The sequence below is a fragment of the Ranitomeya variabilis genome, chromosome 5, assembly GCF_051348905.1.
Source record: "Ranitomeya variabilis isolate aRanVar5 chromosome 5, aRanVar5.hap1, whole genome shotgun sequence".
NCBI lineage: Eukaryota > Metazoa > Chordata > Amphibia > Anura > Dendrobatidae > Ranitomeya > Ranitomeya variabilis.
In genome coordinates, this window is record NC_135236.1 from 123495602 (window position 1) to 123567690 (window position 72089).

At 46.5% G+C, this 72089-nt stretch overlaps 2 protein-coding genes across 4 annotated transcripts in view; one reads left to right on the forward strand and one right to left on the reverse strand.

Annotated features, from left to right (window-relative positions):
* Positions 1-7199: 7199 nt before the first annotated feature.
* Positions 7200-56896, forward strand: EIF3J (eukaryotic translation initiation factor 3 subunit J). Of its 2 annotated transcripts, none has more exons than XM_077263179.1 (8): positions 7200-7532; positions 19155-19252; positions 39463-39517; positions 47082-47176; positions 47258-47378; positions 47790-47948; positions 54304-54377; positions 55837-56896. In XM_077263179.1, exons 1-8 carry the CDS (start codon positions 7511-7513, stop codon positions 55966-55968), a joined length of 756 nt encoding a protein of 251 aa, XP_077119294.1. In that variant the 5' UTR covers positions 7200-7510; the 3' UTR covers positions 55969-56896. The 2 variants fall into 2 exon arrangements, with proteins under 2 accessions (XP_077119294.1, XP_077119295.1); XM_077263180.1 differs by having other exon boundaries at positions 7387-7532; positions 47085-47176.
* Positions 56897-62937: 6041 nt separating this feature from the next.
* SPG11 (SPG11 vesicle trafficking associated, spatacsin) overlaps positions 62938-72089 on the reverse strand; it is a 77131-nt gene continuing 67979 nt past the window's right edge. For both annotated transcript variants that reach the window (XM_077263183.1, XM_077263181.1), the window contains exons 40-41: positions 71862-72013; positions 62938-63825 (exon numbers count right to left, since the gene is read on the reverse strand). In XM_077263183.1, the coding sequence (XP_077119298.1) occupies positions 63645-63825; positions 71862-72013 (333 nt within the window). In that variant the 3' untranslated portion in view covers positions 62938-63644. The remainder of the gene's footprint in view (positions 63826-71861; positions 72014-72089) is intronic.

Consider the following 72089-nt stretch of genomic DNA (forward strand, 5'->3'; position numbering starts at 1 on the left):
TTAGGTCGATAATTTCTGAGTTTATTTGTGAAAAAAACGGAAATTTGGCAAAAAATTTGAAAATTTCGCAATTTTCACATTTTGAATTTTTATTCTGTTAAACCAGAGAGTTATGTGACACAAAATAGTTAATAAATAACGTTTCCCACATGTCTACTTTACATCAGCACAATTTTGGAAACATTTTTTTTTTTTGCTAGGAAGTTATAAGGGTTAAAATTTGACCAGTGATTTCTTATTTTTACAACAAAATTTACAAAACCATTTTTTTTAGGGACCACCTCACATTTGAAGTCATTTTGAGGGTTCTATATGGCTGAAAATACCCAAAAGTGACACCATTCTAAAAACTGCACCCCTCAAGGTGCTCAAAACCACATTCAAGAAGTTTATTAACCCTTCAGGTGTTTCACAGCAGCAGAAGCAACATGGAAGTAAAAAATGAACATTTAACTTTTTAGTCACAAAAATGATCTTTTAGCAACAATTTTTTTATTTTCCCAGCGGTAAAAGGAGAAACTGGACCACGGACGTTGTTGTCCAATTTGTCCTGAGTACGCTGATACCTCATATGTGGGGGTAAACCACTGTTTGGGCGCACGGCAGGGCTCGGAAGGGAAGGAGCGCCATTTGACTTTTTGAATGAAAAATTGGCTCCAATCTTTAGCCCACACCATGTCACGTTTGGAGAGCCCCCGTGTGCCTAAACATTGGAGCTCCCCCACAAGTGACCCTATTTTGGAAACTAGACCCCCCAAGGAACTTATCTAGAAGCATAGTGAGCACTTTAAACCCCCAGGTGCTTCACAAATTGATCCGTAAAAATGAAAAAGTACTTTTTTTTCACAAAAAAATTATTTTAGCCTCAATTTTTTCATTTTCACATGGGCAACAGGATAAAATGGATCCTAAATTTTGTTGGGCAATTTCTCCTGAGTACACCAATACCTCACATGTGGGGGTAAACCACTGTTTGGGCACATGGTAAGGCTCGGAAGGGAAGGAGCGCCATTTGACTTTTTGAATGAAAAATTATCTCCATCGTTAGCGGACACCATGTCGCGTTTGGAAAGCCCCTGTGTGCCTAAACATTGGAGCTCCTCCACAAGTGACCCCATTTTGGAAACTAGACCCCCCAAGGAACTCATCTAGAGGCATAGTGAGCACTTTAAACCCCCAGGTGCTTCACAAATTGATCCGCAAAAATGAAAAAGTACTTTTTTTTCACACAAAATTTCTTTTAGCCTCAATTCTTTCATTTTCACATGGGCAACAGGATAAAATGGATCCTAAAATTTGTTGGGCAATTTCTCCTGAGTATGCCGATACCTCATATGTGGGGGTAAACCACTGTTTGGGTGCACGGCAAGGCTCGGAAAGGGAGGCGTGCCATTTGACTTTTTGAATGGAAAATTAGCTCCAATCGTTAGCGGACACCATGTCGCGTTTGGAGAGCCCCTGTGTGCCTAAACATTGGAGCTCCCCTACAAGTGACCCCATTTTGGAAACTAGACCCCCCAAGGAACTTATCTAGATGCATAGTGAGCACTTATAATCTCCAGGTGCTTCACAGAAGTTTATAACGCAGAGCCGTGAAAATAAAAAAATAATTTTTCTTTCCTCAAAAATGATTTTTAGCCCAGAATTTTTTATTTTCCCAAGGGTAATAGGAGAAATTGGATCCCAAATGTTGTTGTCCAGTTTGTCCTGAGTACGATGATACCCCATATGTGGGGGTAAACCACTGTTTGGGCGCACGGCAGGGCTCGGAAGGGAAGGCACGCCATTTGGCTTTTTGAATGGAAAATTAGCTCCAATCATTAGCGGACACCATGTCGCGTTTGGAGAGCCCCTGTGTGCCTAAACATTGGAGCTCCCGCACAAGTGACCCCATTTTGGAAACTAGACCTCCCAAGGAACTAATCTAGATGTGTGGTGAGCACTTTGAACCCCCAAGTGCTTCACAGAAGTTTATAACGCAGAGCCGTGAAAATAAAAAATGTGTTTCCTTTCCTCAAAAATATTTTTTTAGCCCAGAATTTTTTTATTTTTGCAAGAGTAACAGGAGAAATTGGACCCCAAAAGTTGTTGTCCAGTTTCTCCTGAGTACGCTGATACCCCATATGTGTGGGTAAACCACTGTTTTGGCACACGTCGGGGTTCGGAAGGGAAGTAGTGACGTTTTGAAATGCAGACTTTGATGGAATGCTCTGCGGGCATCATGTTGCGTTTGCAGAGCCCCTGATGTGCCTAAACAGTAGGAACTCCCCACAAGTGACTCCATTTTGGAAACTAGACCCCCAAGGGAACTTATCTAGATGTGTGGTGAGCACTTTGAACCCCCAAGTGCTTCACAGAAGTTTATAATGCAGAGCCGTGAAAATAATAAATGTGTTTCCTTTCCTCAAAAATATTTTTTTAGCCCAGAATTTTTTATTTTTGCAAGAGTAACAGGAGAAATTGGACCCCAAAAGTTGTTGTCCAGTTTCTCCTGAGTACGCTGATACCCCATATGTGGGGGTAAACCACTGTTTGGGCGCACGTCAGGGCTCGGAAGGGAAGTAGTGACATTTGAAATGCAGACTTTGATGGAATGGTCTGCGGGCGTCACATTGCATTTGCAGAGCCCCTGATGTGCCTAAACAGTAGAAACACCCCACAAGTGACCCCATTTTGGAAACTAGACCCCCGAAGGAACTTATCTAGATGTGTGGTGAGCACTTTCAACCCCCAAGTGCTTCACAGAAGTTTATAACGCAGAGCCGTGAAAATAAAAAATAATTGTTCTTTCCTCAAAAATTATGTTTTAGCAAGTAATTTTTTATTTTTGCAAGGGTAACAGGAGAAATTGGACCCCAACAGTTGTTGCCCAGTTTGTCCTGAGTACGCTGGTACCCCAAATGTGGGGGTAAACCACTGTTTGGGCGCACGTCGGGGCTTGGAAGGGCGGGAGCACCATTTGACTTTTTGAACGCAAGATTGGCTGGAATCAATGGTGGCGCCATGTTGCGTTTGGAGACCCCTGATGTGCCTAAACAGTGGAAACCCCTCAATTCTAACTTCAACACTAACCCCAACACACCCCTAATCCTAATCCCAACTGTAGCCATAGCCCTAATCACAACCCTAACCCCAACACACCCCTAACCACAACCCTAACCGCAACACACCCGTAACCCTAATTCCAACCCTAATCCTAACCCTAATCCCAACCGTAACCCTAATCCCAACCCTAACCACAACTGTAACCCCAACACACCCCTAACCCTATCCGTAACCCTAACCACAAGCCTAATCTTAACCCTATTTCAAACCCTAGCCCTAATTCCAACCCTAACTCTAATTCCAACCCTAACCCTAAGGCTATGTGCCCACGTTGCGGATTCGTGTGAGATTTTTCCGCACGATTTTTGAAAAATCTGCAGGTAAAAGGCACTGCGTTTTACCTGCGGATTTACAGCAGATTTCCAGTGTTTTTTTGTGCGGATTTCACCTGCGGATTCCTATTGAGGAACAGGTGTAAAACGCTGCGGAATCCGCACAAAGAATTGACATGCTGCGGAAAATACAACGCAGCGTTTCTGCACGGAATTTTCCGCACCATGGGCACAGCGGATTTGGTTTTCCTTAGGTGTACATGGTACTGTAAACCTGATGGAAAACTGCTTCGAATTCGCAGCGGCCAATCCGCTGCGGATCCGCGGCCAATCCGCTGCCAATCCGCTGCGGATCCGCGGCCAATCCGCTGCGGATCCGCTGCCAATCCGCTGCGGATCCGCGGCCAATCCGCTGTGGATCCGCTGCGGATCCGCTGCCGATCCGCTGCGGGTCCGCTGCCAATCCGCTGCGGATCCGCGGCCAATCCGCTGCCGATCCGCTGCGGATCCGCGGCCAATCCGCTGCCGATCCGCTGCGGATCCGCTGCGGATCCGCGGCCGATCCGCTGCGGATCCGCGGCCGATCCGCTCTGTGTGCACATGCCATAACCCTACCCCTAACCCTACCCGTAACCCTAACCCTACCCCTAACCCTACCCCTAGTTCTAACCCTAGTTCTAACCCTAACCCTAGTGGAAAAAAAAAAAAAAAAAATTCTTTATTTTATTATTGTCCCTATGGGGGTGATAAAGGGGGGGGGGGGGTTATTTATTATTTTGATCGCTGTGATAGAACCTACCACAGCGATCAAAATGTACCTGTAAGGAATCTGCCGACTGGCAGATTCGGCGGGCGCACTGAGCATGCGCCCGCCATTTTCCAAGATGGCGGCGCCCAGGGAGGAGACGGCCGGACACCGGGAGGATCGGTAAGTATGAAGGGGTGGTGGGGGGGTGGATCGGAGCACAGGGGGGGTGATCGGAGCACAGGGGGGGGATCTGAGCAAGGAGGGAGCGGACAGCAGGACGGGGGAGCCGGCAGGCGGACGGAGGGGACCGGAGGACTAACGGAGCACTGGGGGGGCGATCGGTGGGTGTGGGGGGGGGCACTTTAGTATTTCCAGCCATGGCCGATGTTATTGCAGCATCGGCCATGGCTGGATTGTAATATTTCACCAGTTTTTTAGGTGAAATATTACAAATCGCTCTGATTGGCAGTTTCACTTTCAACAGCCAATCAGAGCGATCGTAGCCACGGGGGGGGGGGTGAAGCCACCCCCCCTGGGCTGAAGCACCACTCCCCCTCTCCCTGCAGATCGGGTAAAATAGGAGTTAACCCCTTCACCCGATCTGCAGGGACGCGATCATTCCATGACGCATACGCTGCGTCATAGGTCGTTTTGGCACCGACTTTCATGACGCAGCGTATGCGTCAAAGGTCGTTAAGGGGTTAAAATACTTTTAAATAATGTGTGTGTTTTATTAACCATTTCGTACTATTGGATTAATAATGGATAGGTGTAATAATTGACGCCTCTCCATTATTAATCTGGCTTAATGTCACCTTACAATAGCAAGGTGACATTAACCCTTCATTACCCCATATCCCACCGCTACACGGGAGTGGGAAGAGAGTGGCCAAGTGCCAGAATAGGCGCATCTTCCAGATGTGCCTTTTCTGGGGTGGCTGGGGGCAGATGTTTTTAGCCAGGGGGGGGCAATAACCATGGACCCTCTCTAGGCTATTAATATCTGCCCTCAGTCACTGGCTTTACCACTCTGGCGGAGAAAATTGCGCGGGAGCCCACGCCAATTTTTTCCGCCATTTAACCCTTTATTTTACAAGCCCAAATTTTGCACATACACACTACTAACATTAGTAGTGTGGAATATGCAAAAAAAATGGGATATGAGATGGTTTACTGTATGTAAACCATGTCTCATATCCTGTCGGGTTTGTGAAGGAGAAATGAAAAGCCGGCAATTGAATTACCGGCTTTTAGGATATCTAGCACTGAATTAAATATAAATATAAATACAGTATATATATGTGTGTGTGTCTCAATGACGTATATATGTTTTAACGAACATTTGAGCCGAAAAATCCATTAGATGTCGGTTTTGCAAGCCTGCGAGAAAATCTCGCAGTACGGATGCCATACGGAGGATGCCATGCGGAGGATGCCATGCGCAAAATACGCTGCCACACCCTGCCTGCGGATGACATACAGATCACTATTTTGGGAACATTTCTGCGTATTTCGGCCGTAAAATACGGACCGTATTTTCATACGCTGAGTGTGACGCCGGCCTTACTGTGATCTTTGGGAGGCAGTATGATTTAAGCAACAGCATGTGAAGAATTGGATTTATTTTTCATGTTATTCCTCGTGCAGTATAAGTGATTAGGCAAGTTTATTCTTCAGGTCGGTGCAATTACAGGGATACCAGATTTATATAGTTTTTTATGTTTGGCTGCTGTCACACACTAAAAGACACTTTTTTTCTGCAAAAAATTGTTTTTTTTGCATTGCTATATTTGAGAGCTACAAGTTTTCCATATTTTGGCTGACAGAGTCATATGAGTGCTTGTTTTTGCGGAACGAGTAAATGTTTTATTGGTACTATTTTCAGGTACATGACATTTTTTGATTGCTTTCTATTATGATTTTTGGGAGGCAAAAAGGAACAGAATCCAGCAATTCAGGAATTTTTTTGGGGGAAGATTTTTATGCTGTTCCACGTGTGGTAAAATTGATAAGGCAGCTTTATTCAGTACGATTACAGTGATACCACACTTATACCATTTTTATGTTTTGGCGCTTTGACACAAAAACTATTTTATAGAAAAAATTATTATTTTTTCATCGTTTTGAGAGCTTTAACTTTTTATTTTTACACTGATAGAGCTGTATGGCAGCTTGTTTTATGCAAGACCAGATGACGTTTTCAGCTATACCATTTTTGTTTACATTCGTCTTGTTGATCACTTTTTATTTCACTTTTTGTTCGGTGGTATGATGAAAAAGCATTCCCACTGTTAGGCATGACACCGTCTTTCACTCAACAAGACACCGCCTGTCACTCAGCACGACACCAGCTGTCACACAGCACAAAAATGCCTGTCACACAGCACGGCACCGCCTGTCACTCAGCATGAGTCTTTCACTCAACATGACACCGCCTGTCACTGAGCACGACACTGTCACTTAACATGACACCGGCTGTCACTCAGCACAATGCCTGTCACTCAGCACACCGTCTGTCTCTCAGCACACCGTCTGTCTCTCAGCACTACACCACCTGTCACTCAGCACAACACCTGTCACTCAGCACGACAACGCCTGTCACACAGCACGACAACGCCTGTCACACAGCACACCAGCTGTCACACAGCACACCAGCTGTCACACAGCACAACGCCTGTCACTGAGCACGACACTGTCACTCAACATACACCGGCTGTCACTCAGCACAATGCCGGTCACACAGCACACCATCTGTCACTCAGCATGACACCCCAGGGTAGAACAGGGAGGTAGTTAGGAACTACTTGCCTATCAGTGCTTCGGTCCATAGTGAAAAAATCTAATAATCATGGATAACCCCTTTAAGGCCCAAAAGCCTCTGCGATCTCCCTGTAAACAGTGGAGTTACACCCGTGTGCTATTTCTTCACAGTCGCCATTTTTTGCAGTCTACAAGTCTGTATGTGAAAAAAACAGATGTGTTTCAGCCCCGTATTGGCGCCAGCAGACCCCAGAGCCGCGCGTCCCCTCCTCCACACGTGTCAGGACAAGTACAGAGCGGCAACAGCCAGCACTGAGACCACGTGACTCTCACGTGTCAGCGGGAACATGGCGGAGCACAGTGCCACACTGCCGGCTGCGCTGTTCCCTCCCTCTCTCGTGTCATGCACAGGAAGTGCTCCTGCTCCGCGCCAGCATCTGTGGAGCCGAAACGACTTCACCCTCCAACTCCTATGTAAAGCAATATAGAAGACTTGGGAGTAGCAAGATGGCGCCGGCTGCGGCACTGGGTGGAGTGACGCACTTCCGGTGAGGGGCCCAGGCCCCAGTAGACCTGAGTGCGCCGCGCGGTGAGTCAGAGAGAGCCGGAGCGGCAGCGGGAAGACATGGCGGAGACCGACAGCTGGGGTGAGAGCACCGGCTGCTGCGCCACCGCTTTATTCATGTATATCCCCGAGGTCCTCGTTTCGCGCTGACCGAGCACGGGGCGCCGACTCCAGTCCATATGGCCTCCTGTCTCCCGAATGTCACTTGTTTTATCTTAGTCCGCCTAGGCCTCGCCCATCCCCGGGTGCTCCTGCTCTTTGCCTTGTGATAGGGCTACCGCCCGGGTAGTGCTGCCCCCTAGCTGTGGGGCTCTTTCTAGTGGCTTCTATCATGGCGTCTATGTCCTGGGTGGTAATGATGAGAGCCCTGTAGTAAGAGTCTCTTGTCTTTATTGTGTGTTGTGGGGCGGCCCTGGCTGGCGGTGGGGGGGGCCGTCGTGGGGTGACCCTGGCCGGTGGCGGGGGGGCCGTCGTGGGGTGACCCTGGCTGGCGGCGGGGGGGCCGTCGTGGGGCGGCCCTTGCCGGTGGGGGGGGCCGTTGTGGGGTGACCCTGGCCGGTGGTGGGGGGGCGTCGTGGGGTGACCCTGGCCGGTGGCGGGGGGGCGTCGTGGGGTGACCCTGGCCGGTGGCGGGGGGGGCGTCGTGGGGTGACCCTGGCTGGCGGCGGGGGGGCCGTCGTGGGGCGGCCCTTGCCGGTGGGGGGGCCGTTGTGGGGCGGCCCTTGCCGGTGGGGGGGGCCGTTGTGGGGCGGCCCTTGCCGGTGGGGGGGGCCGTTGTGGGGTGACCCTGGCCGGTGGCGGGGGGGCCGTCGTGGGGTGACCCTGGCTGGCGGTGGGGGGGGCCGTTGTGGGGTGACCCTGGCCGGTGGTGGGGGGGCATCGTGGGGTGACACCCTGGCCGGCGGCGGCGGGGGGGGCGTCGTGGGGTGACACCCTGGCCGGCGGCGGCGGGGGGGGGGGGGGGCGTCGTGGGGTGACACCCTGGCCGGCGGGGCGGGGGGGGGGGGGGGGGGCGTCGTAGGGTGACACCCTGGCCGGCGGGGCGGGGGGGGGGGCGTCGTGGGGTGACACCCTGGCCGGCGGGGCGGGGGGGGGGGCGTCGTGGGGTGACACCCTGGGCGGGGGGGGGGGGGGACTAAGATTAGTTATGTTGGGAAGTTCTGAGCACTCCCAGCAGTTCACTTTAAAGCTTGTTTTTTCTTCTGTCTTACAATGTTGGCTGTAGAGGTCACACGACTGCCAGGGTGTGCGGCTCCTGGCTCGCCCTGTCCATATGCTGTATTACTAGGAGAACCCCCAACTCCCTGAATATCCCTCTATTGTCTGGTATAGAGGTTAATGATGAGCGCATGTGCTGGGGTAAGGTGTTATCTGAGCTTTGTCGTTCTCGAAAAATGTCTGAGTTCCTGTGGCTGTATGTCTCACGTCTGTTCAACAGTGCCAGCACATATAGTGATTGTCTAATAAACAGTCCCTGCATATGTTGCGGCTGTCGAACATCCGTGAGACATGCAGCTGCGGGGACTCGAACATATTTGACCCCGCTGAGAACACTCGGCTTGCACCTGAGCATGCTCGCTTGTCACAAATGGAGATGCTTCTTCTATGGGGTCCCTTGTCTGTTACACCATCTGATACCATATCTGTTCACCGGTGGTTTTGGATGCAATCCGTGCTGTGATAGGTCACTGACATTTTATTATATGAAGAAAAAAAAAATAATGAAAACCAGCTCACCTGCTAGGCATGTGTTGTGGGGAAGCCCGGATAACGTGCAGTCATCACGTGGAGCAATAGGGCAAAACAGGAGAAAAATCCAGCTTCCAAAGATAATCAAATTTATTGAAGATAAAATGCAAAGTCCAAAGACATGGTTCACAGGAGAATGTGTAGCAGCAGGCTACGCGTTTCGAACAGTATGTTCTTTTTCAAAGCATTTTATTATATGGCCATTTTTGTGATTTAGGCTAAGTTCACGCAAGCATATGGAAAATTGCTCTTTTTTTTGGTCCTCGTAGTGGTCCGGTTGCCATCTGTGTGCTTTTTTTTTTTTTTTTTTTTTATACATCTTTAATTAAAAAATGTTAAAAAAAAACCCCACATGTTTTCAATGGTTGTTAAATAATGATGCCATATGGATAGTGTTTTTGTGTATCCGTTGAAATGTTCAATCTCATAAAACGGATGAGATCAGCAGCTGTTCTCATAACTTCTCGCACTCCAGTAGACTGTCTGAAAGTACTGTACTATGTGTGAGCTTAGTTTTATAGTCATACTATGGCCATATTTTTCCATTAAAATGGTTTACTGGCTTTAGCATTTTATCACCAGTAGTTTTAAAGATCTAAAACAAACTGAGCTGGTATTCTTCACCTTACCCTGCACTGAGTGGTGGCTCTCTGCTGCTCAGTTTTCTGTTTTTAGGTTTGTCATGACTACAATGCACATCACCACTGCAGCCAATCACTGTGCTCAATGATTGACTATATAGGTGATGTAATGTAAACAGACTGGAGCAGTAGTGGCTTGACGTTGGGTAGGGTAAGGCGAGTATCAGCTTATCCAATATACTGAGACTGGAGAAAAAGGAGTCCTACTAGGTATGGATAAGGTAGAACAAGTTTCACATTTATTAAAGTTTCACATATCATAAATTACACATAGAAAATAGATAAAAAGTGGTACTTGTGCAAGAACAACAACCTGGGGTAACCATGGGACTCCCACAGCTTTGGTCCCTTAGTGCCTATCACTGAATACATAAGGTGCATGTGCATAATATTGGGGCACAGGGGGATAAGTGCGCTGCCATGATGAAAGGACCTATCGCATGCCACAATGGGAAGATAATCACAGAGTCCAAGGTACAAAAAATGGCAACCACTTACCACTAACAAAGGCTGAAGGGTCCTGGGATGGTTGTGAGGAAAGAAAGCCCCCCGACGCGCGTTTCGCGTCACCAATCGACCGCTTTATCAAGGGAGTGTCACTCCCTTGATAAAGCGGTCGATTGGTGACGCGAAACGCGCGTCGGGGGGCTTTCTTTCCTCACAACCATCCCAGGACCCTTCAGCCTTTGTTAGTGGTAAGTGGTTGCCATTTTTTGTACCTTGGACTCTGTGATTATCTTCCCATTGTGGCATGCGATAGGTCCTTTCATCATGGCAGCGCACTTATCCCCCTGTGCCCCAATATTATGCACATGCACCTTATGTATTCATTGATAGGCACTAAGGGACCAAAGCTGTGGGAGTCCCATGGTTACCCCAGGTTGTTGTTCTTGCACAAGTACCACTTTTTATCTATTTTCTATGTGTAATTTATGATATGTGAAACTTTAATAAATTTGAAACTTGTTCTACCTTATCCATACCTAGTAGGACTCCTTTTTCTCCAGTCTCAGTATATTGTTTTGAGTAGGTATATCTCCTCTTTTGTTGTATGGGCTAACTATAGCCCTCTATTCCTGACTTAGATATGTCAGAGAGGTTTTTGTGGCTATCAGCTTATCCAATGTAGACTCTATGAGCCGCTGGGCTCAGTGATTGGCTGCAGCAGTGATGTGCATTGTAGTCATGACCTCACCACAGCAGTCTATAAGCAGAGAATGGAATAGTCCCAGAGTGCAAGCACTTGGAGCAGGTTAATGAGTACCAGCTCAGATTATTATATTCCTCTGCTTCCCTATAAAAGTTAAAGGGAACCTGTCACCATGTTTTTGGAAGATGGGATAAAAATAGCGTTAAATAGGGGCAGAGGTGGGCGTTACATTAGTGTGTTTGTTATGCGTTTATTACCCACCTAAGTTGCCGAAATACCTTTGCAAAGTCTCCGTTTTCGCCTGTCAATCAGGCTGGTCTGGTCAGATGGGCGTTGTCTTCCCCCAGATTTTGCGTAGTTTTCCGTTGGTGGCGTAGTGGTGTGCGCATGCCCAAGGTCCCGAATCCTCTGCCAGGGGATTTCAAAGAGCGCGGTGTCCGTTATTGCATTGGTGATCGGTGGGCGCGGCCATCTTCCTTTGGCCGCGCGTGCGCAGAAGCGGCGCTCTGCTGGCCGCGGCATCAGGAAAATGGCCGCGGGATGCCGCGCGTGCGCAGATGGATATCGCGGCGGCCATTTTCCTGAAGCCGCGGCCAGCAGAGCGCCGCGGCAAGCAGAGCGCCGCTTCTGCGCACGCGCGGCCAAAGGAAGATGGCCGCGCCCACCGATCACCAATGCAATAACGGACACCGCGCTCTTTGAAATCCCCTGGCAGAGGATTCGGGACCTTGGGCATGCGCACACCACTACGCCACCAACGGAAAACTAAACAAGATCTGGGGGAAGACACCACGCCCATCTGACCAGACCAGCCTGATTGACAGGCGAAAACGGAGACTTTGCAAAGGTATTTCGGCAACTTAGGTGGGTAATAAACGCATAACAAACACACTAATGTAACGCCCACCTCTGCCCCTATATAACGCTATTTTTATCCCATCTTCCAAAAACGTGGTGACAGGTTCCCTTTAAGGGACTGGACTGTCAGCAAAGAATGACTGTTCAAAATCTCACTGCTCGGTGCTTCACAGCGCAGCCAATCATTTATATTACCCACCTGCTTGTTTTCCATTTATCCTCCTTTCTCTGGCTTTATGATGCCAGAGTTTACCATGTAAACGTATGGGAAAACAAAATCCGCAGTACACATGCTGCGGAACCCCCCCCCCCCCGTAACGCAGCAGTTTTTTTCCCCAGCATGTCAATTGTTTGTGTGGAATCCACAGCGGTTTACACCTGTTCCTCAATAGGAATCCACAGGTGTAAAACCGCAGGTGGAATCCGCACAAAAAACGCGGCAAATCTGCAGTGCGGTTTACCTGCGGGTTTTGCAAAAAACAGTGTGGAAAAATCCGCACATCAATCTGCAACTTGTGCACATAACCTCAGAGGGTGGTGAAAACAGACTGAAAACAAGCAGGTGGGAAGGTGTATATAAGTGATTGGCCAAGCCATGAAGTACCGAGTGGTGGGGCTTAGCTTGAACAGTTATTATTCTGTGCTGACAGTGCCATTAAAATTGAAGAACACTGTTCAGGTATGTGCACACGTTCAGGATTTTTCACGTTTTTTCGCGATAAAAACGCATACATATGCATCCTATCATTTAGAATGCATTCTGCAATTTTTGTGCACATGATGCGTTTTTTTTTCTCGAAAATCAGTATATCAGTCTTCGCCCAGATCATGCATCGGTCTATTGAACTGGACGATAGACCACCATGTACCGTACATTACATTATTTTTTTTTTCTCTCCTTCTAGCTCACTGATTTACAGTTTGCCTGTAGTAACTTTTCCACATGTTAGATCATTTAGGCTCGCTATGATCTCTAGGAACCAAACAAGTTTTAAAGGGAACCTGTCACTGATGCACTTCTGGGCCGGCTGTCAGTCAGCACAGGGGTGTGTTTACAGCCGCCACTCGCAGTATACTGAGCAGTGACTGAGCCTGCGCTGGCACGCCTGTATAATTGACAGCTGGCTGCTCCTGGAAGGAACAAAGTCCATCTTCTCCTGAGTGCTGCACTCTTAGTAGAGCAGCCGGACATCTTATTAACACTGTTAGCCTGCAGGTTAATAGCGTTATTTGTCTTGACAAGTTTCCTTTAACCCCTTAACGATTACCAATATGCCTTTTAACGGCGGCAGTTAAGGGTACTTATTTCTTAGGCCAGGTTCATATTGCGTTAATGGCATTGTGCTGACGGCATCCGTCACACAGCGGCACTAACACAATGTAACGGATGCTTCAGCGCACCCACTGACTGCCATTATGTAGTGCATCGCTAACGCATGTCATAATCGGCATGTGTTAGCGATGTGCTGTCATTCTGTGATGGACTCTCGGACGCGGTCTGCAGCGTTTCTGGGTCCGTCACCGCTATTGCAGATGGAGCATCTGTGCTATCGCATAACGTGATCATTAAAAGACATTAGCGTTGCGCAGTCCGTTTAACGCATGCGTTGAACGGACTGCACCAATGCAATATGAACCTGGCCTTAGTGCCGGTTTTAACGACGCTGAGAAGTAAGGTTATAGCGCCCCTCCCAGATTCGAAAAATCTCCAGGGTCTCAGCTAACATGACCCGGAGAACATGATTTTTGTCGTTTACCGTCCCCAGTGTTGCGATCGCTGTTATTGATGGAATAACGGCAACCGTAAAAAATTAAAATGTCCGGTTTCCATTTATTTCTCCTCTGATATGAACTAACACATCAGATGAGAGTAAATGGGGTTCACCCTAGCCTCCCCGGTCCCTCCTACCGGGAAGAAAATGGCAAGCGCGCACTGAGATCTGACGGCCAGCAACAATAGGAGATTTTTCCTATTGGTTAATTTTGATCACTGTGATAGGGTCTATCACAGTGATCATAATTAAAAAAAAAAAAAAGTCAAACCCAGGTTTATCACACCCTTAGGCTACGTTCACATTTGCGTTGTGCGCCGCAGCGCACAACGCAAACAAAAACGCAGCAAAACGCATGCACAACGCTGCGTTTTGCGCCGCATGCGTCCTTTTTTTAACCCCTTAATGACAGCCAATACGTCTTTTAACTGACCTGACATATAAGAGAATACCATCCCCATACAGGTGACAATCCAGCAGCTGTCAGCTGCACACTATAGCTGACAACTTGCTGTATCAGACACGATCAGTTTTGGCACCGTACATATCTGTTTAACCCCTTAGATGCTGCTGTCAATAGTGACTACATCATTATAAATGGTTAACAGAGTGTGGGGGCTTCCTCTTTATCCCAATTGGTGACCTCAGATTATGATTGTGTGGTCCTGATGTTTGCGATGGCAATTCACGACCAAATAGCGACCTTAGAGTCTGACGGTTGTTGTAACCTGTTCAGAAGTTAGCGGAATTTAGGTGGTAAAAATACATATTTTCATTTCTGTCATGCCACTTTGCATTAATTCCTGTAAAGCACCTGAAGGGTTAATAAACTACCTGACAGCAGTTTTCTATATATCAGGGGGTGCTGTTTTTAAAATGATATAACTTTTGGAAGTTTCCCAATATATGAGACCCCTAAAGTCACTTCAAACATGGATAGTTCCCTAAAAAAATAAATGTTGTGAATTTCCTTGAAAAAATGAAAAATTGCTGCTACATTTTTAAACTTCCTAAAATGCTAACAAAATAAAAGAACATTTTACAAATGGTGCTGATGTAAAGCCGACATGAGGGAAATGTTATTTATTAATGGTTTGCTGTGGTATGACCATCTGGATTAAAGGGATGATCATTCAAATTTAGAAAATTGCTAATTTTTTAACATTTTTCTCAAATTTTTGATATTTTTTATAAATAAACACAAAACATATTGACCTACATTTACCATTAGCATAAAGTATAATGTGTCACGAAAAAACAATCTCAAAATCACTGGGATTTGTTGAAGCGTTACAGAGCTATTACCACATAAAGTGACACTGGTCAGATTTCAAAAATTTGGCTCTGTCACTAAGGGGTTAATTGATTTTGGACGCAGCAATAATGCAACTTGCTGCGTCCTCTGCGCCCGGACGCGGGCGCCGCAGCGACGCATGCGGCGCAAAACGCAAGTGCGACGCATGTCCATGCGCCCCCATGTTAAATATAGGGGCGCATGACGCATGCGGCGCCGCTAATGTGAACGTAGCCTAAGTTGGGTAAAAATAATAAAATTAAAATGTTTTTTTTCCCAGTTAGGGTTGGGGCTACAACTAGGGTTGGCGTCGTAGTGTTGGAGTTAGAATTGGAGGTTTCCACAGTTCAGGTACATCAGGGGGTCTCCAAACATGACATGTGCTCAAAAAGTCAAACTGTGCTCACTCCCTTCTGAGCCCTGCTGTGGACCCAAACAGCGGCTTTCCTCCACATATGGGGTATCGGCGTACTCAGGAGAAATTGCACAACACATACACTGTGTTCCAAATTATTATGCACAAAGAGTTTAGGAGTGATAAGGTTAGAATTTTTTTGTTTGTCATTTAAACTCATTGATGGTGATGTGTGTCAGGGCTCTTTATATCACTAAAAGCAATTGCAGGTACCTGTGCAAATTAGTTTGGCAGGTGTGTCCAAATAAAGGCAAGACTACTTAAGAAGGCTGTTCCACATTATTAAGCAGCCTACATTTTTGGCCAAAATGGGAAAGAAAAAGGATGTGTCGGCTGCTGAGAAGCAACAAATTGTGGAGTATTTAGGTCAAGGCATGACTACAATCAACATTGCCAAGACACTTCATCGTGATCATTGCACAATCAAGAAGTATGTAGCTGATTCCCAGCACACACGTGTGCGTGCTAAGGAAAAATTAAGGACTCTTTCCAACAGGCAATTGCGTAAGGTTAAAAGAGCAGCTGCAAAAATGCCTTGTCATAGCAGCAGACAAGTTTTTGAAGCTGCTGGTGCCTCCAACGTCCCCAGAACAACAAGATGCAGGGTCCTTCAGAGGTTTGCAGCTGTGCGTAAGCCATCCTGTCGACCACCTCTATCCACTGCAACAAGCAGAAACGGCTCCAGTGGGCCAAACGATACATGAAGACTGACTTCCACACTGTTTTGCTCACCGACGAGTGCCGTGCAACGCTCAATGGTCCAGATGGATGGAGTGGAGGATGGACACCCCATGAAAACACGGCTAAGGCGCCAACAAGGAGGAGGTGGAGTAATGTTTTGGGCTGGAATCACGGGGAGAGAGATTGTCGGCCCCTTTATGATCCCTGAAGGGGTAAAGATGAACTCCATAGTCTATGTGGAGTTTCTAAAACAACACTTCCTGCCATGGTTCAAGAGGAAGAACCGTGCTTTCCGCAGCAAGATCATTTTCATGCATGATAATGCACCGTCTCATGCTGCAAAAAACACATCTGCATCTCTGGCTGCTATGGGCATAAAAGAGGACAAACTTATGATGTGGCCATCATCTTCCCCTGATCTGAACCCCATTGAGAACCTCTGGAGCATCATCAAAAGGAGTGTCTATGATGGCGGGAGGCAGTTCACATCCAAGCAACAGCTCTGGGAGGGTATTCTGTCCACATGCGAAACAATTGAAGCAGAAACCATCCAAAAACTGACAAATTCAATGAACGAGAGAGTTCAGAAGCTTCTTTCGAACAAGGGGTCCTATGTGTGAAAGTAACATCACCTAGGATAAAGATTTCACTTGAAAACTGTTTGATTTCATTTTGTAATAAGCTGATAATGCTTATAACTTCACAATTGACCATTTTTTTGTTCAAAATAAAAAAAAAAGGTTGAAAACTCTGCTGTGCATAATAATTTGGAACATGCATTTTGAGTGTTTATTTTTTTTTTTAAAATATACTGTTTTCATAGGCAGTTTGTTCCAAAACATTGCAATTATACTAGAATAGTAGATGACTGGAAAATAACAATAACTGCAATTCAGATAGGTAATTTAGAGAAAATATGAGGAAATATTATTTGCATAATAATTTGGAACACAGTGTATTGTGGTCCATTTTCTCCTCCATTCCCTTGTGAAAAAAAAGTTGTTTTTTTGGTGAGTTAAAGGGAACCTGTCACCCCAAAAAATCGAGGGTGAGGTAAGCACACCAGCATCAGGGGCTTATCTACAGCATTCTGTAATGCTGTAGATAAGCCCCCGATGTATCCTAAAAGATGAGAAAAATAGGTTACATTATACTCACCCAGGGGCAGTCCCGGTCCGGTCTGATGGGTGTCGCGGTCCTGTCCGGGGCCTCCTATCTTCCCCAGATGACGTCCTCTTCTTGTCTTCATGCGGTAAAATCCGCAGCATGTTCATTATTTCTGCGGCATCGCGGCGATTCCGCAGCCATAGGATTGCATTGAAACGCTCACTTTACGCATGTGGCTATGCCTACCATGTGCAAAGTGAGCGCTTCATGTGCGGATGGTACCCGGGTCTGGAGGAGGTCCTTCGTGCAAAGCATCCCTGGGAAAGGAAGCATCCGATTTTTAACATTCTATCTTTTACTATTGATGCTGCATAGGCAGCATCAATAGTAAAAAGTTGGTCACACTTGCTTGTCAAGCACTTTGCTTGACAAGTACTTTGCTTGACAAGTGTGACCAACCTGTCAATCACTTTTCCAAGCGATGCTTGGAAAACGCAAGCAATCCTGTAAGCTAAAAACGCTTGTGTTTTGCAGGAAAACACATGCGAATTCCGCATGCGTCTTACCCACGGCAGGGAGTTGCGGAAATGCTGCGGAAATTTCTGGTACATAGCCTGAGGGGTGCAGATTTTAGAATGGTGTCACTTTTGGGGATTTTGTTATATTGACCCCTCAAACTCACTTCAAATGTGAGGCGGTCCCTAAAAAAAAAAAAGTTTTGTAAATCTTGTTGGAAAAATGAGAAATCGCTGGTCACCTTTTAACCCTTATAATTTCCTAACAAAAAATTGTTTCCAAAATTGTGCTGATGTGAAGTAGACATGTGGGGTTCTTATTAACTGCTTTGTGCAATATGACTGGTTTAAGGGCACAAAAATTAAAAGTTTGAAAATTGCAAAAAATTTTGCCAAATTTCCTTTTTATTTTTCATAAACAAGTTATATCAAATAACTTTCACCACTAACGTGAAGTAACAATGTCACGAAAAAAGTCTCAATCGGTGGGAACCGTTAGTGTTCCAGAGTTATAACTTCATAAAGTGACAGTGGTCAGAATTGTAAAAATTGGCCTGGTCATTAAAGACAAAATTGGCTCTGTCACTTAGGCTACTTTCACACTAGCGCCGTACGAGGCACGTCGCAATGCGACGTGCCAACGTTCCGACGCATACTGTGGAAAAAGAAACACAATGGGGGCAGCGGATGCAGTTTTTCAAGTGATGTTCGGGGAGGCGGGGGCGGAGTTACGGCCGCACATGCGCGGTCGAAAATGGCGGACACGACGCACAAAAAAAGTTACATGTAACTTTTTTGTGCTGACGGTCCGCCAAAACACAACGCATCCGTCGCACGACGGATGCGATGTGTGGCAATACGTCACTAATGCAACCCTATGGAGAAAATACGCATCCTGCAAAGTTGCCCGCAGGATGCGTATCTTCTCCATAGGGTTGCATTAGTGACGTATTGCCACACGTCGCATCCGTGTTTTTTTTTCTCCAAAACGACGAATTGCGACGTGCGTTGTACGACGCTAGTATGAAAGCAGCCTAAGGGGTTAAGGTAAAAGGCCTTTTAGATTGTGAAATCCTCAATTTACTCACTAAAATAGTTTTGACCCATGCAAAAGTCTTTGCTGAAATATCACTTAACTGCAAAATTAGTGAATTCTCCTGAAGCTCAGACTGTTTTCTGGAGCTCTCCATACATGTAAAGATAAAAACTTGTGGTTTGCATGTTTCTCAGTCGTCTGTTGTAATGTTTGACTGGTTTTATAGCTTAGTCGGCGCTGTCATCTCACTGGAGTCCTGACCCAGTGTAATCCATGCGAAGATCTGCTATAGACTCCTCAGATTCCATCATTATGGCTTTTTGACACCAGACCATGTAGGACCACATGTTTACAATCCCCCAAACGTTTTTTTTAGTTTTTTTCTCACCCTTGATTGGCTGGAAATCGTGGGGCTAAGTGGTCATCTTCTGTCTCTTTTTTTTTTTTTTTTTTTTTAAATACATTTTTTTTTTCTTGTGTTCACAGAGGCAGATGACTTTGAACCAGAAGAACCTACTCAAAAGGGTGGTCCATTGACTGTAAAGGATCGCTGGGAAGGAGAAGATGAAGAGGACGAAGTTAAGGTGGGGAGAAATTGATATAAGCTAGTCTTATCACTGACCTATTGGAGTTCTGAAAAGTCTCTGGCAGAGGTGACATTGCATCTCCTCCAGAGGTGTGGTATCTCAGTGCTTCACCAATAAAGCCTTAAATGCACAGTGCCAACACTTCAGCCTATTGTTAGTGACAAGTGGTACAGCTCCACGTTAGTTCTTGCTGTACATATCAATGGCCCAAACGTCTTTTGACCAGTTGCTTGAAAAACTGTATCGGTTGCCTATTATTCCTTTCAGCTCCCTAATGCCGGAGTAATGAAGTCCACAAATGATAAGCAATGGCCATTCCTACAAACTGGGCTGAATTGGTGCATTCTCTTTAGCTTTTCTTTTTTTTTTTTTGCCACCTACATCATATCTCTTTTTCTTGGTTATCTTGGATGTAAACCTTTTTCCGTGCAGTTTATCAGTGAGCCTGCCATGGCTGCAGCTGCTCAACTGTGACATATCATGCAGCCTGAAAGGTTTGAAGACTGCAATTTGCTTTGTTCATATAGATCTTCCATTGTACTTGAGACGCTGCCTGTTGTTTGCATTGTAAACCAAATGGGGGGAAAAAAAGAATGTTTATAGATCATGGAAAATCTTTGTAACAAAAATCAGATTCTGACAAAGTCCAATATCAGTCATTAGCCTGTTTAACCCTTTCACGACATTTGACATAAGTTTGTCATGGTCAGGATGGGGTTCCCGCAAAACTACATAAACTTGCATCATGGTGGTCATGCGGGCACAGGAGCCCTGCATGCACGATCGCAGTAAGGAGCTTTGGCTTAAGTGAAAACTGAGCCTTGGCTGTCGCTGCCAGGAGCGATGCCAGCACCGTCCTCTGCCGTTTAACCCCCTGAATGCCACAATCAATGACAATAGCAGCATTTAAGAGTGAGGAAGCTCCCTCTTCATTCAGATCGCCAACCTCAAAGTTATTGCAAGGGCCCAATCTTTGCTATGGCAAGCTGAGGACGTCATAACGACCATGGGGTCAGAAAGGTACGGCAAGCTGACCCACAAGACTTTTTGGGTATCACTTTGTCTTGAACGACCTGATCTATACAACTGTCACTATTTAACCCCTTCATTGGACTCCGTGGAAAAATGTGGCAAAAATGTATGCTTTTTCATCGTGCGACCAAAAAAAGTTGAATAAAACGCAATAAAAAAATCTAATGTCAATGGTATCTCTGAAAACGTCATCTTGTCCTGCAAAAAAATAGCCTCCATACAGGTCCATGAGCAGAAAAACGGTAAGGCCTCTTTCACACTAGCGTCGTGCACTGCACGTCACTATGCGTCGTTTTGCAGAAAAAACGCATCCTGCAAAATTGCTTGCAGGATGCGTTTTTTTCTCCATAGACTTTTATTAGTGACGCAGTGCGACGCATTACCACACGTCGCAACCGTCGTGCAACGGTTGCGTCGGACCGTCGCCACCAAAAAACGTTGCATTTAACGTTTTTGGTGCGTCGTCTGCAGCATTTCCGCCCCCGCCTCCCCGCACCTCACAATGGGGCAGCGGATGCGTTGAAAAACAGCATCCGCTGCCCCCGTTGTGCGGCGCTTGCACAATATGCGTCGGTGCGCTGCAACGTCGCATTGCACGACGCTAATGTGAAAGTAGCCTAATTAGTCTTACCGGTAATTGTATTTCCAGGAATCCATCCTGACAGCACCATTGGAGGATGTCCTTCTTACCCTCAGTGGGACAGGAACAACAAGCGGTTAAAAGGACCCTCTCCACTCCACCCACCAGTGATTTTCTAAGGACCTCATCTGGATGGATGCAAAGAAAGAGTTTATTAACAGTATATACCAATGTTACATCATATTAGTCAATAGTATAAACTTGCAGTGGGAAGGAACTAGTAGTGGTGTCAGGATGGATTCCTGCAAATACAATTACCGGTAAGACTAATTACCGTTTTCCAGTTCACCATCCTGACAGCACCATTGGAGGAATACCAAAGGATGTTAAACTAGGGTGGGACTACTGCATGTAATACTTTTCTACCAAAAGCTAACTGATCTGATGAGACATCTAATTTATAGTGTCTAGCAAAGGTAGAAAGACTGGTCCAAGTCGCCGCCCTACAAATTTGCTCAGCTGAGGCTCCCCCCTTCTCCGCCCATGATGTAGAGATAGCTTGGGTTGAATGGGCTCTAAGAATATCCGGGGGATCTTTCCCTTGGTCTGTATATGCTAGGTTTATCATGGTTTTGATCCACCTAGCAATGGTTGATTTTGCTGCCTTGCAACCTCTATTTGGACCCCCGTACTGTATGAACAAGTTAGTGTCTCGTCTTCAACCTTCCGTCGCCCCCAGGTATTTTAGAACAGTCTCCCTAACGTCAAGGTTATGGTAGACCCCTTCCTTTGTGTTTCTAGGGTGTTGGCACAATGAGAGAAGGATTATCTCCTGATTTATATTTGTTGAGGACACTACCTTGGGGAGGAAGGCTGGGTTAAGGGTACCGTCTCACAGTGGCACTTTTGTCGCTACGACGGTACGATCCGTGACGTTCCAGCGATATCCATACGATATCGCTGTGTCTGACACGCAGCAGCGATCAGGGACCCTGCTGAGAATCGTACGTCGTAGCAGATCGTTTGGAACTTTCTTTCGTCGCTGGATCTCCCGCTGTCATCGCTGGATCGTTGTGTGTGACAGCGATGCGTTCGCTTGTAACCAGGGTAAACATCGGGTTACTAAGCGCAGGGCCGCGCTTAGTAACCCGATGTTTACCGTGGTTACCAGCGTAAAAGTAAAAAAAACAAAACAGTACATACTTACATTCCGGTGTCTGTCCCCCGGCGTTCTGCTTCTCTGCACTGTGAGCGCCGGCCAGCCGGAAAGCGAGCACAGCGGTGACGTCACCGCTGTGCTTTCCGGCTGGCGCAAACAGTGCAGAGAAGCAGAACGCCGGGGGACAGACACCGGAATGTAAGTATGTACTGTTTTTTTTTTGTTGTTTTTTTTTTTACTTTTACGCTGGTAACCACGGTAAACATCGGGTTACTAAGAGCGGCCCTGCGCTTAGTAACCCGATGTTTACCCTGGTTACCCGGGGACTTCGGCATCGTTGGTCGCTGGAGAGCTGACTGTGTGACAGCTCCCCAGCGACCACACAACCACTTACCAACGATCACGGCCAGGTCGTATCGCTGGTCGTGATCGTTGGTAAATCGTTATGTGAGACGGTACCCTAAGTCTTAAGACTATCCTGTCGTTAAAGATCTGAAGATATGGGTCCTGAGTGGAAAGAGCCTGCATCTCCCCCAATCTTTTAGCTGACGTGATGGCAATCAGAAAGGCAGTTTTAAAGGAGAGATTGGCTATGCCCATATCTTCTGATAACAAGTACGGGGTTTTACACAGGGCATTAAGGACCAGGTTTAGGTCCCAAGGAGGAGTTGATTTTCTCATAAGTGGTCTCATTCTCTGCGTGGCCCTGGAAAATCTTGCTATCCAAGAATGGGAGGCTAGTGACGTATCAAAAAAGACACTAAGCGCTGCAATCTGTACTTTTAAAGTACTAGGCCGGAGGCCCTTCTCAAAACAGAGTTGCAGGAAGTCGAGGATTCTGGGAATGTCAGGTTTTGAAGTATCCACAGAAACCTCTCCCAGAAAGGAACAATACCGCTTCCAGATTTTGTTATAAATCGCTGAAGTCACCGGCTTTCTGCTTGCCTGGAGTGTGGTAATGACTTCTTCTGACAGGCCTCTGAATCTTAAGGTTTGCCGTTCAGGATCCAAGCAGACAGGTGAAGAGAGTCTGGGTCTTCGTGGAACACCGGCCCCTGTAGTATAAGGTCCTGCCTGTTCGGTAATAAGATTGGTCTCTGTTGACATTCTGGATAGTATAGAGAACCAGCTCCTTTTTGGCCAAAGAGGAACCACCAGGATTACGGTTGCTCTCTCGTCTCGTATCTTCCTGAGTGTCTTCGGTATCAGAGGAAGAGGCGGAAATGCGTACAGGAGACGTTCTCCCCAATACTGAGACAAGGCGTCTACTGCTGTGGCTCCGTCTAGAGGATTGAGAGAAAAAAATGCTCTGGTCTTTGTATTTGACCTGGTGGCAAAAAGGTCCACCTGAGGTGTTCCCCACCTCTGGCACAGACTGCTGAATATTTCTGGGTTCAGTACCCATTCTCCAGGATGTACAGACGTTCTGATGAGGAAGTCTGCTACTTGATTCTTGGCGCCTTCCAGGTGAACTGCCGAGATGGATTTGACAGATTTCTCCGCCCATCTGAAAATTCGGTCTGCTAGGTGTTGCAGCGGTGGATGTTTCGGACCTCCTTGGTGTCTTAGAAATGCCACTGCTGTGACATTGTCGGACAGTATCCTTACGTGTCTGCCCCTGACCTGTGACTGGGCCTGGTGTAACACCTTCCAGATCGCATACAGCTCCCTGAAGTTTGACGACCTTGCGGCAATCTGAGGAGTCCATTCTCCTTGGTAGTATGTCCTTTCTATATGACCGCCCCAGCCGAATTGACTGGCCTCTGTGGTAACGGAAACACAGGGATCGAGGATCCATGGAACTCCCTCTTTTTAGGTTTTTCGGTTTGGTCCACCAGGTTAGGGATCTCTTTACTGATGGAGACACAATCATCTTCTTGTCTAGGGAACTGTTTCCTGTTCCAAGACTTCAAAACCTCTCTCTGTAATCCCCGCTAGTGGAATTGGCTCCATTTCACACAGGATATGCATGATGTCATAAAGCCAAGAATCCTCATTGCCTCTCTTATGGAGGGGGTACTCCTCCTGAATTGATGTATGTGCCTGATCAAGGCCCCCTGTCTGTCTTCCGGTAAAAAAGATGTTCTGACGTTGGAGTCTAATATGACCCCCAAAAATTTCATTCTTGAATTTGGGACCAGGCAAGATTTCTTCCAATTCACAATCCACCCCAGGTCCTGTAGGATGGAAAGTGTGAAGCTGCAGTCTATTTTGAGAAGTTTCTCTGATCTCGCCATTATCAGAAAGTCGTCCAGATATGGCACTATGGTCACATTCTGGTTCCTTAGATAGGCCACAACTTCTGACATTCTGACATTAGTTTGAATATTCTGGGCGCCGAAGCAAGCCCGAAGGGGAGACATCTGAACTGGAAATGATACATTATTCCCTTGTTCATTAGGGCAAATCTCAGAAACTTTTGGTAGGCAGTGTGTATTGGGACATGGTGGTATGCATTGCTTAGATCCAAGGTGCACATCACCATGTCCTTGTCTGAGAGGCGTTGTGGACTTTATAGATTCCATCCTGAATCTCTTGTACCGGATCCACCTGTTTAGGGGTTTTAAATTTATGATCGTTCGGGAGTCCCCCGACGTTTTTTTTTTTTTAATTGAAAATAAGTGAGAGTAATGGCCCTTGCCTCTTTCTGAGATGGGTACTGGGATTATTGCGTCTAACTCTATCAACTCCTGGATGTTTGTCCACATAGAGGAGTCTGAGAGCGGACAGGGTCGGGTTTCAACAAATCTTTCTGGGGGACTGCTGGAGAACTCTAGCTTGTACCCCTGAGCAATTAACAGAATCCAAGGATTTTGGGATACTTTCTGCCAACCCCCTAGAAATTTTTGTAACAGACCACCCACCTTGATGTCATTTATTTGGCTTTCCTGTACCTGCATTTAGGAAGATGGAGTCTCTACCCTTTCCACCCTTGGGATAAGACCACCTCCCAGTCTTCCCTTTCCCCCTGTAGTCTGTCTTCTGACCAGGTCGGGATCTACGAAAGGGCTGGTACTTTTTTGTATTTTCCTCAGGGAACCCCTTCTTTTTATCAGAGGCTTTTTCTAAGATGTCATCTAGAATAGGCCCAAATACTTTATTCCCCGAGAATGGGATTCTGCACAATTTATTTTTTGATTGGATATCCCCCGACCAAGTCTTTAGCCAGATAGCTCTTCTGGCCGCGTTGGATAAGGACTCGCTTCTGGCGGCGAAGCGTACAGATTCTGCTGAAGCGTCTGCCATAAAGCCTGTTGCGAGCTTAAGTAACGGTAGAGATTTCAGAATAACATCTCTGGAAGTCTTAGCTTTGAGATGTTCCTCCAAATCATCTATCCATAGATGCATTGACCGGGCTACCGATGTTGCAGCTATATTGGCCCGTATTATTGCTGCGGAGGATTCCCAAGTTCTCCTGAGCAGTCCATCTGCTTTGCGATCCATTGGATCCTTTTAAAGCGGACGAGTCCTCAAATGGAATTGAGGTCGTCTTCGCCACTTTTGCCAACGGAACATCAATCTTGGGAACTTCATCCCACACTTTAATGTCCTCTGGATTATAAGGCAAACGGAGTCTGAAATCTCTGGGAACTACTAGTTTCCTCTCAGCCTCCTGCCATTCTTCTAGAATCATGGAACGAATGGGATTGTTGACTGGAAAGACCTTTGTGACCTGGGCATGTAATCCGCCAAACATCTCATCCTGGATCGAGGTCTCCTCTGGCGTGTCCTGTAACTGCATGGTGTTACGAACTGCATAAAGAAGCTCATCTGTATCTGCCGCCGAGAAGAAATCTCTTTCCTCTGCTCAATGATCCGTCTCTTCCCTCCTGGTCTGAATCCTCCGAAATTTCTCCTTCGGAAGAGGGACTAGACTCTCTTGGCCTTTTCCGTGATGTTTGCGGTTCCGACTGGCTTGTCTGGGGAAGATTCAAGCTTGAGATGGATGCCTGAACTTCTTGACGAATCATTGTCCTCATACTGGCTAATAATGCAGTCTGTTCATCACCCACAATTTTAGATGTGCACGACTTGCATAGTGGTTTCCGCCAATTTTCCGGAAATTTAGCAGCACATATCGGGCATTTATTTTTCCCTGATTTTTTTTTTTTTTTTTTCCTTTCTGATGCGGGGATAGGAGGCTCTGCCTAGGATAGATAGAAATACATCGGTACACCTTGTAGATAGGGAAGTAGGGGGAGGGGTGAGCATTGTGGTATGGCTTAGTATAGCCTACTCACGTGCCCCTGAAGCTGGTCAGTCCCCTCAGGTCTGGCTGTTTCCTCCATAGTGAGGACAATTTACCATATAGCCGAGTGCTCTTTTGTCAGGATGGCCGGCGGCATAAAGACCCCCTTAAGACATTTATATAGGATTTACCTGGTTGATCCTGCCCTCCTTGCCGCCGCTGCGGTTTACGGTGCTGCCGCCGGCGCCATTCTCCCACGCTGCCGCCGGCACCATCGCGGCCGGAAGTGACGCGGCCGCTGGACCCGGAGGCCATGGAAGCTGATGGGGAACGCTGCGGCCGCATGCTGGAACCGGCCGCCGCACTCTTCCCCCCCCGGCAGAAAGCGCCCAGACCCAGAGCCGAGGAGACGGACCCGACCCCAGGAGCAGCGCTGCACTGGGGAGACTGAGGGACCCCCCCATAGCAGGTATCAGCTGCAGATATCTTGCCGCAGGGAAGGGAAAGGCTGGGCCCCCCGATCCCCACCATCTGCACCGCACCGTCGGAGGAAAAGCTTGCCGTTCCTATCCACAGTGGGACAGGAAAAACACTGGTGGGTGGAGTGGGGAAGGGTCCTTTTAACCGCTTGTTGTTCCTGTCCCACTGAGGGTAAGAAGGACGTCCTCCAATGGTGCTGTCAGGATGGTGAACTGGAAAATAAGTTCTAGCTCTCAGAATACGGCTAGACAGACGAGGTTTTTTTTTTCTACAAAATACTTTGTGTAAAAGCGTGTGTGGATGGATGGATATCAAATGTGGTATCGCTGTAATCGTACTGACCCAAAGAAATGGCTGTCTTATCATTTTTACCATATGGTGAATGGCATTGAACAAAAAACAGCAATTCAGGATTTATTTTTTTTTCTTTATTTCGACTCTTCAAATTCTGATTAGAAAGCGATCGAAAAGTCATGTCTGAAAATGGTACCCATAAAAACGGCAACTCGTCCAACAAGAGACAAACCCTCACTTGACTGTCGGCCAGAAATATAGAAAAATTATAGTCCTCAAAATATGGCATTGCAAAAACTTTATTTTTCAAATAAGTCTTTTAGCCCCCCCAAAAAAATTATACAAATCTGGTATCGCTGTGATCGCACTGACCTGAAGAAAGTAGCCTAGTCACTTACACTGCACTAGGACCGGCGTAAAAAATAAAGTCAATTCTTTACCTGCTGTTTATTTGTTCATTCTGCCTCCCAAAGATTGCAGGAAGGCTCGGCTCACATTTATTCTGCACTGAGCGCATACCCTTGGATTTCTGTGAAAATCTCAGAAATGTGATTCTGACGGAACCCCCCATAGACGGAAGATTCCCTATAATTAGGCAGATAGAGGCACTGTGGATGCTGTCTGAACTGTGATTCGGCTGTGTCCGTCTTTATAAGCGTGCATAAAAGTGTGGTCGACCAATTGTTCTGAAAACGACAATGCTGAACAGAGGGCAGGGCAGACGGAGTACAGAGTATGTCTGCTGCTACTTTATGGTGAATGGATCCCTTGGGGGTTTCATCTGAATTAGGTCATTCAGAGATTTAGATGGAAGCCCCAATGTAAGTGCTCAACGTAGAGCGCCGGATAACTGTGATCCCAAATGTTATTTAAAATGTTCCCAATGAAAGCTTCAATCCACCAAAAAAGCAAGTCCTCACTCAGGTCCCCGTCACCTGTCAATGGAAATATAGGGGGTCTTCCAATGTAGTACAAAAGCTCTGGAAATGCTATGGTTCCTCTCACCGCCTCCCCCACACAAAAGAAAACCAGTGAGTTCTGCATTTTCAAATGCCCCACAGTGTGCCTAAATGACATTTAGCCTCCATATGTTTGGCATTTCTGTAGCAATGAGAGCAGACTTAATTTACCGGTGTATTTCTCCGATTTCTCAGATTTGTAATTTTAACATGTCAATATCCACTGCTGCTTGTTTCTGAAAAATACCCATGGGATCAAAATCATCACTACACCTGTAGATAAATTCCTACAGGGGTGTAATATCCGAAATGGGGTCCCTTGAGGGGATTCTGCTCCTCTGACTCATGGAGAACAAATCTATATACATACATAGTCAAATAGTGTTCCTTCCCATGTCTCGCCATGTGGCTAAGCAGTACTGTACAGCCACATGGGATATTGCCACGTTCAGCATAAATTGTGGGACAAATTTTGGTGCCACTTTTGCCCATTTTCCCATGTGAAAATGTAAAATTTGGGGCTTTAAACAATATTTTTGTTGTAAAAATGTAATTTTTTTTCTTCTTCATTGCCTGATGGTATTTAATTTGTTTGAGGTGTGTAGCTTGTGAAATGGGGTCACTTATGGGGGGGAGGGGGGCGGGGGAGGAGTTTCTGCTGTTTTTGCACCTCAGGAGCTCTCCCAGTGGGTTATGGCACCCGCAAATCATAACAGTAAAATATGCACTATAATATGGTGCTCCTTTCTGTTCTGAGCTTTCCACTGTACCTCAAAAGTATTTCCTGATTACATGTAGGGTATTGGTGCAATCGGGAGACATTTTTAGCCCTTTAGAAAAATTAAAAACTTAAGGTTAAAACAGCTTTTTAGTGGTTAAAAATTGTAATTATTTCTTCACTTCCCAATGGTACAATATTCTGTAAGGCACCTGTTGTGTGCTAAGATGCGCCCTGCACTCTTAGATGAATTCATTAGGTTTGTAAACTGTTCTCACTTAAGGCCCCGTCTCACATAGCGAGATCGCTGCTGAGTCACAAGTTTTGTGACGCAACAGCGACCTCAGCGATCTCGCTATGTGTGACACGTACCAGCGACCAGGCCCCTGCTGCGAGATCGCTGGTCGTGTCGGAATGGCCTGGACCGTTTTTTGGTCGTTGAGGTCCCGCTGACATCGCTGAATCGGTGTGTGTGACACCGATCCAGCGATGTCTTCACTGGTAACCAGGGTAAACATCGGGTTACTAAGCGCAGGGCCGCGCCTAGTAACCCGATGTTTACCCTGGTTACCAGCGTAAATGTAAAAAAAACCAAACACTACATACTCGCCATCTGATGTCCGTCAGGTCCCTTGCCGTCTGCTTCCTGCTCAGACTGAGATCCGGCCGTACAGTGAGAGCACAGCACAGCAGTGACGTCACCGCTGCGCTCTGCTCTCACTGTACGGCGGCACTGTCAGAGCAGGAAGCAGACGGCAAGGGACCTGACGGGCATCAGATGGTGAGTATGTACTGTTTTTTTTTTTTTTTTTTGGTAACCAGGGTAAACATCGGGTTACTAAGCGTGGCCCTGCACTTAGTAACCCGATGTTTACCCTGGTTACCCGGGTGCTGCAGGGGGACTTCGGCATCGTTGAAGACAGTTTCAACGATGCCGAAGTCGTTCCCCTGATCGTTGGTCGCTGGAGAGAGCTGTCTGTGTGACAGCTCCCCAGCGACCACACAACGACTTACCAACGATCACGGCCAGGTCGTATCGCTGGTCGTGATCGTTGGTAAATCGCTATGTGAGACGGGGCCTTTATGGTTTTGTTTTTTGTCCGTCCCCCCCCCATCCCTGAGGGAGAGGATTATGCCTTCCCCCCCCCCCCCCCCCTTCAAGGGATACCAAACCGCCACACAGATGTCCCAGCTCAGAAAATGAACCAGTTATTGACCCCATATGGACCTCGCCCCCCTGTAGATTGCATCACAAACTGAGTCACTGGTTACTGAATCAAGAATCAAATTTGACACCACTCGCCGCACAGAAATATACCTTTTTGAAGTATTTTTCTCTGAGGCTTTTGTAAACCTCGCAGTGGCCGTAACAAATTTTGGCACAAAATCTCCCTTCATTGTTTTCTAACTGGACTCCTGTACACTCAGTGGAAATGACTTTTTGTGCCTGATCCTTCACATGGAGATAGTGAAGAAGCTAGAACTTTGGCAATATTGGAGTGTTGGTGTTTCATACATCACTCCACTGTTCTATGGCCATGACCCACAAATAATTTGAGGCATTCCAAAAATGTTTGCATTACAATTATCATGCACAATGTCCTCCTCGAGAGAACCCCCGGCTTTTACTGACTTTTCAGGCTATGTGCACATGTTGCTGATTTTTCCCCACTGTTTTTGCAAAATCCGCAGGTAAACCGCACTGCAGATTACCCGCTGATTTGCTGCTGATTTACCGTGTTGTGCGGATTTCACCTGCGGATTCCTATTGAGGAGCAGGTGTAAACCGCTGCGGAATCCGCACAAAGAATTGACATGCTGCGGAAAAAACACCGCTGTGTTTCCATGTTTCTCACCAGCATGTGTACTGCGGATTTTGTTTTCCATACATTTACATGGTACTGTACAAAGTATGGAAAACTGCTGCAGATCCGCAGCGCCAAATCCGCAACGTGTGCACATAGCCTCAAAGTTCGGCCAGTCATTGAGCACTTGGCAACAAGGTTGCTGAGGTCTACGTTCTCCAAAGAGAGTCCCTAATACATTTCAAGGTGAGGCACAAATTCTGACAGTACCTGCCTAGTAAGAGGGCCAGGTACAGAATTAAGCTCTGCAAACTGAGAGTACCTCAGGGTACACCCACAAATTTAGGGTTGATGAAGGGAAGGCATTTTTTCCCTCACCATGACAGCACCGTACGTGAGAGATGGTATCCGCCCCCAGGAACAGGAAACCTGCAGCAGAGATAAAAGAAGGGGGCAGCACATCTCCTCCTCAGTTTTGGTTTCCTGTTCCTGCAGGTGGATGCCTGTGGCAGAACGCTTACCTCCAGAGGGATCTCCCTCTGATGATCGCCAGTCTGGAGGCTGAGGTCCACGGTGGGGGCAGCAGTACTCGGCGGCATCACGTGCGGTGCTGTCAGGGAATCCTGAGGCCGAGGGAGCTGCTGCATGCCGCCCTCAATGAAGAGGCACAAGCTACCGGGGTACCCAGGGTCCTGGAGGGATGAGTGCCTTTGTAAAAAGCGCAATTATTTTCCTTTTCATGATATCTTAAATATGATCGAGAGAGTGGGAAAAAAAAAAAAAAAAAAAAAAAGATCTATCCCGCAGGCATTAAAATGCAAATATCCTTTCTTTTGACGAAGAGGTATGTGAAAAGTGAGGAAAAAGCTCCTAGGTTAGATGCAGCCATTGCTAGTACCTCTAAAGGAGTAGCTCTATCATTTGAGGACATGGGAGCGCTAAGAGATCCCCTTGACAAGAAAGCAGATGCTTTTCTGAAATCAGCCTGGGAGGCAGCGTCATGGTCGTTTAAACCTGGGGTGGCTGCCACTTGCACAGCACGTGCTATGGTTAAGTGGTTAGAGGAACTGGGTGATCAGATTAAAGACAAATGCCCAAGAGAGAGACTGCTTGAGGCATTACCCTCCCTGCAGGGGGCGGCAAGATTCCTAGCAGATGCTTCCGTCAACTGTCAGATGTGACGCCCGTGCATGCACCTTATCCAACTCAGGACGCAGAGCATTGTCGCTAAAAAAAAATTGGACTGCAGACTTCCAATCAAAAGTAAAACTCTGTGCAGTACCCTGTGAGGGACAATATCTTTTTGGTAAAGCCTTAGATGCAATCCTAGAGAAGGCATCAGACAAGAAAAAACTTTCTGCCTCCTCCTTTTCCTAGACGCCGGTGGGTTACGTCTCGCTCGTCCTTTCGTGGGTCCGGATATAGAGAAGGCCGATCAGACGATGGGTGTATGCGGGGCAGACCCTGGAAAGAGGAAACAGAGGGGATTCCTCTTAAGTAAGCCTCCCCCCAAACCCGACCCCAAACAATGACGCCAAAATTCCAGTGGGGGGGGGAGACTCCGATTGTTCGACCACCACTGGGCAGCATTACCAGCTTCTCAATGGGTAACCAGCTTATTATCGGAAGGTCTACGGTTCAAATTCTCCAGCCCCCCGCCAAGTCACATGATAATGACCCAGGTGGCCGAAAAAAATCAGGCCACGCTAGAGAGAGAGGTCCATCTCCTCATACAAAAAGGGGTCCTAATAAGAGTACCTCACCAGAAGATGGGGAAAGGTTTCTACAGCACCTTCCCTGACCGGGCTCACTGAGAGCAATATTCAACCTAAAGGCACTGAACCACTATATTCAAGTGGAGAGCTTCAAAATGGAAACTCAAAGAACGGCAATAAAAGTACTCGACCCGGATTGTTACATGGCAGTAATAGATCCAACAGATGCTTACTACCATGTGCCAATTGCTGGCCAACATCAACAATACCTAAGATTAGTGGTAAACATTGCAAAAATTCCCACCCATCTGCAATATCAATGCCTTCCCTTCGGGGTGGCTATAGCTCCGCGTATATTAACAAAAATTTATTTCTGAAGTAGCGTCTTTTATCAGAAAGGAAGATATAATACTGGTACCCTATTTGGATGATTTTCTTGTAATAGACAACAAAGAAAATTGTGTAAAAAGTCAAGAGAGTACTGGAGATACTGACCAAGCTAGGCTGGATAGTAAACCTAAAAAATCAAAATAGTCCCAGCTCAGACTCAAGAATTCCTCGGGATCCTATTAGATTCAGTCAAATAGGAGTGTGTCCTCCCGCAGAAGAAAATTCAAGCCATTCAACAAAAAATACAACTGTTCAAACTCCAGCCCATTTCGCTTCGAAAGGCAATGTCACTCTTGGGTGTTCTAACAGCGACAGTCCCAGCGACCCCGGTGGGCACAAGCCCACACGAGAGATTTACAATGGCAGATACTATCCGAGCAAACCAAAAATCCATACAACTTGAATCGGAAAATTCTATCACCAAGAGTTCAAGACTCATTAAGATGGTGGCTGAGAACAGAAAATGTAAACAACGCGGTGCCTTGGTCAGTGCAGAATCCAGTGGTGCGAACTACAGATGGAAGCCCATGGGGGTGGGGAGCACACCTAGAGGGTCAAGTCCTACAGGGTCAATGGGGGGCCTCAATGAGCGCAACATCTTCCAATCTAAAAGAACTGTCAGCGGTGAGGCAGGCACTTCTTCGTGTAGGGGAAAAAATACAGGGAAAACGTGTGGTGGTGTTGTCTGACAACAACACAACGATAGCCTACATAAATTGGCAAGGGGGCACAAGATCACGATTAATCACGTATAGTGCTGTTATGGCTCTGGAAAATCAAATTACCAGTAACTAATTATCATTTTTCTGGGAGAGAGTGGGAAAATTGTGTGGGATTTGGTGCACCCACTGCTGGATCAATTTTCTCATGTAGATAACTTTTACAGCGGCATCCCACTCGTCAAGTCCCTTTTTGCGCTAACTACCGTAGCATGCGGTACTGTCCACAAAAATCATAAATGTCTCTAATTGGGCAGCTGCTCAGAAAGGGGTGAGGGCAGAGCCCAGTGTATTTACAACATGCTGGTGGTCAAGGACAAGAGGGATATCCTTCCCTGGACCACCATACATGGTGACTGCAGCATCCCCACCACTGTATGAGGTACCTCTACAGAGGTCACCAAACCAGACTGTGTACTGGGGTATTACCAAAGGTCACAAAAGAGGTGCCGAGTGTTACAGAAGGGGAAATGGCAAGGATACCACTTATCAATGTGACACCTGGCCTGTGTATAAAAGAACGCTTCAGACTAGCACACATCCATGGACTACTAAATACATTTTTGACTTGCACACAGGGCTGTGGAGTCGGAGTTAGTTTTGGTTGGAGTCGGTAGAAGTGTACCAACTCCGACTCCAGCTTTAAAAAAAAAAAAAAAAAAAAAGTATTAATATTTCATAATTAAACTTTCATATGAATTTTATAAATGTTACTCAAATATATATGTTCTATCAAACTATGAACAAGTGATAAGCAGTTCTGCTGGAGATAGACATTTCTTACTTCTTGTGTGTCACTGTTCTCCACTGCCCTTATCTAATCTTATACTTGGTTAACCTCATGGTGCCACAACCCCCCTACTTACAATGTATGAAACTGAAAGTGAAAATGTGTTGCAAATTCTTAGTAGTAAAGCTCCTCCTCTAGACTAGATGTTTACTAGGTGTGCGTCTTCCAAGCATCTCACAGCTGCTACTCAGAAGAGGAAGACTGTAAGAAGTATTATCCTTTCAACAAACTTTGCATCAGTTAATTGTGAGTACATGAGGAATAACAGTATTACTGACCACTATATCAGTTGTACGACCTGGCAATAATTTTGTACAATTGTTTTTAGGAAAAACAATTGTCATTTGGATTGTGAATGCAGAATTAAAAACCTGAGAATGTCAAAGAAGCGTCACATTAAATCAGCTGTATTTGAACATTTCACCATCACTCAAGATGGAAAACATTATGTCTGTCAGTGTATGACAAATGATCCAGACGAAAACAAATGCTGTGAAGCCAAGATCAGTGCATATTCAGGCAAAGATAAAAATGCTCCTACCAGAGCTTCTAATCTAAAGAGACATTTACAACGCTTTCATCCAGAAGTACTGAAAGCAGTGGATGAGAGAGACTGCATTCAAACCAATGAACCAGTGCCCAGCTCTTCCAGCCAAACAAAGGAGCAGAGAACTTTGCAGCCATCAGTTGCAAGATATTTTGTCACTGACAAAGTTACTGTGACAATGACAGTAGATACATTTAAAAAACAGATCATTAGAGCTTGTTGTAAAGGATAGTGTGCCTATTTCATCATTTTCACGACCAGCTTTTGTGTCTGAATGGGGAAATGGCCCGCAAGCTTGTTGTTTCTCTGGAGAGAGAGAGAGAGCATATTAGAAAATTAGTAATCGAAGAAGCTTTTAAACAAAAGGAAGAACTTAAAAAAAAAAAACTCTAAAGGGACGCTTTCTGTTTCTTAAAATGGATGCCTGCACACGTCAGAGTGAACAATTTTGCCATCAATGTTCGATTTGTTTGTGACAAAAATGAAATAGTTACCAAGACATTGGCAGTAAAAGACACCAAAGCTCATCACACCAGTGCGTTTCTCCAGGTCTTGGTGGAAAAGGTTCTGCGAGACTATGAACTTAAAAAAGAGCAAGTTCTTTCTGTCATAACTGACAATGCTTCAAATATAAGTACTATTAAGCTAATGAATGAGAGTAATGATGGTGACCAGCAGCTAGAAGAACATTCTGGGTCCACAGACACAGAAATGTTTAAATTAGAGGAACACAGTATTGTAACTGAGGAGCAAACTGAAGTTGCTTCAGATGAACAGCAACATGATAGTTTAGATGATCTTGTTGAAACTGTGTCAATACGTTCTTTCATTTATCACATGCGCTGTGTTGTGCATACGCTACAGCTGGCTATAAGAGACAGTCTGCAAGAAGGACATGCTGCTGCACTGATTGGCAAGGTGAGAAAATTGGCTACTGTTGCCAGAACCCCTAAAGTTGACTCAATTTTGAAGAGACATGCTGGAAAAGGGGCAATTATTGATCAAGCCACACGATGGGGCAGTACTTAATGATTCAGCGCTTGGTTGAACTGAAAACCTTTCTTGTAGACATGGCTAACCCTCAGCTGACGCTAAATGAAAGTCAGTGGAATCAGGTGACTGAGCTGGAAAAATTGCTAGAGCACCCATTTACAGTGACTAAAAAATTACAAGCAGAGGACTTGACTCCAGGTATTTTCTTAAAGGAGTGGAAGAACCTGATGTTTCGCCTGTCCCAAAGAGGAGGGTTAATTGCAAGTGGCATTGCTACATCAATGAAATGGAGAGCGGAGCTACTATTACAAAATAACATTCTTTTGGCAGCTCTTTATGTAGACCCAATGCATCGGATTCTTCTAGATGATCAACAGCTAACTAAAGGAAAAGAAGCTCTGTTTGAAATGGCAGTAAGGATTATTATTATTTATTTATATAGCACCGTTGATTCCATGGTGCTGTACATGAGAAAGGGGTTACAGAGTTACAGATATCATTTACAGTAAACACGTTTACAGTGACAGACTGGTACAGAGGGGAGAGAGGACCCTGTCCTTGCGGACTTACATTCTATGGGATAGTGGGGAAGAGACAGGTCAGAGGTGCTGCAGCTCTGGTGGTGGTGAGGTGGCTGCTCTGGCGATGGCGAGGCGGCAGAATGGTTATTGCAGGCTGTAGGCTTTCTTGAAGAGATGGGTTTTCAGGTTCCGTCTGAAGGATCCGAGGGTGGTGGACAGTCGGACGTGTTGAGGCATGGAATTCCAGAGGATGGGGGATATTCGGGAGGAATCTTGGAGGCGGTTGTGTGAGGAACGAATAAGTGTGGAGGAGAGTAGGTCTTGGGAGGATCGGAGATTACGTGAGGGAAGGTATTGGGAGATTAGTTCAGAGGTATAGGGAGGGGACAGGTTGTGGATGGCTTTGTAGATCAGTGTTAGTAGTTTGAACTGGATTCGTTGGGGAATTGGGAGCCAGTGGAGAAATTTGCAGAGGGGAGAAGCAGGGGAGTAGCGAGGAGAGAGGTGGATTAGCCGGGCAGCAGAGTTGAGGACAGACTGGAGTGGTGCAAGAGAGTTAGCGGGGAGGCCACAGAGGAGGGTGTTGCAGTAGTCGAGGCGGGAGATGAGGGCATGCACAAGAGTTTTGGTAGATTGTGGGCTGAGGAAGGGACGGATTCTGGCAATATTTTTGAGTTGGAGGCTGAAAGGGTTGCAGAACAGTCAGGAGGAACAAGAAGAATTTGGTCGTCCTGCCACATCTTCACCCTCATCAACTGATGAAGAATTTAATTTCGAAAAATATTTGGATCACAAGGACCGTGCAAAGCGTTCCCGCATAGGAGTCAGCCCCATCAAAGAACACAGCCAGTACATTTCAGCAGAATTTTTCATGTGCGCTAAAAGAAATTGAGAAATTTGACCGTTCATCAAAAATAACAGTGCAACAAGCGATTCCTCTGTATCCTGACATTGTCAGAGATGTTGCCCGAGTGGTTACTGCTTTGCCACCAACCCAAGTTAGTGTAGAGAGGTTGTTCTCTGCTCTCAAAATAATTAGATCAGATTTGAGGGCATCCATGAAGGAGGATCTGACAGAGGCAATACTTTTTCTGAGGACAAATGTATAGATTTCTTCTTAACTGCATAACAGTGTTTATTGCATATTTACTTAGCAAGAGTTTATAAAAGTTTATAAAAGTTATTTGCTATATTCTAATAAATATAGTTTTTGCTCTAAGTGTTCTGATTACTTATATGATGGTGAGAAACTGAATAAGCACGATGTAAGGCTACTTTCACACTTGGCGTTTGTAGCAGCTGCGGACTTCCTCCGTGAAGCCCCGCCCTCCGCCGCTAGCTCTGCCTATTTCTGCATGCGGCCGGCATGCGGCCGGCATGCGGCCTGTGTACCTATATTTAACATTAGGTACGCAGGTTGTGCCGCAGTATGCGGATGCTTCCGCATGCGTCGTTTTGACGATGCGGGAAAAAAAAAATTGCTACAAGCTGCGTCCTACGCTGGTCTCCGCATCGTCAAAACGACGCGTACCTAATGTTAAATATAGGTACACAGGCCGCATGCCGGCCGCATTCAGAAATAGGCGGAGCTAGCGGCGGAGGGCGGGGCTTCACGGAGGAAGTCCGCAGCTGCTACAAACACAAGTGTGAAACCGGCCTTAATATTTTACAACAGTAAATTTATTGTTCCGAATTGGCCATTTATGAAGGAGTCAGAACCTGATAAAATCCAGGAGTCGGAGTCGCAACTGTGGCTTACCGACTCCACAGCCCTGCTTGCACAACTTGCGTATGCCTACATTATAAAATGTAAAGACCAGGGAAACACTAGATCAGGTCAAAAATTGTCACTTAAAGGGGTTTTTCCACTGTCATTTGAGCCCCCTCCACACATGTGGATCTCTTCCGAGGACTTTAATTTTTTTTTTTTAATCAGATATTTTTTTAGTTTTCAGAACATAACAGAATTTTCTCCAAAATACCCCACAATCTTTTCCCCATTCCCAACCGCTCCCCCCCTCAAACCCAAAGAATTTAATTTTCATGATCATCTGGAAAGGGTGAATGGTCTGCACCTTTTATTCATAAATTAGATTTATTAAACATATTTTCAGACATTTTGAAGTGGTCAGGCTGTCTCTCTATGATGAGGAACATGTTTGTGCTTCGGGGCGGCCTGTGGGCAGAGTCTTTCCTTGGTCTTTAATGCTTTCTCTGGCTTAGAGCAGGAAGATAAAACTGCCTACAGTTCCACCCCAGAGCACGGGTTCTCATTAACTGAAAACTACTAACACTGATTACACAAGGATTTCTTCACGTATCGTTTTAATCAGTATAACAGCGCCAACCTGACAATGCCTGTAGTTTGGTTATCAAAATGATGCTGACAGGCAGGCAATATTGCCTTGCGCTGGCGTGCACTCCGGAGGACAGAGAATGAACTTCAATCCAATATTGCGGCCAGCATGCAGCCAGCGGGTAAGGAAAGGGTGAATCAAACATCCGAAAACCCCGCTCATATGACCCAAAACTGGTCCCGCCAAATTCAGGTGACAGGTTCCCTTTAAGGGGTAAACCTGTGTTAAAACACTGCTGATCATTTACCACCAGCCATTCGGTTTATCAGAACACTTTATTGCAGTACTTCTGTATTGAACTGTATTGTGGAATAGATGGTAAAATCAAGTGCTCTAGGTGAGGGAGGGGTGGAGCTAGTGTGATTGGGGGTAAACTGCTCTCATGCATTTATCTACTGGACAACCCCTTTATTTTGTAAAGTGCTCAGACTCTCCTGACGTTCCTAGTCCCAGCTCAACACAAATTGGCAATGTGTACTCTGTGATTGGCTGCCTTCGCAGATGGGTTACTCAGTGATTGGCTGCCTCCACTGGTGTTGGCTGGGCTTTGCGTTGTGTGTCAACAATTGGGACCAATGAGTGTGGAAATGGGAACTGCTGGTAATTCTTCATCCAGTCCTAAAATAAATATATATAGTTGGTTCTTTTGGAAAATAAATCTTCTCTACAGAAAAACAAGCTACATGAAGGGGAAAAATTCTGCCCTTGTTAATGCAGGGGTGTATTAAAAAAAAAAATGCATGCGCAATTCAAAGGATATAATTTGTAACCAAAAAAAGAAGAAAAAAAAATTCCTGCTGTATCTGTGTGGGCTCTGGATCTCCCACTTAATTGAATAAGATGACTGCAGAATTTTCTGCTACAAATCTGCATGTGAACATACCCAAAATTGTCTTAATATACTGACCCAGGCTGCTGGTCAAAGAGCATTAACAAACATTCTAAATTTTTTCATTTAGGATAATTGGGATGATGAGGAGGAAGCAGAAAATAAACAAGAACCTGAGAAAATAGGTAAATGTATGAAAGCCACGCAAATGTGCTATGATCCAGTATCTGTAGGTATTTATGATTTAGTATAGAAGGGTCAGTTTCTGGCACAAATCTGTCCAGTTATTAGACTCCGACACTGCAGTGTTTCACAAGTGAGCAAGGCGAACTTCCGGCAGCAGTCCATGTAATGCTTATAAAATTTTAAAGAATTTTTTATTACTGTCGCCTCATTGGGGGACACAGGACCATGGGTGTTATGCTGCTGTCCACTAGGAGGCGACACTATGCATAATCTGAAAAAGATTAACTGTGGCTCCTCCTCTGCAGTATACACGCCTGGACTGCGTCAGCCTTCTCCAGTTTTTGCTTAGTGTCGCATAGGAGGCACACCTAAAAAAAAACAACAAAAAAAAAAACTAACTTTCTGATGGATTACAGATGAAGAAAAGTGGGTCTCCTGTGAGACCCTTGGCATGGCTCCTTCCTCGGCCCCCTATTACGGGGGGTGCCCGGTTGAAGTCGAGATGGCTATCCCCCATGTCGCTCCTTCCCCAGTCCCTCGGCTGCTGGTTCGAAGTCGAGACCCCCTCCTTCCCCAATTCCTTTTGGTTTCTGGGTCGAGGCGAGGTAACAACAGCACCCTCCCTAATCCCTCTTTGGGGGGCATTAGGTTGAGACGCCTCAGGTAGGGCCTGTACAGGCAGCACTCTGCAGCTCCCAGTTTTAACAAATTTTTTATTTTGCACCCAGCAGCTGCTTACATGTGCATTGATCCATGATCAGTTGCGTGACCACTGGGCCTCTAATTTAGAAAAATGCTGGCCTCCAGGTTTTAGGGTTTTCGTTATTTATTCTTTGATGCCTGACATTAGTCTTTCAGTAACTCGGGCCACTGGCTTGGGTTAAAGTACCAGGACCACATGCTGTAAGTATACAGAGAGCAGCCCTACATCAGACAGGTGTAGACCATACGTTGTACATGGTGTAACTTGTATTGCAGCATGATCCATTTTCATTTATTCTCAGATGCTTGTACTATTTTTGCTGTCAAATTCGTGCACCTTTGTGAATAGTTAGCTTAAATGTATGGGATACTATTAAATAAAATTGGGTGTCAATCTTCCCACAACTGATTTTCTGATCTCCTATATGTTACGGAATGTGAATTACTTGATGTACCATATTTCTCCATCGCCACATTGGGGGACACAGGACCGTGGGTGTATGCTGCTGTCACTAGGAGGCTGACACTAAGTAAATCCAAAAAAGGGTTAGCTCCTCCTCTGCAGTATACACCGCCCACTGGCTCCGGACAATACCAGTTCTTGCTTAGTGTCCGTAGGAGGCACACTGCGTCTGTTTTTCTCCAGACGTTTTTACTTTTATTTTTATTTTTTCACTTTTGCGCAAGAGGATGAAGGGGGCGACGGACCCGTTTAAGGGGTCCGATCTCCCCCAAAACACCAACAGGCAAGCACGGCGAGTTTACTCCCAGTACCATTTCCTGCGACGTGGGATACTCGGCTGTGGACATGCCCTGTGAAATCCTAGGGGAGCGAACCCTTAGGATACACAGAGGCCATCTTCCCAGAGTACTGTCCGGCTGCCCTCCATCTGCTCCACCACTAAAAGAATAGCGGTGCTGCAAGGAGCTTCCCAGTCCCTCTCCAGCCCCTCATCAAGAGGGCGCTGGATCGAGGTCGACTGCATCGCCCCTCATAACCTCGCCTGAAGAGGATCCCAAGCGGTGAGTCTTCTGGGGTAAGGCTGGGGGGGCTCCCGAGCGCACCGCGGGCTCGGCCGCATCTAGCGTCCGGGCACCGCTAATTTAGTCCCCGGCTTCTGATTCTGCTAGGCCGCGGTCCGCCCACAGTGCGCGTGGCCCCGCCCACTGCGAGAAGCGCCCTCCAAGCTTTCGGCGGCCATCTTGCCACAACAAGGGGACCTCAACGCCACTTCTCACCGGTCTCAGTGCGGCATCTGGACACAGGACCTGGGTACGTGTGCTGCGCGCTGATATAGCTCTCATCCTTCTGCGGCTTTGCTAGCTCCACAGTGCTCCGCTGTTATTAGCTGCACAGTGCTCTGCTTTACTAGCCGCACAGTGCTCCGCTTCATTAGCCGCAGAGCCTGCACGGAGATTAGCAGACATGTCTCTGCCTAAACACAAAAAGTCTGCAAAAACGCATACAGTGTTCTTTACTTCTTGCACCTCCTGTCAGGCTGCACTACCAAGCGGGCATACTGCCCCGCTCTGTAATGCTTGTGACCCTAAATGCGCTCAGGAGCTCCCTGCCGCAAATGAGCCCCCTGCCGCAAATGAGCCCGCGGTGACCAGTCCCCCTGAGTGGGCTTTGTCACTTTCGCAGTCTATGGCTTCTTTGACTAAGGCTATTGAGTCCCTCCAGGAGCCTACCAGGAGCAGGACCACTAATCCGCCTTATCAGAAGGATTCCCCTACGGCTGCGCAATCTTCAGCCTGCAGGGGTCGCTCTCATTCTAAGAACAAGCGGCCATCTAGGAAGCGCGTCCGTAGCTCGTCCCCCAGGCCCTCTGGTGCCTCTGCTCCGCTTCCCGCTCTCGCTCCCCAGGCACCTCTTCCGACCAGGACTCTGATCCTGAGTCCGATGTGCCGTTAGATCTGGAGTCGCCAGGTTATCAGAGCACTATAGATAGTCTCATTGAGGCTGTCAACCAGTCCCTTCAGGTCGACGAGGAACCGGCGACCTCCAGTACGGATAATTCTGTGTCCTTCAAAAGGACTAAATGTACTCACAGGGTGTTTGCCAATCACCTGGAGTTCCAGGCCATACTCCAACGACATAGGGGAGCGTCCAGACAAACGTTTTCAGGGCCAGAGAGCTCTTGAGTCCAAATATCCCTTTTCTCCTGATCTACGAAAACAATGGACGGAATCCCCTCCTGTGGATCCTCCTGTCTTACGTTTGTCCTCTAAAACTATCCTTTCCGTGACGGACTTATCTTCTATCAAAGATCCCACAGACCGCCTAGTTGACAGCCTCGCCCATTCGGTCTTCGAGGCTTCAGGCTCGGCACTCTTCCCCCTCCTTCGCTGCTACCTGGGTAGCCAAAGCTATGGCTTTTTGGGCAGACTCTCTGCATAAGACCTTACAGAACAGCGACCTTTCTCCTGACATAGCGGAGCTTGCAAATCAGATCTCCTTGGCTGGCGATTACTTAGTAAACGCTTCCCTGGATGCGGCTAACTGTTCTGCACTTACGGCTGCTAACGCTCTGGCGATTAGGAGAGCGCTATGCCTGAGGAACTGGCGAGCGGACTCCGTATCTAAAAAGTCGCTCACGTCTCTGCCATATCTGTGTGGCCATTTTTTTTGTGAAAAACTGGACAAACTGATCTCTGACGCTACAGGAGGTAAAAGTACTTCCCTTCCCCAGCAGAGATTCAGACAACCATTCCGACGACACCCACAGGCCCGGTTTCGGCCCTTTCTTGGAACCTACTCATGGCATTCCTCGGCCAGTTCTCCTGGCTCCGGGCGCCGTCCCGCCAGAGACAAAAAGCCCTCAGGCTTCATAAAGGCCCAACCATTCCTGGAGGGGCCGCTCCACACAATCTAGGTCCAGGGGATCCAGACCCCAATCAAAATGACTCGCAATCCCATCCGGACGACACCAGCAAAGTTGGTGGACGCCTTCTCTCGTTCCGTCATGCCTGGCTCGCCATCGTTCACGACGAGTGGGTCAGGGATCTGGTGTCCACCGGTTACAAAATCGATTTTTTTTTTTCTTTTTTCCCCCATCAACCCGGTTTTTCGCTTCCCGCCCTCCCGAAGCGGGAAGCCACGCCCAAGCTTTTTTCCCAGGCCATCCAGTCGCTCCGACAAGACGGAGTGATTGTCTCTGTCCCAGAGGATGAAAGATTCCGTGGTTTTTATTCAAACCTGTTTATGGTCCCCAAAAAGGATGGAACAGTGAGGCCCATCCTGGACCTAAAGCTCTTGAACGGGTTTGTCAAAGTCCGTCATTTCAGGATGGAATCCCTCCGTTCCGTCATTGCCTCGATGGAACACGGCGAATTCTTAGCATCCATCGACATCCGAGATGCATACCTCCACATCCCTATCTTCCTGCCTCATCAAAGGTTTCTCCGCTTCGCCGTCGGAGAGGAACACTTTAAGTTCACGGCCTTGCCCTTCAGCCTCGCCACCGCCCCCAGAGTTTTCACAAAGGTCATGGTGGCTGTCATGGCCATTCTGCATTCTCGGGGCTTAGACGTTCTCCCCTATCTAGACGACCTTCTGGTCAAATGCCCATCCTTCCGAGCCTGCGAGGAGTGTGTCCGCATTTCCTTGGATACTCTTTCTCGGCTGGGCTGGTTGATCAATTTAAAGAAGTCATCCCTTCTTCCAGCTCAACGGATTTCCTTCCTGGGCATGACCCTGGACACGTCCCTAGGGCTGGTGCTTCTTGCTCGGGACAAGGTCCTGGCTCTTCAACATGGGGTCTAAAAGCTTCTTCAGCCGTCCCCCTGCTCCATCCGTTTCGGCATGAGGATTCTCGGAAAAATGGTGGCCGCACTGGAAGCGATTCCTTTTGCGCAACTACACCTCCCTCCCTTCCAGCACGCTCTTTTGCACGCATGGGACGGGAGTCCGTTTTCTCTCGACCAACTGTGTCCCCTCTCCCCTCGGGTCAGGCAGACACTCCAATGGTGGATGCTCCAATCCTCTCTTCTCCAAGGGAGGTCCTTCCTCCCGGTCCATTGGCTGGTAGTCACCACCGACGCCAGCCTCCTAGGCTGGGGAGTCGTTTTCTGCCATCACACTGCGCAGGGAACCTGGACTTGTCACAAGTCTCGTCTTCCAATCAACATCCTGGAGAATACGTGCGATCAGGCTGTCCCTAAAGCGGTTCCATCATCTTCTTGCAGGTCGCCCCATCTGTATCCAGTCTGACAATGCCACGGCTGTGGCTTATATAAAATCATCAGGGGGGCACCCGCAGCAGTGCTGCAATGCACGAGGTAGAACACATCCTTCGCTGTGCCGAAAACAACCACTCGGTCATATCGGCCATTCATGTTCCCGGAGTGGAAAACTGGGCCGCGGACTTCCTCAGCCGGCAGGGCCTTGCCTCAGGAGAGTGGTCTCTCCATCAGGACATATTCCAACAAATCTGCCTTCGTTGGGGTACTCCGGACGTAGACTTGATGGTGTCCTGGTTCAACGCCAAGGTACTTCAGTTTGTGGCCCGGTCCCGGGATCCCAGAGCAATCTGAGTGGACGCGCTAGTCCTTCCCTGGAGTCAGTTTCACCTTCCTTACCTATTCCCCCCCCCCCCTGCCCCTGGTTCCCAGAGTAATCAGGAAGATCAGGGCAGAGGGTGTGTCCCAGTAATTATCAACGCCCCGGATTGGCCTCGCCGGGCGTGGTATGCAGAGCTGGTCTAGCTCATCGCAGACGTTCCTACCAGATCTGGTTTCTCAGGGCCCGATCTACCACCAGAACTCAGGGGCCCTGTGTTTGACGGCTTGGCCGTTGAATCCTGGGTTCTGACTCAAGCGGGTTTTTCCCACAAGGTAGTTTCCACCTTGATCAGTGCCCGAAAGCCGGTGTCATCGCGCATCTACCATCGGACTTGGAAGTTCTGCTTTGGTGTAGAAGCAGAGGTCTCCCTCTGATGGTTTTCAACATCCCTACCATCCTGGATTTCCTCCAATCCGATCTGGACTTGGGGCTTTCGCCGAGTTCCCTTTAAAGGGCAGGTCTCAGCCTTGTCAGTCCTTTTTCAACGCAAAATCGCTTCCAAACCTCAGGTCAGAACGTTCTTTCAGGGAATCTCTCACGTGGTGCCTCCCTACAAGGCGCCTCTAGAGCCTTGGGACCTTAATCTGGTCTAGGTGTCCTGCAGGAATCTCCCTTCGAGCCATTGCAGGACATCTCTCTACCTCTCCTTTCATGGAAGGTGGCCTTTCTCATCGCTATTACCTCGATCAGGCGAGTTTCGGCGTTGGCTGCTCTTTCCTGCCGGACGCCGTTCCTTATGTTCCACTGGGACAAGGTGGTCCTCAGACCGTCCCCGACCTTCCTCCCAAAGGTGGTGTCTTCCTTCCACCTCAATGAGGATTTCGTACTTCCGTCCCTTTGCCCTGCTCCAACGCACCGCGTGGAGAAGGCTCTTCACTCCTTGGATCTTGTTAGAGCTCTCAGGAAGTACGTGTCCAGGACGGCATCTTTTCGACAGACTGATGCTCTGTTCGTGCTCCCGGCGGGACACCGGAAGGGACTGTCCGCTTTTAAGTCAACAATCGCCAGATGGATTCGGTCGACTATTCAAGAGGCTTACCGCGTCAGAGGGGCCTCAGGGCACACTCCACTCGGTCGGTGGGTACTTCCTGGGCCATGCGGAATCAAGCGTCTGCAGAGCAGGTTTGCAAAGCTGCGACCTGGTCTAGCCTGCACACCTTCTCAAAGCACTACAACGTCCATACTCGGGCATCTTCAGATGCAAGCCTGGGTAGGCGTATTCTGCAGGCAGCGGTAGCGTATCTGTAGACAGCAGGTGCCATAAGTTTACACTGTTGGGTTATTTCCCACCCAGGGACTGCTTTTGGACGTCCCACAGTCCTGTGTCCCCCAATGTGGCGATGGAGAAATAGGGATTTTTGTGTACTCACCGTAAAATCCTTTTCTCCGAGCCACTCATTGGGGGGGACAGCACCCACCCTTGTTTGGCTTGTTGCCTATAATAAGTGTTCTAGTCTCTGACATGTTTGTATGGTTAAGAGTTTTTTTTTTGTTGTTAATCTGCTTTGCTACAAACTGGTATTATCTGGAGCCAGTGGGCGGTGTATACTGCAGAGGAGGAGCTAACCCTTTTTTGTATTTACATAGTGTCAGCCTCCTAGTGACAGCAGCATACACCCACGGTCCTGTGTCTCCCAATGAGCGGCTCGGAGAAAAGGATTTTACGGTGAGTACACAAAAATCCCTATTTTTCGGATTATAAGACTTTTTTTTTTTTTTTTCCCCCCCAAAATTTTTTTCGGGAAAATGTGGGTGCGTCTTATAATTCGAACATACCTACTGGCCGTGGTGGAGGATGCAAGAGTGGCACGTTGCTGCAGGCTGGGATGAGGGGGTGTTTGGAGGTGCGGGTGTTCGGGGGCCCTGCCGACATTTTGTGAAAGCCCGGGACCCCCGCACTTCCATGGTTTACGTTTCGCTGGCCGGTTGCAGAGCATGCACAGATGGAGATCTCAGCGCACATCCGAACACCACTTTCTCCCCGTCTGGGGTCCGCAGCATCGTCCCACTCCTGCCTCTGCCAGCAGCGACCTTGGGACCCTGCTTCACCGCAGCCATCACCCCCGGTAAGGAATAAGATGCATGGATTGTAAGAAGCACCACCATTTCATTTAAAAAAAAAAACAAAAAAAAAAAACGATTTCTCCTGAAAATTTGGTGAGTCTTATAATCCGGTGCTTCTTATAAACCGCAAAATACGGTAAATGCTTTCTCATGTTTTAGCTATAAAAAGATTAAAAATTTTGCTTGCTCGGGACTTGTGTAGTAAAGTAGATTTTTCTTTATACCTACGCCAGTAGAACAGAAAGTACCTGACAAGAAAAAATTGCAGGAAAAAATAAAAGCAAAAGAGAAACTTTCTAAAAATAAACAAGAAGAAATTAAAAAGCGGGTAAGTAATGGTGAGCCTTTCTATGTGATGTGGATGCACGATGTTAATTGCTCCCTGATTGTGATAATTTTTGCTATACAGTTAGAGGCGCCTGAAGAAGAAGAACCGGTAAACTTATCACCAGAGGAGCAAATGTCAGAGAAACTTCGGCTAAAAAAATTGCAAGAAGATGCGGATCTAGAGTTGGCAAAAGAAGCTTTTGGTGAGGCATTTTGACTTTCTAGAGAGTGAAAGGGGAATTCAGGGTATGATTAAACCAAAAGAAAAACACTTCTCTTCACTTTTCAGCACAAAGTTACTATGGGCACTTTCACTATTTATTTATTTTTTTGTCTTTGCACGTTCTTGGGTCCCACCGGTGCTCTCGTCCGAATATGCAAAAAAGATTCAAGCATTTGCACCAACGGGGCCATACTGACAGTGTACATGCCGTGCATAATTGTCGGGTGTATATGCCTACTGGAAGTGGATACTCAGATGCCCGTGGTACTCGGGGGGGAGGGGGCTCGGTTGCCCGCACGTGCAAAAAAGCGCAATATGAAAGTGCCCTTAGTAACTTTGTTACCGTTTACATGTTAGTTGATGATGCAATGTCCTATTTCTGTTCATACAGGTGTAGTCAGTATTACTGGGATTGATGCGATGAATCCATCATCACGAGAGGACTTTGTAGAATTTGGCAAGCTGCTGAAGGAAAAGATCACACAATACGAAAAATCCCTTTATTACCCCACCTTATTAGAAACACTTGTGCGAGATATTTGTATCTCATGTGAGTAACGATCGTAGTGTTTTTTTTGTGTTTTTTTTTGTTTTGTTTTACGGATTACATGTATAGGTGCAAAAATCGGAAACAATCACTGCCATTTATTGTGCAGTCGAAAATGCCTTCAATCACTTTTCCTGTCTTATATAAATTAGAAAAAAAAAGGAAAGTTACTTGTCAGAAAGTTTTATGCCCTTCTTTTTGTGCCCTACTGGTCCTTTACAGCTTCAAACACCTGAAGAATGAGATTGTCAATGTCTAGATATTTGCGCATTGTGTAAATGGCGATCATCATAAAATAAGCTCTGACTAAAGTGTATTGTTTTTGAAGATCTATGCTTGTAGCTACTCGTGTTCTCCACAGTAGATTCGCCACATCGTGACATTGTGTTGATTGCTCTTCAGCTAATTACTAAACACATGATAAGCTGTAACAAACAGGCAATCCCCACATGTGATAAGACTGTCTAAAAACTGCAAATCATGCAGCCACAGAGACTCAAACACAATGTACAAGAACGCCCACATGCTTGGAGAACACCCGAGCATGCTTGGAGAAGAAGTTATCCGAGCCTGTTCGCTAATCACTAGTGGAGAGGCGGCGTGGGAGCATGAGTAAAAGCTTACCGTAGTTTTTTACGTTAAGAAATCCTATGCAGAGTGAATTAGTCCTCCAGACACAATTTTAAAGCAAGTACTTTTTTTTTTTTTTACACAAAAAATGAGGTTAAAAACAGATGTATACAGACCATACAGAAAATGAAGGCAAACACTGAGCAAATAAAGGGGGATACACTAAAGCCCCCTGGATTCTGGGCATTTATATATTTTCTGATACTGGTCTAAGCTTGTATTTACTCTCATCTGTTATTGCTTACAAACTTTAATATAATGCCTACCTTGACCTTATGCTGCAATTTGTACCTTTCTCCATCGCCACATTGGAGGACACAGGACCGTGGGTGTATGCTGCTGCCACTAGGAGGCTGACACTAAATACAAAAAGGGTTAGCTCCTCCTTTTCAATATACACCGCCCACTGGCTCCGGATAATACCAGTTCTTGCTTAGTGTCCGTAGGAGGCACACTGCGTCTGTTTTTCTCAAGACGTTCTTATTTTTATTTTATTTTTAACTTTGCGCAAGAGGATGATGGGGCGACGGACCCTTTTTAAGGGGGCCGATCTCCCCCAAAACATCAACAGGCGAGCACGGCGAGTTTACTCCCTGTACCCTCTCCTGCGACGTGGGATGTTCGGCCGAGAACTAGCCCTGTGAAATCCTAGGGAAGCGATCCTTTTTCTCCTGATCTCTGCAAACAATGGACAGAATTTCCTCCTGTGGATCCTCCTGTTTCACGTTTGTCCTCAAAACCCTTCTATCCGTGCCGGATGGATCTTCTATCAAAGATCCCACAGATCGCCAAGTTGACAGTCTCGCCCGTTCAGCCTTTGAGGCTTCAGGCTCGGCACTTTCCCTCCTTTGCTGCTACCTGGGTAGCCAAAGCTGTGACTTGTTGGGCAGACTCTCTGCATAAGGCCTTACAGAACAGTGATCTTCCTTCTGACATAACGGAGCTAGCAAATGAAATTTTCTTGGCTGGCGATTTACTTAGTAAACGCTTCCCTGGACGCGGCGAACTGCTCAGCACTTACGGCTTCAAACACTGTGGCGTTTAGGAGAGTGCTATGCTTGAGGAACTTGCGAGCGGACTCTGCATCTAAAAAGTCCCTTACGTCCCTGCCATATCTCAGTGGCCGACTATTTGGTGAAAACATGGACAAGCTGATTTCAGACGCTACAGGGGGAAAAGTACTTCCCTCCCCCAGCAGTGATTCAGACAACCGTTCAGACGACAGCCACAGGCTCGCTTTTGGCCCTCTCGTGGAAATTACGCATGGCATTCCTCGGCCAGTTCCCCTGGTTCGGGGCGCCGGCAGAGACAAAAGCCCTCAGGCTTCGTACAGGCCCAAATCCTGGAGGGGCCGCACCACGCAGTCTAGGTCCAGGCGATCCAGACACCAACCATCTTCTAAATGACTCGCAACATCGTCCGGACGACACCAGCAAGGTAGGCGGACGCCTTCTTTTGTTTCGTCATGCCTGGCTCGTGGTCGTTCACGATGAGTGGGTCAGGGATCTGTTGTCCTCCGTTACAAAATTGATTCCCCCCCCCCCCCCCTTTCCAACTCGGCTTTTCACTTCCCGCCCTCCCGAAGCGGGAACGCGTGCTCGGGCTTTTTCCCAGGCCATCAAGTCGCTCCGCCAAGACGGAGTTATTGTCCCTGTCCCAGTGGACGAAAGGTCCCGTGGTTTTTATTCAAATCTGTTTAGGTCCAGGGTGGGCCTGACGGTTCTATCCTTTTTGGGGACCATAAAGCTCTTGAACAGATTTGTCAAAGTCCATCATTTCAAGATGGAATCTCTCCGTTCCTTCATTGCTTCGATGGAACAAGGCGAATTCTTAGCATCCATCGACATCTGGGATGCATACCTCCACATCCCAATCTTCCCACCTCACCAAAGGTTTCTTCACTTCGCCGTCAGAGAGGAACCTTTTCAGTTCACGGCCTTGCCTTTCGGCCTCGCCACCGCCCCCAGAGTTTTCACAAAGGTCATGGCCTTTCTGCATTCTCTGGGTCTAGTAGTGCTTCCCTACCTAGACGACTTAATGGTCAAAGGCCCATCTTTCCAAGCCTGCGAGGAGTGCATCCACATTTCCTTAGATACTCTTTCTCGGCTGGGCTGGTTGATCAATTTTAAAAAAGTCATCTCCTGTTCTGGCTCAACGGATCTCCTTTCTGGGTATGACCCTGGACACCTCCCTAGGGTTGGTGCTTCTTCCTCGGGACAAGGTCCTGGCTCATCAACAGGGGGTCTGGAAGCTTCTCCAGCCGTTTCGGCATGAGGATTCTCGGGAAGATGTTGGCCGCAATGGAGGCGATTTCCCTTTGCGCAACTACACCTCCGTCCCCTCCAGCACGCTCTGCTGGGACGCATGGGATGGGAGTCCATTTTCCCTCGACCGACTGTCCTCTCTCTCCTCGGGTCAAGCAGACACTCCAATGGTGGATGCTCCGAACCTCTCTTCTCCAAGGGAGGTCCTTCCTCCCAGTCCATTGGCTGGTAGTCACTACCGATGCCAGCCTCCGATGCCGATGGCATCCTCCCTTCGCCATCACACTGCGCAGGGAACCTGGACTCATCATGAGTCTCGCCTTCCTATCAACATCCTGGAGATACCTGCGATTCGGCTGTCCCTAAAGCGGTTCCATCATCTCCTAGCAGGCCGCCCCATCCGTATCCAGTCGGACAATGCCACGGCTGTGGGCTTATATAAATCGGGGGCACCTGCAGCAGAGCTGCAATGTGCGAGGTACAGCACATCCTTCGCTGGGCCGAAAACCACTCGGTCATATCGGCCGTTCACATTCCAGGAGTGGAGAATTGGGCTGCGGACTTCCTCAGCCAGCAAGGTCTTACCTCAGGAGAGTGGTCTCTCCATCAGGACATATTTCAACAAATCTGCCTTCGTTGGGGTACTCCGGACGTAGACTTGATGGCGTCCTGGTTCAATGCCAAGGTACCTCTGTTTGTGGCTCGGTCTCGGGACCTGAGAGCAATCGGGGCGGATGCGCTGGTCCTTCCTTGGAGTCAGTTTCGCCTTCCTTACCGGTTTTCCCCCCTGCCTCTGCTTCCCAGAGTCATCAGGAGGATCAGGGCAGAGGGGGTCCCGGTGATCCTCATTGCCCCGAATGGCCTCGCCGGGCGTGGTATGCAAAGCTGGTCCAACTCATCGCAGATGTTCATTGGCATCTACCAGATCGTCCAGATCTACTTTCTCAGGGCCCGATCTACCACCAGAACTCAGGGGCCCTGTGTTTGACGGCTTGGCCTTTTAATCCTGGGTTCTGACTCAAGCAGGTTTTTCCCGTGAGGTAGTTTCCACTTTGATCAATGCCCGAAAGCCGGTGTCATCGAGCATCTACCATCGGAACTGGAGGATTTTCTTTGAATGGTGCAGAAGCAGAGGTCTCCTCTGATGGTTTTCAACATCCCTACCATCCTGGATTTCCTCCAATCCGGTCTGGACTTGGGGCTTTCGCCGAGTTCATGTGCACACGTAGGAAATGTGGTGCAGAATTTTCTGCACTAAATCTGCATCTGCAGATTTGATGCAGTTTCTGTGCAGTTTCTGTGCAGTTTCTGTGCAGTTTCTGTGCAGTTTCTGTGCAGTTTCTGTGCAGTACAATGTAAATCAATGGGAAAAAAAAAAAGCTGTGCACATGGTGCAGAAAAATCTGCAGCAGAAACGCTGCAGAACTGCACAAAAGAAGCGACGTGCACTTCTTTGAAATCTGCAGCGTTTCTGCGCAGATTTTTCTGCACCATGTGCACAGCTTTTTTTTTTCCCCATTGATTTACATTGTACTGTAAATCACAGTGCAGTTCTGCAGCGTTTCTGCAGCAGAAAAATCTGCTGCAGTTCTGCACCAATTCTGCACTAAATCTGCATCGTGTGCACATACCCTTAGGGCAGGTCTCGGCCTTGTCAGTCCTTTTTCAACGCAAAATCGCTTCCAAACCTCAGGTCAGAACGTTCTTTCAGGGAGTCTCTCACGTGGTGCCTCCCTACAAAGCACCTCTAGAGGCTTGGGACCTTAATCTGGTCCTAGGTGTCCTGCAGGAATCTCCCTTCGAGCCGTTGCAGGACATCTCTCTACCTCTCCTTTCATGGAAGGTGGCCTTTCTCGTCGCTATTACCTCGATCAGACAAGTCTCGGAGTTGGCTGCTCTTTCCTGTCGGATGCCGTTCCTTACGTTCCACCGGGACAAGGTGGTCCTCAGACCGTCCCCCCACTTTCCTCCCAAAGATGGTGTGTTCCTTCCACCTCAACGAGGATATCGTACTTCTGTCATTGTGTCTTGCTCCAACGCACCGCGTGGAGAAGGCTCTTCACTCCCTGGATCTTGTCAGAGCTCTCAGGAAGTACGTGTCTAGGACGGCACCTTTTCTACAGACGGATGCGCTGTTCGTGCTCCCGGCGGGACACCGGAAGGGACTGTCCGCTTTTAAGTCGACAATCGCCAGATGGATTCGGTCGACTATTCAAGAGGCTTACCGCGTCAGAGGGGCCTCGGGGCACACTCCACTCGGTCGGTGGGTGCTTCCTGGGCCATGCGGAATCAAGCGTCTGCAGAGCAGGTTTGCAAAGCTGCGACCTGGTCTAGCCTGCACACCTTTTCAATGCATTACAATGTCCATACTCAGGCATCTTCAGATGCAAGCCTAGGTAGGCGTATTCTGCAGGCAGCGGTAGCGCACCTGTAGACAGCAGGTGCCATAAGTTTACACTGTTGGGTTATTTCCAGCCCAGGGACTGCTTTTGGACGTCCCACGGTCCTGTGTCCCCCAATGTGGCGATGGAGAAATAGGGATTTTTGTGTACTCACCATAAAATCCTTTTCTCCGAGCCACTCATTGGGGGACACAGCACCCAACCCTGTTTTGGCTTGTTGCCTATGATCAGTTTTAGTCTCTAACAAGATTTAACCGTAGGAACAACATGTCAATCTCCTACTGCTTTGCTACCGAACTGGTATTATCTGGAGCCAGTGGCGGTGTATACTGCAGAGGAGGAGCTAACACTTTTTGTATTTACTTAGTGTCAGCCTCCTACACTACACTACATACACTTTATCTCTTGGGCGTTAAGAGACCTGTTTGCACTTTATGTACTAGGATTTTATTTCTCTCAAGGTTACAATTCTATGCATTTGTCATTCCATTAAATTGAGCCTATCCTGCAGGGTGGTGTTTAGGATGCAGAATATCTGAGACAACTTATTTATATGCACAGTGTTTGCGTTTTTTCATTTTCTGTATGGTCTGTATACATCGGTTTTTAAGCTTTTTATATTTTTTGTCTCAAAATTGTTCTTGCTCTAATATTTTGTGTTTGGAGGACTACATTTCTCTGCGTAGGATTTCTTCATTACAGCACGGTCCTCCGTGTTACTTCTCAAGACTTTTTTTTTTTTTTTTTTTGCTTTCAGGTTTTTTTTTTACATATCTGAGCTTTCAAAATACTCTTCAGAAACTGGGCAAGCTCTTAATATAATTTGATTACTTGAGTTGTCAGCGACAAACCCATTTTAAGCAAGGGATATGCACACCATTAACAAAAGCCATTGTCTGTTAATATTGCCTTTCCCACAGCACATACTTTATTTCAGAAACAGCAATTTTCAAAAGAATGCTTATACTAATAAAATCAATGCAGATATGTTCTGTAAGAAGCATGGAAAAGTAGTGGATGTTTGACCTGGAAGATGCCTTTTTTTTTTTGTTTGTCTCTTAGTGGAGCTAGATGACTTGAAGAAGGTATCAAATTCCTTAACAGTTCTGTGCAGTGAAAAACAGAAGCAAGAGAAGGTGAGGCCTAGTTGATCACAAGATTAGTTTCCTTGTTCTAAAAAGATAAGACCTCTTGAAATGTTTTCTCTTTGCTCTGCCTCTGCCATTTACTACAACTTAAGGTACCGTTACACTAAACTACTTGCCAATGATTACGACCAGCGATGCGATCTTTGGTAAGTCGTTGTGTGGTCGCTGGGGAGCTGTCACACAGACCGCTCTCTCCAGCGACCAACGATCAGGGGAACGACTTTGGCATCGTTGAAACTGTCTTCAACGATGCCGAAGTCCCCCTGCAGCACCCGGGTAACCAGGGTAAACATCGGGTTACTAAGCGCAGGGCCGCGCTTAGTAACCCGATATTTACCCTGGTTACCATTGTAAAAGTAAAAAAAAACACTACATAATCACCTTCTGATGTCTGTCACGTCCCCCGGCGTCCACAGGGTTACGCGCTGCTGCCGAGAGCTTCCTGCACTGACTGAATGTGTCGGCGCCGGCAGCAGCGGTGACGTCACCGCTGTGCTCTGCTTTACGGCCGGCCGGCACTGACACATTCAGTGCAGGGAAGCCGCCGGCGGGGGACATGACAGACATCAGAAGGTGAGTATGTAGTGTTTTTTTTTTTTTTTTTTTTTTTACTTTTACAATGGTAACCAGGGTAAATATCGGGTTACTAAGCGCGGCCCTGCACTTAGTAACCCGATATTTACCCTGGTTACAAGTGAACATATCGCTGGATCGGTGTCACACACACCGATCCAGCGATGACAGCGGGAGATCAGCGACTAAATAAGGTGTTGGCCTTCTAGCTCCGACCAACGATATCACAGCGGGAGCCAGATCGCTGCTGCGTGTCAAACACAACGATATCGCTATCCAGGACGCTGCAACGTCACGGATCGTTGTCGTTCTCGTTGGAAAGTTGTTCAGTGTGAAGGTACCTTTAAAGGCACAAACTAGAGCAGAAACCTACTCCAGCTCAGAGGTAGCGAAGATTAAGGGTTTATGAATCGGCAGATACACTAAATTCATTAGAGGCGTTCTTCTGTTACGGAGTTCACCGCATGGGTTTCTGGTCTTGTCAGTACAAGTATACTATGATAGTAATGTGACATTGAGCAATACAGTGATATCTACCTCCAAAGCTACACGAAGAAACAAAATGATCCTGTGATTGTGGATCCATGTCATTGGATGAAGTCACTAATATTTAGGGGTTTTTACATCTTCATACTATGTGCACATTTATGACTTGATGATCACCTTTTATTGAGCATTTGCAACAATTCTCTATTTGTTTTCTAATGTTGCATTAAACCAGCATAGTAAAAATTCAGAACCTGATATTCTCCATCCATAAAACTGTACAGGGCTTTATATATGGTGTACATGGAAATTTCCTTCTAGCACCTACATGTCGTCATAGCAGACACTCACAGGATGAACTTACCATTTTTTTTTTCTCCCTTGTTAGCAAAATAAAGCTAAAAAGAAGAAAAAAGGAGTGGTTCCTGGAGGCGGTCTGAAGGCCAACATGAAGAATGATCTGGCTGATTATGGTGGTGTAGATGACGAATATGGCCGAGAGTTTGAGGATTTTATGTGACACTCATTAAATGCTCACGACTCTGAATGTGAGTGTCCTCTCCCCTCTCCAGGACTCTGCCAAATGCTACAGTCAAAGAAGTTACACCCTTCACCCTGCCTGGTCAGGATGGGTGAATCTGGATACAAATGGGTTGATAAACCCACATTACACCCTGCATACTTGCTCATGCACTATATTTCCTGGCCTGTGATACCTCCCACTCTGCTTGTGGCATACATGTACTATTGTTCCATGTTACAAACAGAGTGGTAAGTGCTTCCCACCCAATCTCCTCCGTTCATGAGGGGGCGATGCCTTTTTATAAGCAGTGCTGATCTACTAGTCAGCATCTTAGCTATGAATCTTTGCATTTATGGCACTGATTAGTTCTGTCCCCATTTAGGTTTTACATGGCAGATCCTGAGCCTTGTACCAAGCTCTGGCTTGTGCTGAGACTCACTCTTGACGCAGTTCAGTGCTTTTTTCATATGTTTAAAATAAAGACTTCAAACTACATGGAATTATCTTGAACTCTACTACCATGAACATGCGGGGAACCACAGATGCCTCCAATTCTGGGGTCGTGCATTGTCCCTTGAAGAGAGAGACTTAAGCTACCATTGTGAATCTGCGTGCCACATGTGCTGCCCATGTTGAGGTCACAAATTGATGGGTGTTCTTAACTTTTTTTTTTTTTTTTTCCTTTTTTGGGGTGGCTTGATATTTATTAAATAGTTGAATGTTGCAGTGGTTTCCAGATTGGTTAGATGCTTTCAGACTCTCGCTCAGAGGTGCAGGGTCAGACCCTTTCTCTTAAATTCTGCTCACTTACCGGATGACGCTTTGCAAGCAGGTCCTTCCACGGGAGAATTGTTATATTAACAATGAGACTGCAATGTTTGTTTTATAAGACAACTAATTTAATAAATTCATCCTTGTGACAAGGTGGCTGCTGTACTTTCTGGTGCAGATACTGGGTGATGGTGATTTCCTAAAGTTTGGCACAGTAGCCAAAAGCAATGAAACATGTAACACTAAAACATTGGCGATCGATGTTGGCAAAGAGTATTTGAATCGGAGTGTTTTTAAAGGTAGGTATTGGTGATGAGCAAATGTGCTTAGACAAGGTGTTATCGTCGGGAATGTTAAAGTCCCCGCGGTTGCATGTCTCCGGCTGTTGGACAGCCGCAACATATGCAGAGATTGCCTAACAGCCACGAGACATGCAGCCGTGGGGACTTGAACATATTTTTCAAGCATGCCGAAAAAACTGTTGGCATCCAAGCACGTTCGCTCATCACTACTAGGTATGTTGCAAACTTTGCAAAAATTCAGCATGCGCACACCTGGCTTAATTATGCTGAGAGCTGGCGGTGATTTTGCTCTTTCAAATCACATCCCTCATGCCCACAAGGGTGTTCTTGAGTGATTAGATGGAGGATTAATCAGGGAATATCAGCGTGCACACCCAAGTAGTCACCTACTTTGCATAATTTGAGCCCCTGTAACTTTTATAGTTTACCAATTGTGAAGCCACAAAAAATAAACATAATAGAATGTAGGAGAAGGCTGCAGTACAGACATGGTGGCAGTTTATGGAGTTGGGGAATAAGGTAACTGACAAGTTCCCTTGAACAACTTAATCGTGTGATGTAATAGGCGTTTGCTTGTTGGCCACCAGCTGTTTAACCACTCATGCCATTTGCCAACAGCGGCTTTTAAATGCGATTGGTGGTAGTCGCGTGCATCGGCTCCCTTCGGTCACTGGGTTATAAAGACAGCTAGAGTCCAGCTAAATGCCTCTACAACTGCCATTCTTGTCCTCTATAGCTCAGCATGTGGGCTTTACAGGAGAACGTCACTGTCTCAATTAGATATTTGCAGGCTCAAAGTCCCTGACAGGTACAGATTTTTTTGGGGGCAAATTCAAATTCCCCCCCCCCCCCATAGTAAAGGTGTGGTGTTTCATATATTTCTTTTTTTTTAACATTTTATAAACAAGCGGCAAATGCTTTACCTCACAGAAAGAATCTGCGACCCTGTGCTGTAATGTCTGTATACTCTTTTGCTTCCTCCCCTGCCCAGGAGCTGTAGTATGATCATACCATGTTCCTTCATGGTCAGTCACAGCCATTACACAGTACACAGCAGGGGCACGTTTATAAGATTATTAGGAACATTTTTTTTTTTTATTGTGAAACTTATTTTTATTCCATGCTCTAATGATCCAGAGGAGTGTCACCAATAACTTCACAAATATTGGGCGTCATCAGCCACCTAGAGATGGTAGAAAGCAGCATTCTGTCCTTTTGCTTGGACCTTGAATTTGAAGAAAAATATTAGCCTTCTTCAAGTACGTTGACTGCGATGGCAGAAGAGCTATCAAGAGTGTGGAATTCCTTTTCTTTAATGGTTCTGAGATTGTCACTGAAAGAGGCCAAGATGTCTTGAAAGCGGTGATAAATCTCATGGCTTGATATAAAAAAAATAATAAATATTTTGAGAGTAACTTTCGAGATAGTGCCTAGAGTTTTACACACAGAGTAAGCAGACATTGCCACCAGGAAGACTACCTTGAAAGTTACATGTTAACCCTGGAGGAACTAGGTTCAGATCCCAAGGTGGAACAGAATCTAGGTTTGTTTTTTCCAACTAATCTGCAAGTTTTGTGTCACAAATAGAACTCAAATTTTTTACAACATGAATCTTAAGTATACTTGTTGAATTTTTTTTTTTTTAAAAAAAGAACTACTTGCAGGAAATCAAGTATTTGGGGTAAACTTGGACACAGAGGCCCAGGCTGAGACATCCCACACTATACCACCACATTTTTCAAAGTCTTCTGGTAAATCTAGAGTAACTGTTTTTTGCGATTCGCAAAATGATGCAGTCTGACAGGCCTTTGTTACCTAGAATGGACTTCTCAGTAATTAGGCAGCCGGGAAGAGATTGTTTAGCTTTTGATGAAACACCATACCTTGGGACAGAAGATCTTCGTTCTGCAGAATAATCAAAGCAATTTCTACTAGCAAACTCTTCAGAAGACTGATCCAACTCCTATTTGGCTAGTATTGGGCTAAGAAGGTCACATTACATTCCTTCTGTTCATCTTTTATAGTTTTCTGTAAAAATTGAATAGGAAGTCATAAGCGAAGTCCAATCTTCACAGCTATAGAATCCTCTGCCATTGGATTAGCCTTTGAATTCAGAGAATTTTTTTTTTCTTCTTTGAATACCCCATCTGGCCACTTGTCTAGCAAACGCCTCTCAATTAAGAGCCCACTTGTCTGGATGAAGTTGCCTTTGACTGAAAATCTGCAGTGTATGCTGCTGCCATTAGGAGGCTGACACTAAGTAAATACAAAAAGGAGTTAGCTCCTCCTCTGCAGTATACACCACACACTGGCTCCGGATCGAACCAGTTCATGCTTGGTGTCCGTAGGAGGCACACTGGGGTCTGCTATTCAGACCATACTTTTTTTATTTTTATATTTTTATCCTTTTTGCGCAAGAGGAAGATTGGGGAGACGGACCCTTTCAAGGGGCTGATCTCCCCCAAGCAGGCGAGCGTCGCCTCCCCATATCCTCTCCTGTGATGTGGGATGCCAGGCCTGAGCTATTTTAGGAGCAACTTCCCTTCAGGGCACCGATCTCCCCACACCAGCAACAGACGGGAACACGGTGTGTTGCCTCCATGTACCCCCTTCTGAGTCAGGCCACAGCCGGACAACTTGCCCTGTGAGATCCTAGGGAAGCGAACCCTTAGGATACAGAGGCTCTCCCCACCCATGGCATCCGTGCTGCTCCCATTGCACCACCACTGATGGAACAGCGGTGCTGCTGGGAGCTAGACAGTCCCTCTCCTCCCTCTCAAAAAGGATGGTGGATTGAGAGTTCCTCCACCTTCCTTATTGCAGTCCTGACCTGCGTGCAGAGTAGTAGCTCTGCCCTTCGCTTCCTCCAGGAGGAGATCCGAACCCTCATAACATCTGGCTGTGAGTTTTCCAGCTGGGGGGTACTCCTGAGCGTGTTGCTGTCCCGGCGATCATTTGCAGCCTGGCACCACTAATTTATTCCTCTGCTTCGGCCCTTGCTAGGCTGCAAGCCGGTAATCCCGCCCCCCTCAGCGTGCCACTCCAGTGGTCCCGCCCACCTGCCTGGCGCTTCTCGCACGCTGCGAGAAGCGCCTCTCCTGTTCTGGGCGGCCATATTTCGCCACCGAGCAGGCTCAGCACCGCAAGCTCCCTCTACCCTTGAGGTCCAGCGCTGCACGCTTGGGGTCAGAACTTTCGGCACAGGTCCTGGGTAAGTGCTCTTCCACACTTCCCTCAGGCTTCCTTCCCATTTTTTCCCTCAAGTGCTCTGCTGTTTTTCACCTGCACAATTAGCTTCCTGCAGTATTTTGGGGATAACCGGGATACCTAAAACCTTTAAAAAGACCACTGAACCAGTGTTTATTCGCTTCATGCACCTTCTGTCAGGCTTGCGATCTCAAATGCGCTCAGGAGCCCCCCACCCTGACAGAACCCACGGTGACCAGTCCCCGAGTGGGCCTTGTCACTTTCGCAATCTATGGCTTCTTTGACTAAGGTCTTTGAGTCCTTCCAGAACCATGACCGCTAATCCGTCTCAGAGAATTCCCCTAGATCAGGGGAACCATCTGCCTGCAGGGGCTGTCCTCGCTTAAGGCAAAGACAGGCATCGAGGAAGTGGGTACATAGCTCGTCCCTAGGCCCTCTGGCGTCCGTTAGCTCTGTTTCTTGCTCTCCTTCTCCAGGAGTGGACAGCGAACGTGATTCTGAATCTGAGTCGGATGGGCCCCTTGACCTAGAGTCCCCAGGCTATCAGGCTACTGTGGATAGTCTCATTGAGGCCGTCAACCAGTCACTGCAGGTCGATGAAGAGCCTACTTCGTCACACACTGATAGTGCTGTGTCTTTTACAACGACTAAACGTCCTCATAGGGTGTTTGCCAATCACCCGGAGTTCCAGGGCATAGTCCAGCGACATAGGGAGCACCCAAACGCTTTGCAGGTCAGAGATCGTGGGAGACCAGATATCCTTTCTCCCCTGACCTCTGCAAACAATGGACGGAATCTCCTCCAGTGGATCCTCCCTTATCGCACTTATCATCCAAGACTCTGCTGTCCCTACCAGATGGATCTTCCATTAAAGATCCTGCGGATCGTCTGATTTACAGCCTCGCTCACCTGGCTTTTGAAGCATCTGGCTCAGTACTTTTTCCCTCCTTTGCAGCAACCTGGGTAACCAAAGCTGTGGCTTACTGGGCAGATTCCCTGCATAAGGCCATACAGAAGAGCGCTCTTCCTCCTGAGACTCAGTGTCCATTTGTAGGGTCAATGAGGGATGCTTTGTGAGAAGATCAGGAGATGGGGGATATATAATCACTCTCTTTTGACAGGAATTGAAATGGTCACTTGCTTGAGGGGTCATTGACTTCCAAGGGCAGGTTTACAGATTTTAACAGACTGTCGACACTTAATTTAGAAGCTTAGTCGGAGCACTGGTCCGATTCCTGAACGGTATGACTTTCTGGAGAGAGAGCATGAAAGGGAGGATATCTGGAGGTGGAACTTGCTCAACGCAGCTTGGATCTCTTGTAGGATCTGCCATGTTGGTGTATTATACCTCGTGAGTCAGACTCACCCTGGGAAGTGGTAAGAGTACTATGGAAACCAGGGTTTGGGATACCCTTGGTAAATCAGCCTGGGGAAGAGATGTGCTCTAGTCGCGGGTTGTGGGGGTCTTCTTGAGGTATGCAGCACTGGGTGGCTGCAATCAGGAGAGGTAGCCTTGGGTTGACCCGAGGAAAGTGTGCACATGCAAACTGCATGAATAGGGTAAACCAAGCAGGTTGGGGAATGCGATCCTCTCTGGGGTTAATGTTAGGCATGGTAAGGAAAGAGACAGGGAAAGAAATAGGAAAGCTAGGAGCTACAGGAGAGAGAAACTCCCAATGGGAGCAGTGACATTGCCTGGAGAAATGTAGCAGAGCATACCCTGTCCTGACGATGTCAGGAAGCTGATGGCTAATCATCAGGAAACCAGGGTTACTCAGGTGACGAGAACCCTGCAGCACAGCCCGGTGGGAACACTTCCTCTGCCTTGAGAAGGAGAAAAAAATGGTGCTATCCCGGGAAGAAATGGGTGGAGTTGCATGTGAGAAATACGTGCGTGAACCTGATAAGCTGGAGGAAGGGGGGTAGGACAGACAAAACGAGCAAGAAAGACACTCGTGCAACTATTTGGATGAAGAGGAATGGGGCGTGGCTACACAGAACGACTAGGCTGCATAGAAGCCGGGAGCTAAATTAACGTGTATGCCCCCCCGAAGGTGTCGCAAAACTGCAGTGCACACTGAAAACCAGGGGACGGCCAGCGCTGCCTGATTGAAGACCCTGCACAACAAGGGGCTTGATGATGCACGCTGAGAGTACCCATTTTGTTCTCAAGGTGGAGGATTCTGACATCAATCTTCAAAGAAACTATGAAGACTGTCTTCAGGGGTCACTGGAAACAGCTTTGCTGGGATTTGAGATCCTTCTTCACTTTATGTATGCATGATACACTGTGGTGGGCGGGAGGAAAAGACAGAAAGGCAAGGACTGTCCAACTGTTCACCGTAACCTTAGTGTCCTGACATCTAGACCAGAGAGGATACAGTGTGACTGTTTCATCACTGTGCTCTCAGACTCTGGGGGATGTCAGAAAGTAATTTCTGCTCCACTCCCCAATCTGAACATGAGATCCTCTCTGAAAGAAAAAGACGACAATTGGGAAGAAAACAAAATGTGATTGTATAAAACAAATTATATATATTATTCTAAACTGATCAGACTACGTGGGTTTGTTTGCAATTTGTTGCATGCAGAAGTGAAGTGTACGTAGGAGCTGTAGAGGTCTTCTTTTGATGATATTTGCTCAAGTCATGCACATGCAAGTCTCACAAATGACAGTGATAAATGGTGATGAAACACGGATGAACTTTAATAAGCTGAAAAATTAAGCTCAGCTTTAGACCTTTCTTACAAAATATTAACCACACCAGATATTTAACAAGAATATACATAACCTACCAGACAGACTATAGTGCAAACAGTACTTCAAAGATCAAAATATTGAGCGACAGGTTCATTCAAAGTGGGAAAAAAAGATTTGACATATCAGGTACCGCTTCTGCTAAGAAGATTCTGTTCCATTTTTCGGAAACATTTTATAACGGGGAATACACAGCAAAATCTCCTTATGGAACCAAGTTGTTAGAGCAAAGTCAAAATAAGACTTATGTCTCACAAATGTAATACCGGCACGGGTGCAAATTTCAGCCTGTCACCATACTGCATCATAAGGACTGATGATGCTGTTATTTCGAGTGATCAGGCCCAGATTTGCGACTATAATACTGATTTAGAAACGCTTCTGTTACGTGTATGTGGCATACAGGGCTGCAGTAGAATGACGACATAAATAGATGAATCTATTACTTATGATTAGAAAAGTGAAACAAAAAAAAAACAACACAACTTTCAAGTCTTTGTTCCTTAACTCCATAAAAATGAACAGGAGCTAGCTGTAATGCCATTGGTTTCTTAATTATAGTCTGGTAGAAGCAAACGTGAAAAAATGTGGCTTGTTCATCAAAAGTCCAAAATGTGGCACCTTGCTCAGATGTTTTATCGAGACAGCATATCTGTCAGGCAGCACCGTGTCTGCGAGTCTCTCATCAGGACATCAGTGATGTCATAGAACTTGTTCTCAATGGCCAGTTTATAGCGGGTGTTGATGTCCTCACAGTAACAGATCACTCGCTTCAGGTTCTGCAGACCGGTGGATCCAGGAGAGTTCAGTTTGCATCTGAAATTGTATGCATAATCTACATTAGATATTGTCCAAACAAACAGATGCAACCACACGCTGAAAGCTGTAAGGTATATGGAAACATGGATTACAGAATTGATTTTCAACTGAATTATTGACAAAGACCATACTTCAAATGGGAACCTACACCATGAAACTTAAGCTACATTCACACATCTGTATGCTATCCGATTGTTTCTTTTATAGAGAGTTTCCTTGATCCATAAAAACATCCATTTTAAATATGAAAAAATGTGTCCGATCTGTCTTATTCTCATCCGTTTTGGGTATTAGACTCAGCCATATGGTGACCCTTTAAACATGGATGAAAAACTAACTGCATCCATTTTATTTAAAGGGCATCTATCAGTAGAATCAACCCTCCTAAGCCGTCTATATGGGCTTGTAGGTCATAGGAAGCTGAATAAAATGTTATCCTGATATCTGCGATCTGATGTCTTATTCCAGAGAAATCCATGTTTTTCTTAATGTGTTAATTAGTTGTCAAAATCTATAAATCTCTACATAAATCTCCCTGAGAATCTGCCTCCAGAGATTATCTTACATGAAAGTTGGCGTTACCAGTGTGAGAAATGTAATGACTGACACTATGCTCTCATAATCACACACAACTCTGCAGTGAGATCAGAACAGTACAGCAGAAATTAACTTTGTCTTATTACAAACACATTTGTATCTACAATTGTCCTCTCACACTGCTGTTGGCTCTGCTGTACTGCCCTTCCCCCACACTGGCTGCCTGTGAGATGTAATGAGACGTTCTGCTGCACTCTGTTCTCACTGCAAAGCTGTGTGCAATTATGAGAGCAGACTGTCAGTCATTTCATGTCTCACACTGGTATCTCCCTCTCTTTCTTGTAAAATAATCTCTGGAGGCAGATTCTCAGGGAGATCTAGGTTTGGCCCATAGATCTTAACAGCTCATTTACAAAGAAAAATGGGCCATTTTCCCTCTTTGGTCTCCATTTTTGCATCCACCTTGTATCCATTTAAAAAAAAAAAAAAAGAAGCAGAACTTGTATTTAGCCATTAATTCAAGGAAGGGATAAAACACTGAAATGGAATCTATCAGTAGGATCAACCTTCCTAAGCCATCTACATGGGTATGCAACTTATAGAAAATTGAATAAAACAATACCTTGATATCTGTAATCCTATGTCTTGTTCCAGAGAAATCCAACTTTTATACTGCTGTAAGAACAGATATACAGTTGCGTCCACATATGTTTGGACAGAGACAACATTTTTCTAATTTTGGTTATAGACATTACCACAATGAGTTTTAAACAAAACAATTCAGAAGCATTTAAAGTTCAGACTTTCAGCTTTCATTTGAGGGTATCCACATTAAAATTGGATGAAGGGTTTAGGAGTTTCAGCTCCTTAACTTGTGCCACCCTGTTTTTAAAGGGACCTAAAGTAATTGGACAATTGACTCCAAGGCTATTTCATGGACAGGTGTGGGCAATCCCTTCGTTATGTCATTCTCAATTAAGCAGATAAAAGGCCTGGAGTTGATTTGAGGTGTGGTGCTTGCATTTGGAAGGTTTTGCTGTGAAGTAAACATGCGGTTAAAGGAGCTCTCCGTGCAGGTGAAACAAGCCATCCTTAAGCGGCAAAAACAGAAAAAACCCATCCGAGAAATTGCTACAATATTAGGAGTGGCAAAATCCACAGTTTGGTACATCCTGAGAAAGAAAGAAAGCACTGGTGAACTCATCAATGCAAAAAGACCTGGGCGCCCACGGAAAACAACAGTGGTGGATGATCGCAGAATAATCTCCATGGTGAAGAGAAACCCCTTCACAACAGCCAACCAAGTGAACAGCACTCTCCAGGAGGTCGGCGTATCAATATCCAAATCTACCATAAAGAGAAGACTGCATGAAAGTAACTACAGAGGGTTCACTGCACGGTGCAAGCCACTCATAAGCATCAAGAATCAAAAGGCTAGACTGGACTTTGCTAAAAAACATCTAAAAAAGCCAGCACAGTTCTGGAAGAACATTCTTTGGACAGATGAAACCAAGATCAACCTCTACCAGAATGATGGAAAGAGAAAAGTATGGCGAAGGTGTGGTACAGCTCATGATCCAAAGCATACCACATCATCTGTAAAACACGGCGGAGGCAGTGTGATGGCTTGGGCATGCATGGCTGCCAGTGGCACTGGGTCACTAGTGTTTATTGATGATGTGACACAGGACAGAAGCAGCCAAATGAATTCTGAGGTATTCAGAGACATACTGTGTGCTCAGATCCAGCAAAACTGATTGGTCGTCGTTTCATACTACAGATGGACAATGACCCAAAACAAAAAGCCAAAGCAACCCAGGAGTTTATTAAAGCAAAGAAGTGGAATAGTCCTGAATGGCCAAGTCAGTCACCTGATCTCAACCCAACTCAGCATGCATTTCACTTGTTAAAGACTAAACTTCAGGCAGAAAGGCCCACAAACAAACAGCAACTGAAAACCACCGTAGCGAAGGCCTGGCAGAGCATCAAAAAGGAGGAAACACAGCGTCTGGTGATGGCCATGAGTTCAAGACGTCAAGCAGTCATTGCAAACAAAGGGTTTTCAACCAAGTACTAGAAATTAATATTTTATTAAAAATTATTTAATCTGTCCAATTACTTTTGGTCCCTTTAAAAACAGGGTGGCACATATTATCATGACCCAGCCTATTTTGGCCTTAATGACCTGGCCGTTTTTTGCAATTCTGACCAGTGTCCCTTTATGAGGTAATAACTCCGGAACGCTTCAACGGATCCTAGCGATTCTGAGACTGTTTTTTCGTGACATATTGGGCTTCATGTTAGTGGTAAATTTAGGTCGATAATTTCTGAGTTTATTTGTGAAAAAAACGGAAATTTGGCGAAAATTTTGAAAATTTCGCAATTTTCACATTTTGAATTTTTATTCTGTTAAACCAGAGAGTTATGTGACACAAAATAGTTAATAAATAACATTTCCCACATGTCTACTTTACATCAGCACAATTTTGGAAACAAATTTTTTTTTTGCTAGGAAGTTATAAGGGTTAAAATTTGACCAGTGATTTCTCATTTTTACAACAAAATTTACAAAACCATTTTTTTAGGGACCACCTCACATTTGAAGTCAGTTTGAGGGTTCTATATGGCTGAAAATACCCAAAAGTGACACCATTCTAAAAACTGCACCCCTCAAGGTGCTCAAAACCACATTCAAGAAGTTTATTAACCCTTCAGGTGTTTCACAGCAGCAGAAGCAACATGGAAGTAAAAAATTAACATTTAACTTTTTAGTCACAAAAATGATCTTTTAGCAACAATTTTTTTATTTTCCCAAGGGTAAAAGGAGAAACTGGACCATGGACGTTGTTGTACAATTTGTCCTGAGTACGCTGATACCTCATATGTGGGGGTAAACCACTGTTTGGGCGCACGGCAGGGCTCGGAAGGGAAGGAGCGCCATTTGACTTTTTGAATGAAAAATTGGCTCCAATCTTTAGCGGACACCATGTCGCGTTTGGAGGGCCCCCGTGTGCCTAAACACTGGAGCTCCCCCACAAGTGACCCCATTTTGGAAACTAGACCCCCCCCCAAGGAACTTATCTAGAAGCATAGTGAGCACTTTAAACCCCCAGATGCTTCACAAATTGTTCCGTAAAAATGAAAAAGTACTTTTTTTTCACAAAAAAATTATTTTAGCCTCAATTTTTTCATTTTCACATGGGCAACAGGATAAAATGGATCCTAAAATTTGTTGGACAATTTCTCCTGAGTACACCAATACCTCACATGTGGGGGTAAACCACTGTTTGGGCACATGGTAAGGCTCGGAAGGGAAGGAGCGCCATTTGACTTTTTGAATGAAAAATTATCTCCATCGTTAGCGGACACCATGTCGCGTTTGGAAAGCCCCCGTGTGCCTAAACATTGGAGCTCCTCCACAAGTGACCCCATTTTGGAAACTAGACCCCCCAAGGAACTTATCTAGAGGCATAGTGAGCACTTTAAACCCCCAGGTACTTCACAAATTGATCCGCAAAAATGAAAAAGTACTTTTTTTTCACACAAAATTTCTTTTAACCTCAATTCTTTCATTTTCACATGGGCAACAGGATAAAATGGATCCTAAAATTTGTTGGGCAATTTCTCCTGAGTACGCCAATACCTCATATGTGGGGGTAAACCACTGTTTGGGTGCACGGCAAGGCTCGGAAGGGGAGGCGTGCCATTTGACTTTTTGAATGGAAAATTAGCTCCAATCGTTAGCGGACATCTTGTCGTGTTTGGAGAGCCCCTGTGTGCCTAAACATTGGAGCTCCCCTACAAGTGACCCCATTTTGGAAACTAGACCCCCCAAGGAACTTATCTAGATGCATAGTGAGCACTTATAACCCCCAGGTGCTTCACAGAAGTTTATAACGCAGAGCCGTGAAAATAAAAAATAATTTTTCTTTCCTCAAAAATGATTTTTAGCCCAGAATTTTTTATTTTCCCAAGGGTAATAGGAGAAATTGGACCCCAAATGTTGTTGTCCAGTTTGTCCTGAGTACGAGGATACCCCATATGTGGGGGTAAACCACTGTTTGGGCGCACAGCAGGGCTCGGAAGGGAAGGCACGCCATTTGGCTTTTTGAATGGAAAATTAGCTCCAATCATTAGCGGACACCATGTCGCGTTTGGAGAGCCCCTGTGTGCCTAAACATTGGAGCTCCCGCACAAGTGACCCCATTTTGGAAACTAGACCTCCCAAGGAACTAATCTAGATGTGTGGTGAGCACTTTGAACCCCCAAGTGCTTCACAGAAGTTTATAACGCAGAGCCGTGAAAATAATAAATGTGTTTCCTTTCCTCAAAAATATTTTTTAGCCCAGAATTTTTTATTTTTGCAAGAGTAACAGGAGAAATTGGACCCCAAAAGTTGTTGTCCAGTTTCTCCTGAGTACGCTGATACCCCATATGTGGGGGTAAACCACTGTTTGGGCATGTGCCGGGGCTCAGAATGGAAGTAGTGACGTTTTGGAATGCAGACTTTGATGGAATGGTCTGCGGGCATCATGTTACGTGTGCAGAGCCCCTGATATGCCTAAACAGTAGAAACCCCCCACAATTGACCCCATTTTGGAAACTAGACCCCCCAAGGAACTTATCTATATGTGTGGTGAGCACGTTCAACCCCCAAGTGCTTCACAGAAGTTTACAACACAGAGCCGTGAAAATAAAAAATCATTTTTCTTTCCTCAAAAAAGATGTTTTAGCAAGCAATTTTTTATTTTCACAAGGGTAACAGGAGAAATTGGACCCCAATATTTGTTGCCCAGTTTGTTGTGAGTACGCTGATACCCCATATGTGGGGGTAGACCACTGTTTGGGCATATGCCGGGGCTCGGAAGGGAAGTAGTGGCATTTGAAATGCAGACTTTGATGGAATGGTCTGCGGGCGTCACGTTGCATTTGCAGAGCCCCTGATATGCCTAAACAGTAGAAACACCCCACAAGTGACCCCATTTTGGAAACTAGACCCCCCAAGGAACTTATCTAGATGTGTGGTGAGCACTTTCAACCCCCAAGTGCTTCACAGAAGTTTATAACGCAGAGCCGTGAAAATAAAAAATAATTGTTCTTTCCTCAAAAATTATGTTTTAGCAAGTAATTTTTTATTTTTGCAAGGGTAACAGGAGAAATTGGACCCCAACAGTTGTTGCCCAGTTTGTCCTGAGTACGCTGGTACCCCAAATGTGGGGGTAAACCACTGTTTGGGCGCACGTTGGGGCTTGGAAGGGAGGGAGCACCATTTGACTTTTTGAACGCAAGATTGGCTGGAATCAATGGTGGCGCCATGTTGCGTTTGGAGACCCCTGATGTGCCTAAACAGTGGAAACCCCTCAATTCTAACTTCAACACTAACCCCAACACACCCCTAATCCTAATCCCAACTGTAGCCATAACCCTAATCACAACCCTATCCCCAACACACCCCTAACCACAACCCTAACCGCAACACACCCGTAACCCTAATTCCAACCCTAACCCTAATCCCAACCCTAACCACAACTGTAACCCCAACACACCCCTAACCCTATCCGTAACCCTAACCACAAGCCTAATCTTAACCCTATTTCCAACCCTAGCCCTATTTCCAACCCTAACTCTAATTCCAACCCTAACCCTAAGGCTATGTGCCCACGTTGCGGATTCGTGTGAGATTTTTCCGCACGATTTTTGAAAAATCTGCAGGTAAAAGGCACTGCGTTTTACCTGCAGATTTACAGCAGATTTCCAGTGTTTTTTTGTGCGGATTTCACCTGCGGATTCCTAATGAGGAACAGGTGTAAAACGCTGCGGAATCCGCACAAAGAATTGACATGCTGCGGAAAATACAACGCAGCGTTTCTGCACGGAATTTTCCGCACCATGGGCACAGTGGATTTGGTTTTCCATAGGTGTACATGGTACTGTAAACCTGATGGAAAACTGCTACGAATTCGCAGCGGCCAATCCGCTGCGGATCCGCTGCGGATCCGCGGCCAATCCGCTGCGGATCCGCGGCCAATCTGCTGCGGATCCGCGGCAATCCGCTGCGGATCCGCAGCCAAATCCGCACTGTGTGCACATGCCATAACCCTAACCCTACCCCTAACCCTACCCGTAACCCTACCCCTACCCCAAGTTCTAACCCTAGTTCTAACCCTAACCCTAGTGGAAAACGAAAAAAAAAAAAAAAAAATTTCTTTATTTTATTATTGTCCCTACCTATGGGGGTGATAAAGGGGGGGGGGGGGGTTTATTTATTATTTTTTTTATTTTGATCGCTGTGATAGAACCTACCACAGCGATCAAAATGTACTTGTAAGGAATCTGCCGGCTGGCAGATTCGGCGGGCGCACTGAGCATGCGCCCGCCATTTTGGAAGATGGCGGCGCCCAGCGAGGAGACGTACGGACACCGGGAGGATCGGTAAGTATGAAGGGGTGGTGGGGGGGTGGATCGGAGCACAGGGGGGGTAATTGGAGCACAGGGGGGGTGAATCCAAACAAGGAGGGAGCGGACAGGAGGACGGGGGAGCCGGCAGGCGGACGGAGGGGACCGGACCCCATAACGGAGGACTTGGGGGGCGATCGGTGGGTGTGGGGGGGTCACTTCAGTATTTCCAGCCATGGCCGATGATATTGCAGCATCGGCCATGGCTGGTTTGTAATATTTCACCAGTTTTTTAGGTGAAATATTACAAATCGCTCCGATTGGCAGTTTCACTTTCAACAGCCAATCAGAGCGATCGTAGCCACGGGGGGGTGAAGCCATCCCCCCCGGGCTGAAGCACCACTCCCCCTGTCTCTGCAGATCGGGTGAGATTGGAGTTAACCCTTTCACCCGATCTGCAGGGACGCGATCATTCCATGACGCATACGCTGCGTCATAGGTCGGATTGGCACAGACTTTCATGACGCAGCGTATGCGTCAAAGGTCGGGAAGGGGTTAAGGAGCTGAAACTCCTAAACCCTTCATCCAATTTTAATGTGGATACCGTCAAATGAAAGCTGAAAGTCTGAACTTCAACTGCATCTGAATTGTTTTGTTTAAAATTCATTGTGGTAATGTCTATAACCAAAATTAGAAAAATGTTGTCTCTGTCCAAATATATATGCACCTAACTGTAGATGTGTGAACGCAGCCTTTCCTCTTCTGGTCAAGACCCACAAATTTTAAGGGTAAGTAGAAACCATCTAAAATACAAAACTAACCAGCCCCTCCTAACAAAATCACATAAATATTACAGCTGCAGGCCGCTTCTCCTGCATAGCAATGCAATATACAGATTCAGGATGAAAAACGAGTATGGCAAGTGGGAAAACGTGTATGGACAAGAATTAGTGTGCAGCAAGCCAAAAGTCTCTAATGACAGCCCTCTGATATGAATCCAGTAATCTGCAACTCCTCTGACATCATCCAGCCACATTGTTCTATGGAGTACATATACAACCCCGCCCCGACAGCCTTTTCAGCTTATATGGCTGACTTACTTGTTTGACAGCTGCTCGATCACCCCACTGCTGAGGAGCTGACGCTGCTTGAACTCTTCCAGGTACTGAAAATCTCCTCCAACTATCACTTTGCTATACAGGACTTCTGGCCAGTCTGGCTGCACATCATATGCTTCTGTAACAATAACAGCCTGCGAAAAAAACGCAGCAATGAGACGACGCAGGGGCGGCACAGCGCGCAGGGGTAATATAACAATTATAACACAG

Coding starts and splice junctions, on each gene's coding strand:
- EIF3J (XM_077263179.1), top strand. CDS start 7,511: ATGGCGGAGACCGACAGCTGGG. Junction 19,253..39,462: donor ATGAAGAGGACGAAGTTAAG/GTGGGGAGAAAT, acceptor TTTTTCATTTAG/GATAATTGGGATGATGAGGA. Junction 54,378..55,836: donor AAAAACAGAAGCAAGAGAAG/GTGAGGCCTAGT, acceptor CTCCCTTGTTAG/CAAAATAAAGCTAAAAAGAA.